A 72,089-nucleotide genomic window follows, 5' to 3' on the forward strand; every position below is an offset into this window, starting at 1 on the left:
TCTTCCTCTCCCTTAATTGCAAGCTTATTTTCAAATACATTCAATTTACTTCTTAACTGTTGCTCAATATCAGTTATTTGCTTCTGTACTATTCTAGAATACTCCACACTGAAACATCTTATCTTATACTTAATCCAGTCCCATTTAGTTCTTGGTTCCAAAAAGGAATACTCCTTTTTCCAGGCATGAATATTTTCTCTCATAACTCATACTATATTTTTCTTGATAAACCATAACTTTAGATGATATAGTGAAGATACAACGTTAATAAACATAACGTTCACATTTTGTATATTCAACAATGTATAACATTGATGAGACAATGTACTTATTACAATTTTTACATTGGTTGTACCTATTCCTTACTCACACTTTAGAACTATTTTGAAGCACTAAAGCTGTGCTTTTGTTTCATCTGCAAATGGTAAATACACATAGTGGCTTAAAGTGTCCTGAACATTTATATGAAGGGTTCATTTTGAGCATTGTGAGTGGACAATTAGTGCTCGTTCTTCATGTCATTGACCTGAAATTTCAGATTTTTTTCTCTTTACATCACTAAGTCTCTATAAAAAAAATGACAATTATAAATCGCTCCATTTTTCACTTATTCACTCCTGGTAGGAGGTAAACCTTGAATGGGATCTTTTGCTGGTCTTTGTTTCGCCCTTGTTGTTTGTTCAGAGTCAGTACTATGGTTCTATTCCTTTCCGAGTCGTTCTATCCATCGTGATGAAATTCCTGGACACGCCCCGACGAGTCCTGTGAAAAGAACAACCATTCGTTATACAGAAAACAAACCTTTTTGATATTTGTGCGAAGGAATGTCCCTATTTTGTTTAAAAGAGAAGCAGGTATACCATTGATAGTAAGAAGCAGAAAATACTTTGTGAAGCAAAAAAAAAAAGAAAGATAAAAGAAGAAAATATAAATGAACTCAAGTACCCCTTGGTAAAAGTAGGTTGCCTTTAACTGGAAAGTGAATGGACTCGTATTTCGAATGAAAAAAAAAATAAGAAAAACGTAAATACGGGGTTACGAGTGTTATAATATGCTATATAGTATATTGCCCTACTTTGGCAAAAGGAAGCAAGTGACATACCATCCGAATTTGAGTTATTGATGTTTTCATAATCCACATAATGAGCTCTTCTTCCAGGCCAAATTTCATGCAGAAACACTCATCCTACTAAGAGATTTGCTAGACAAGACATCATGATAGTCCATTGACGTCAGTATAAATAACCGAGACACATTTTGCTCTTTTACGAGAAATATCACTTTTGTCACTTGCTTCCTTTTGTCAAAGTAGGGCAGTATAGCAGCAGTAACAATTCAGATAAATCAGTAATCTCGGCTGTATTTGAAATGATTTAATCCTGAGACAAGAGTAACAAAATCTTAGAACAGCAGGTATGTATAGAATTACACATCGAAGTAGTAGAATAAGTCTACGATAAGTAGGTTGATACAACAGTATCAGCGATGAGAAGCTGTAAACGCGCATTCGTGTAGTGAGATTGTTATTGCATCGTTAGTACATCTTATTATTGATCACTGACTATGACAAGTTACAGAAAAGGAAAGCTAGAGTATAAAATCAAGTTAAAACAGGATTATAAAGCAATAACGGGTCTGCTATAGAGAGAAATACTATAACGGTAGTAATAGAAGAAATGACACGCGAGCTCGTCATGCTTGTGATTCAAATTGCAGATTTCAAATGTTAGCTACATTTCTATTGAGGAAATCATTATTTGCTGAGCAAACAAAATTTTCATGTAAACTTTACCAAGGGGAAGCGTCCCTAGTCAACGACATTCCAAGTTCTGGTATAGTTCAGAGTATTGACCGCTGCATAAAGCTACAACCTCTGTTTTTTTCGTGGGTTCCTCCATTGTTTTTTTTTTCACAAAATGCATATTGACAAATATTTCACTTTCGTTGTTTTACCAACCATTGTAATGTGTCCCTATTCTAAGTTTTTGATAATTGTTTTCTTTGTATAAATGTGCATGCATCATTTTTGTCACAGACGAAAGTGAAATTTATATGTTTATGTATTATTTCATTGTGAAAAAGCCCCGAAATAAATTTGAACTGAAGTTGTTTGGAGTAATGCGAAATGACATATTTAACGTTCCTACTTATTTTTTGTTCATTTTCCATTATGAGATTTCGATAGATTTGTTGTTGTTGTTGTTTTTTAACTTGGTGTATGCTGTGACAATGCAGCTTAGGTTTCATTCAAATTCTATTGGAATTGGTTGACTTTATCCCAAGAACGACTTTCCCTATATACACAATACTTCATTTTAAAGAAGAAGAACTCAAACGGGTGTGTGAAACGGGGTTAGGAGTCATGATATAAGGCATTGCGGACAATATTATCCTTTGTGTATTAGGATTGAATGTTGTCATTACCAGTACTACACCAATATCACTTAATTCTCTAAAAAGCCAAAATATTCGTACTGTTGGGGGCGGATGTACTTCTGTTCGTTTAACAATAATTTTTGCCTCCTCGCTGCGTTGCTAGTAAAACATTTAGGCCAAGTGGTAAGGACTTTCTGGTTAAATACTTCCAACCTAGTCTATGACCTGCCTGTCTTAACCTTTTGTCTATATTTTCAACCAGGTATGAAATGAAATTATAACTTGGAAATCAGAGAGATATTTGCGTAGTATATTATGAGAAATACACTGTTGACGTTGGTACCATTTAAATCAATCACGGTTGCATCAAGTGTTATCAGTGTTGTCAACAAAAAGTGCCTTTTAACATCTTAAATACGATAAGTGTGTTGCTGTAAAGGTGACGCCATACTTCAAACTGATGGAGATTTTACGTGCGTGAGATTATGATTCGGACGATAACAATTGCTTTACTGGTTGCAAATACCAGTCGTTGCTTCTCTTTGATCTTAGCACCAGTGGCTTCCCATACAAACTATAGAAAACGTTTAGAAAAGAGGAACAAACAGCAATCACGGGTTTGGGGGAGAGGAGGGGGGGGGGGGTGACGGGGTTGGGAAGGGTGGGTTTGATACCGGTCATTTACCCCTTGACCGACCGTAACCTCTTAACGTTCAGGCTAATATTCTGTTTTCGTTAAATTCATTCTGGGCGAGGAATTGTTGCATGTCGACATTACAAGCTTTAAAGAGCCTACAATGTGTCTTCCAAAAAGACAACTTATTGTATCATGACTCTCGTGTTTTTGACTTAAACTTATTATGCTTTTGTTATGAGAAACTTACACAGACTGTATAGTTTTCTTTATACGGGCTCGAAAAGGGGCATTGTTGATAATATTTCCATCCTAACTTTAAGGTGCTAGAAAGATATTACAGAAGATTTTTTATTGTGCCAGCAAAAGGAGGGAAAACAATCTGCAACACGGAAAAATGCCTCCAAAAGAGAGAGAAAAAATCCGTGTAGAACATTGAAAAAGTGACAAAAAATCAGATAAGAACTAGGGAAGATATGACATTTTGAAATTTCACATTAAAAAAAAAACACATTTTTAACCAGTCCTTATGAATATTCAAATGAGCGAGTTCATGTATGTCATATGTCATTATATGAAATTCGGAAAAAATTGTTATGTTTAGCTAATAAAGGTAAAAGCATATTCTCATATCAAAATACAATCATCAGTGGTAACATTTGTTCTTTTTTTATTTTCGGAGGGTTTTAACAGATTTAAGCGTGGTTTTATATTTCTACAGCTGAAATATGGAAATTTTCTATATATGTAATTAATAAGAAATTGTGAGAGCATGAACTGATCAACTTGCTGATTTGAATATTCATAAAAAAGAAAAAAGAAATAGAATTTCAGAATGTCATAACTTCCTTATTTCTATTCATTTTTGCACTGTTCTGCAGGGATTTTTTTTCACTTTCTTTTGAAATTAACAACATTTTGGAGTGGATTTCCTTTTTAAAATCTTGAGAACATTAGGGTGCATCCTGATATCTTAGGCTACACACAGAGACAATCACACACACTCACACATGCACACACACACACACACACACACACACACACATACATACATTGAATAGACTCACTATAATCTAAGATTGATTGGGGTGGGTTCTCCGTTAAAATGCTACACCTTGAATGCTACACCGACTTCTGAAAATTGGACATCCAAACCAAATCTGGATCCAGAGCTGCGAGAACGGTTTCTCATCATGTTACAAGCAGCAAAGCAGACCTGACCTTGGTCGAAGCGGATGTCAGTGATTTTTCTTTTTCTTAGCTTAAGAGATCACTTCATACCAGGATATACCAAAGGCTATATTTCTTGGAGATGCCAGCTTGTTTCGATTGGATCCAACTCAAGGAAATCTAGTTTGTTTCGGGGTTAAAAAAAAAAAATTGTCTCATAGAGATGTTCGTAATCATAATTGTACATTGCTATGATTGAAGTTTATTTTGTAACATCACTTATATACGGCTCCCTGTTCTTTCCAAGCTGCTGAAAAAACAAACGTTTATACAAAGCAAAAAACAAACAAACAATCAAACTTGAAAACACCGTTATGAAACTGGTCCGAGCGCTTCCATTAAAAGTTTGTGTTACGCTCGTCAGAACAGGGATGTGCACCTCCTTGGTCAGCCAGTGAAACGCTCTCTTTATGCGGATTGAGTCGTCTTGATCTGGCCGATGCCCTATATGTACACAAAAATGCGTGTTTTTGCACGTTCTTTCCTTGGGTCGAGTGTAGTGAAGCGACCTAGTAAACTTGTTTTGAATTCACTATTTTGAACCCATTTTGTATGCCATTCATCACGTTTCATCGAGCCGACGCTTGCTCGATTTGTATGGCTGCGTCCTCTGCGGTGGGGTTTTGTCGCGTCCGAGCCTCATCACGGACGCCTTGTAAGAACTTCCCAGCCCAAATACGTGGCAATAGAGACAAGCCACATTCATGCCTGCTTTACATGGCTGATTCCACGCCACTCTTCGGTAGAAGACCTCGACCCGACGGTCCATAGAATACCTTTACCGAATCGTCCGTTGCAGCTCACTACGCTAATCTGAACTTCCATTGACGCCACGAAGTAAACGTGCCAGGGGTTGATGAACGAGAACAGCTCCTTCTTTTGCCCAGTCACGTGATACAACTATAGTGATGTTCAAAGTAATTCAATCTACATGGGAAAGATTGACATCATCAATGTAGAGAAACAGAGGTGTTATAATGAAGCTTGTTACTTAACATTTCCACATTATACGTCCTTTCAAGACTCTCCAACAGACATCTGAGGCGTGCGATGTCAGTTTTTTTTTTAACCCTGACATCTTATAGAGTCCATCATAAAAGGGTAAAACAACCAAGTTATTGCAGCTTCAGAAGCCGTTGGTCAGCGAATGAATAGAATATATCTGTCACTGATCATATTACCAAGATTTTGGTACGCATCATCGAATAAAACTTCTTCGGTTCTAAGGCAATTACCCCTGGACAGTAATTACCCCAGACCGTTCCCCTGACCCTTACCCTAATTCTAATCCCGGACCTAATCCTAACCCTAACCCAAAGTCTAACCCTAAACCTAACCCCAACCCTAATCTTTACTCTAACCTTATCTCTACTAAACCAGTATTTAGCTGGGATAATTGTCCTCGAGGGGCAATTGCCCTGATACGTCGTCATCTGACAGTTCCATGACATTTGCTCGGGCGACATTGTTTCCATGAAATATCTGCACGGTATGCCAAACATGAATTCTACCCACAAACATGACCCTAACCCTAATCCTCACATCAAACTAAAGCTAGAACCCTAACACTAACCCCAAGTCCTTGGAAAAAATATCAGACCCGAGCAACTGTCGCAGCTAGCAAATGCCGTGTAACCGATCTGATCATGATACAAAATACTGGAGTATAATCTATCGAAGAAAAAGTGACGCAATGATATCGTCACAATTAATAGTCCCACTTCAATTTCGCACAACCACAGCTTGTATACCATGTGGACTTGACCGGTGATGTTACTCATCATTTTGAGTTTGCCAACTTTTCCATGGTTTTTCTACAATCATATAGCATCCATCTAACACCCCACTTCCCGTGTTCCTTTGACTTCTGAGAAAACCTAAATTTCAAATGCCAATGTTTTCGTGTAAATCATCTTCTTGATCCCTGAGGATTAGTCTAGGATTGATGGTGTAATGGGAGACCAGTGTTCACAATGATTTTATGCAAAACAAAGATAACAAAAGGCCCTTATAGTTCAGTCACTTTATAGATTTTGCAAGTTTCAGAGCTTTACATGAAAACGGACAAAATATATTTTGATTAGTCGATAGCATAACATCTGGGGACCGTTTCATGAAACTTTTGTCGGCGATTTACACTGACAACTGTTAAAAGCTACCGAAATCCTTGCGTCTGATTGGCTAATAGCAAATTTGTCGGTGAAAACTCGTTGAAAACTCGTTGATGAAACGCCCCCAAGATGAGGCAGATCCAGGCTGGTTGGCCAGGAGAATTAAAAATGGTTAAGGAGATTTTCGACGGCAAAAAGAAATGTGTATGTTGTATCGCACAACACCGATCTCTTTTCTCACTTTTGAATAGAAGAGGCTTGGGATAGGGTAGGTGGCTGTGTGTAGTGGAGGTGGCACCTCTTTGGTAGAAAAATATTCAGGCTTTTGGGAATTGCAGTTTAGTGATTGCTTCTTTATTCTATGCTTATGTAGATGTTTGTTTTCTCTAGCTCATTAATTATGGACACTTCAATCAACCTTACTTAATAATCTGAAATATCACGAGTGAGTAATTTCAAAGGAAAAAACAAACAAACAACGTTTTCTCCCATCTCTCGCCATTTTGATTTCATTGCATTCCCATTTGATACGGCCATATAAAACATTGTCGAGAGAGATGAGAATAGAAACGTTGCAAGATTAACACCCTCCTTGAAAACAATCCCCAACCAATAATTTGGTCATGTATGTTATTATTCAAGACTGACCAAGACAAGACCATTTTTACTTTGTTTTCATGGAGGCACGCAACCATGAATTGGTTAGTTTCCAATCACTTATCAACACTTTAATGGGGGGGGGGGTGGTGTTCATGGTTGGTTCAAGGGCCGATGCTACTCCTCATCTCACCCCATCCCTTTCTCCCTGCTTCGACTGGAATCGGAACCCTCGGAAAGTCGTTATTAGTTTGTTTTGTTGATATTACCTTTTTTTGTTAATCATGCATGCCATTTCTCGTTTGAACAGCCACAAGTTAGTGTATGGGGGGGGGGGGGGAGATGACTGCAGCACCCCCGCAGTGGCGTCCGCAGCTGACTAAAGCTGTTTGGGAGAATGCCATATGAAAATGCTATATGAATCACAAGCCTGCTCATCACAATCCAAAATCTCCTCCCCTCCCCCATACCCCCCTACAATCACACCCACGATGTTCGCAGCATTCACCACAATCACACCTTGCACATCAACTTCGTGCATTGTAACTCATTGTATTTTATATCATGTTCTTCACGTGTATTCATGTACTTAGGAGTACATTCAGAAATTATTGGGTCAATTCAGTCTCACGTAAGTGGTCATAGGGTTGCAGTGTTGCATACCACAAGATGGCGCTTCTCTCTGTTCTTACGGGGGTGGGGTGGGTGTAGTTTGATTATTAGAAGTGGCAAAAAGGTGTAGCCGTCCACGAGCTCAGTCCACATCGTTGCATTGAGTTTTGTGTTGCGTATAAAGGGGTAATGTAAACAATACGCACATGCGCCCTTACTTTGTTTTCTAAACTTTATACTTGCCCGTCTTTCTTATCCTAAATGAAAATCATGTTTTATTGACAAAATGAAACCACATGGGTTTTAGTTTCAATGTATATTTACTGCAAAACCCAAAATATTTTGTGAAAAATTGAGCGAGCATTTATGTATACGTGACTTATAAAAGTAATATATATGATGTTTCATTTTTTTGTACTTTTCATGACGACACGTGAAGGAACTTAGGCCTATATTAATTTCATCAATGAAACATTCGTTATTTTCTCAGATTTTTTCTGTCTTCCTTCTACTTCTAAATGCATACTAGATTCTCCTTGAAGTATGTTTCATGCTTACATCTGTTTAGAATCTACTTAAGTACTTATGTAGAAAAGGAACAGTCACAAAACAAACACACAAACAAACAAATCTCTTGCACTACATTCGCTTTTAGGAAGGAACAACCGGTCTACCTGATATTGTTATAAATTTTATTGCGTATCATACATCAATGTATTTTCCACGTAACATCACATGATTTAATCTAGTGATCATGTTGTGTTTTTTTATATGAATATTTGTAGGTGCAATATTAAGATATTTCACAGTGATTATTTGTTGTGGCAATAATACATATATATTGAAAGTTGAATTTATTAATTTATCTTTTACACTATGTATTTTTAAAAGCAACGAGTGATTATGTATTATTAGTGAATCGATTGCTATCCCGGGAACTCGCACATTTTCACTGATATAATTTCATGGAGTATGATTATAGAGGTCAATTTTTTGTCTCGTTATTGAACCTTCTGTGACAGCTCTCATAGCAGCAATTTTATTCATATAAGAACACAACACACACAACACACACACACACACACACAACTTACGCACAAACAAACATACTCACACACATACACACACACATACACACGCCAACAAGCACATGATCATTGTATACGTGTGTAAGTATTCTACGCCTTTGCAAGCACATTAACAGAACGCTCGTAATACACCTACATGTAACTTCTTCGTCGTAAGAATTTGAATTTTGTATATTTTCTGACAATTTCGTTTTATATGTGCAATGAACTGTTGCTGTTTTCAGGTGATATATTCGTGGTGGAATAATGGACGATTTTGTTATGTTTTTATGACTGCATGTCCGTCATGTATAATTAGAAAAGTTGCAGCGATTTCATCACTGTTAAACATGTAATACCATACATTTGAATACACACACACTTATGCACATTACACATAATTATGTAGAGTACATTATACACATACACATTATACACACACCCGCATCAATACACATCATACACACATGTTTACAGACACTCCCCTCAAGCGCATGTTTGATATACAGCAAGAGGTTATTTCCTTGTGGTAAGAATCTGAATTTTATATATGTAAGGTTGAGTTATTTTTGATAGCATTTGTTGTATAGTAAAAGACGGTTTTGTTATGTTCTGTGTAGGTTTATGCATGTTCGTCGAGTACAAATGGGAGCAATTCAGTACTGAACAAACAAATCATACACGTGTGTCAAATGCACACACGTTAAATGCACACACACATAACCGTATACATTTTAGTATTATGTGATGTTTAAAGACACATCCTTTAGGCACCTCAGCAGCTGTTCGAAATGCACCAAGAGGCATTTTACTCGTAGCAAATTATCGGAATTACATTTTATGCATTTTACCGTTTATGTATATAAAGAATTGCAATTCCATGTTTATATCTGTAGTACAAACAGGTTTGTTATATTCATATGTATACATCATGTCTTTTATGTACAATTGTGAGCAATTCAGCAATCCATATTGCTGCTAGTCACGATTTCAATAAACCATGAATAATAATAATAATAAGGTATTACACCTCTTTATACAAGCGGCATTGTATCTCTATCATTATAAATACGTTTGCATTAATTTCAAATGATCGTGAGTAACCTATTCGTAAATATTCTTTTTGGGGGTATATTTTTAAACTTTTTTAACCACAGGACTGTTATGATAAGAATAAGGCAGATACACATACAGTATAATCTTTTTACAAATTGATATGCTCCTATATTCATATTATTTAATGTATAATACATAAATATATATATAATATGACATGTATATATTCATAATATCATTATTATAATATCATAAGTGTATATGTATATAATACATATATATATATGTGTGTGTGTGTGTGTGTGTGTGTGTGTGTGTGTGTGTGTGTTTGTGTGAGTGTATGTGTGTGTGCACCGAAGAGGTAAGCCTACAATGTACTGCAGTCGATAGCCTAACCTCCTTGGTTTAACTATAGCAATGACAGACCAGTTGACAATATGCCTCACCTCGACCACAAAATATGATTACATGGTCGCGATGTGTCAGAGACGAGAGTGACAGCACAAACTTCCTATCGTCTTGAGGCCGATCCAGAGTATCAAAGGATCCACTAAAACTAAATCCTTTGTTATCTCCTTTTCTCTCAGCTATCTCTTTCCTCTCCCTCCCCTCTGCATCTTTCTACATCTTCTCTGTCTGTCTCGATCTCTCTTACTTCTTTTTGTCTATCAGGAAATCAATGCAGAATAATTATCTCATTGCTGTATGGAATCTATATCTCTATGACAGTAGACTATAATATATGAATCTAAATTGTCTTGTAAACTATATCTGCCTTCTTCACTTTATAGGTTACGTCAAGCAGGCTGCTTGTCTGCTGTAAATTCTTCTCACTCATCTTTCCGTGTGCACTCGTTTTTTATTTGTTTTTTTTCTTCTTTTTAATCTGGAGCAATGTGACCACAGCGTAGTATAGCGCAGCATCAGTTGTTAGTAGGATAACATATATATATATATATATATATATATATATATATATATATATATACATATATATATGTATACACACACACACACACACATATATATATATATATATATATGCAGGTATATATATATATATATATATATATATGCAGGTATATATTATATGTGTAAAGCGGACAAACTGTGAAAAGCTGCTGAAATCCTGGCATCTGATTGGTTGAGAGCTAGTTTGTCAGACAGATGTCAGGAAAGATATCCTATAAAACGCTTGATGAAATGCCCCCCCCCCCCCATTGCTCCATTAGACTCCAATTTCAATTTCAGCCTTACATTTTGCAAATCCCCAACGAATTTTTCATTTAAAAAAAAACAGTATGATCTTTGTACTGAGGGCGAGAATCAATAACTAAGAAATACCAATTCCGCCTCGTACCATAGTTCAGAGTATATGGGCTAGAATATACAAGCTTGTACGGTACAAAAGATACGTGAAAGCCATAACAGGTAATAAAATGTTTATAGAGCCTATATACCATACGCTACATACCAAGAAAAGGGAATCACAATTAAATGCAGAACAAATCACAGAGTGATTTAAGTGACAAAAGACCAATCTAGAGAAGGGTCAAGTTGTGAGCCCTGAGTACACTTGATGTAATGATTTTCCCTGAGCTTCTTTCTCAGCATTTGAAAGAAAAGCACTCTTTAACATTATCTTCTTTAAGGCTGGATCGAAATACAAAAATAAAACAGAACAAAACAAAACAGGTATCGAAGGACGTAACGTAATGAACATTAATTTTGGTATTTATCATACAATTCCTGCTTCACCTACACAGATAGAGCAGAAAGCTAACTTGGTCAACGAACTCCAGTAACCCGGCTGATTCACCCATCCGCGACGTCAAGACTAGTTAGGAACTGAGCAATGAGGCAAGGGTGAAAGCCTGTTTCCCAGCCACCACAAGCTAGTGTGTCTGGCGAAGATGCGTCTAGGAAGGACAGTCGGGGAGAGGATAATGACGTGTCTTGGCCCTTGTTGAGCTTGCCCGTCAATCTCTGCGTTATGATTGGCTGTCACCAGTACTTGAGGTCGACAAAATCGAAACAGGTGGCGCACATTCAAGGGATTCATCAAAGTAAACAATTTGCCCGTGAAGTAGGCCTACATGCACGCGTAAACTGCGGACTTTCTGTCACCCATTTATATGCAAGGAAGTCACTCTGCATTATACCTGTAAAAGTTCTTCACGGACTTTAGGACAAATTTATCATTATCTGAACTGACTTTTGCGTGTCTGAAAGCATTTTGCTCAATGTTAAAAGGACTTGAGTGTATTTTGTGTGCGCGCGCAGTGTGTGTGGAGAAGGACACACGAAGTAGCCTATACTATACAGGCATATTTTTATTTTTTCATTTTTAATGCAGAAGTCGGTCATTTTGCATTCAAGTTTGTTCTATCATGTTTTGATTTGCTGCCGCATGCAGACAAAGTTCATAATCACCTACGATCCAAACCGCCAGTATTCATACGCTTCTGTTTTCACTCTCACCATTCCCACTTAATTTATCATCAATAAAAGAACATGAGAGCAAAAAAAAAATGAAAAAAAAGAAGACATTTGAAATGATTTGTAAGGTACATTTTCCCTGCTGCTGGGCTGCTCATCTTTTATTGAGATTAAACAGCTGCGTCCTTCGATCGCTGGTGGCAGGCAGTTTTTTTTTTTTCCAAGAACAGAACACCATTTAACATATCTATGACTCTTTAAATACTTCATGCTCGATCGCGTGTTGGGTGATGAGCTAGCTTTAATTGCACGCGTTTCCTTCAATAGCCTCTTAATTCTGTACAGCGTGAGCTAGATTGTGGTTGCCAGGGCACTGGGCCGAACCACCGGAACGCTTTCTGATCTTTAATTCTTACCTCACAGGTCCTAAACCTTACTGGGACTCCTGCAGAGTATAGCATTTTGTTTGTTTGTTTGTTTATTTGTTTGTTTGTTTGTTGTTGTTTTTCGTTATTTGACAATGCTGATTTCTCATTTTTGAGTTGAGTCTACGGCTCATGGCTGATGGACATATTGTACTCCGGTCCTGTGCAAATGTATAAGTACAGCTGTACCAAGCAGAAAATATGCCATTGATAAGTAGGTGTAGTTAACTTTGCTGAGAAACTACACTCTAACGAAATTACACATAATTAGATGTAATTTGTTCCAGTACACTTTGAGATAAATGGTTCAACTTTGCTCCTTCACACGTGTGACGCATAGTTTTGTAGCACCTTACGGGTGCAACTTTGCACCTTTTAAGGTTGCAACTTTGCACCATTAAAGGTGCTCACTGGTCTGAAAGGTGCAAAGTTGAACCTGTTTTACATAGAGAATCAGCTTACATCATAAAGAAACACATTACATCTATGTTTCATTTCGTTTTTACGGTTGCTACAGATAGGTTGGTATCAATAGAGCTCAACATAATGTAGGGTGTACTAAACATAGTAAAAAGATGTCCTATCGATGATGGTGCATTATGACAAGATAGACCTAAATGCGATGTCTGTGTGACTGTGATACAACTTTTATATGGATCATACCCAGATTTTCTCATTCGGCAAATGTACATTGGAATTCAAGTTGTGTATACACGTCAGAATCATATATATATATATATATTTACATATATATTGATAAGAATAATAAGTTACATAATACAGTATATACATTGTGTATATATGTATTATATATACATGATATAGGTATTTTATATATATATACATATATATATACAATTGTACATGTATTCACTTTTCTAGCATAATGAAAGAGCACTTGATTAACCATTTTCAGAAAGCAGGGAAAATAACTGCTTCTACCTGCGTTCAGACGATCCCCCGTTTGCCAGGACATCACCCGGCAATCCCATCGTGTGGACGCTCGATGGGAGATTCCCCTGTCCCCCCGGAAAGCTTGTCGAGCCCGGCAACAATTCTGTCGGGGGACAGAGCGCGCAGCTGTTTTCCTTGTAAGTGCGCATGCTCAAAATGCCATTTTGTACGGTGACCTACGACACAGCTGAAACCATCAGCCGTGATTTGTCCCCCGTTCAGCGGGGGATATCAAGACACGTGTGGACGGTCGATCGTAAAAAAGATACAATCTCTCCCTCTCTCCCCGCGAAGAGGGGGATCGTCTGAACGCCGGGACAATGTCAGTATCAAGTTGATGGAATGTGTAATTTTCATGAAAAATGATTTTTGTTTTTAAATTCCCTTTTAATTTCCTTTATATTTTCTTTTGTCCACACATGTCATAACCTCTAGTAGTCTCCTCATCCAGCGGTTCCAACATAAAAACTTTAAAAATTCGTAACTTTTGCATCGATTGTCTGATTCTCCTCAAACTTTCACTGATGTGTTCTGCTAATGTTGCTGCTTTCACTCAATCCACATTGCTCTTTGGGTTCTGGTTTCCTTTATATCTATATACATGTATATATATCATATACATCACCTGGGTGACCTGGGAGATATCAGACTCCATGATATGACCCAAATTACAAACCAATGCAAACACAGTGTGTGTTTATGTGTGTGTGTGTGTGTGCGTGTGTGTGTGTGTGTGTGTGTGTGTAATAATTTCAAAGCCCTACATCTACCGATAGCATTTCAAATTAACAAGTACATTCATCCTTCAAGTCTTAACACTATACAACATTCAAGCACATTACAAAATTACATGCTGTACATTATATTATGCTAATTAAAAACCAATGCTTCAGTAATCAATGCTAACACATCAAATATACACATGACATTATTCACTGGTATTGTTATCAATGAACATTTATTATCAATGCAGTACCGTGTACAGGATGTAAAAGAAAGTTTTGCAGTTTGGTATAGTACATGGACGACAGATTACAGTAAACAGAGACATTGGCCAAACATGCGCATAAACACTGCTGTTTCAATGCAATAACAAAAAAAGAAAAAAAAAAGAAATCAAGACACAAAAAAAAAGAGAGGAAATAAACCACTGAAAATAAGAAAGCAAGAACATTTTATATACAATGCACACGATGAAACATTCTACTTTAGAAACTTCTACCATGTTTTTTTTTTTTTCTAGTACAGTTCAAATAAAATGGCAATGAAGTTCAAATGTACCATGATCCCTTAACATCTCTCAGACCAACCTTTTGCAAGAATTTATGAGAAAGCACAGAATATTGAGAAGAAAAAGAAAAAAGAATATGATATTGGGAATATTCACTCTAACTCTCCTTGGATTATCAGTAAAGGGCCAATTTCAGAGCAAAACAATAACATACATCAACTAATTTTGTATGTTGATTTGTGCATGTTTCACCTACTGAAAAATTATGGAACTAGACCCCAACAGCAAAGATATCATTTGTGGAAAGTAACCTCACTGTAGTATTATTGAAACAATGCAAGAGATTAGTCAAAACGTGAGGGATAAGAGCTACTCAGGTAGGAAAACCTCAAACAATCATAGCATGGGGAGTTCAAAAAAAAAAAAAAAAAAAATTGTCTTTAATTTCTTTACCTAAAATAATCAGCAGTGTGGTTTGTCATGGAGAACAATACAGACAAGTTCAGACGGTTAATTCTTATGCAAAAAAATCACAGAAAAGAACAACTTAGATTTTTTTTCTTTGATGTCTGCAGCTGTATGTGTGTGTGTGTGAGTGTATGTGTGTGTGTATCCATGTATGTGTACCTGTATGTCTGAAGTGAATTCAAGGTGTACTAGGCAACATACATTTCAGTCAGTTGACACTGGATATTTGCAATGCACAAACTCTAAATATCCCCCTCTTTTTGGAAGAGGGGGAATAAATGTTCATGTAGTCTCGTAACCATAATTTATGCACATTCACATTGTATCTGATGCCCTACATTCACCAACTGGGAAAAAAAGAAGAAGCTTCTCTCCTATGGGGGAATTCCTAATTCACTGTGTTCACTCCTTCTAAACAAGTCAAAAATAAGAAATTAAAGATGGTTTGTGCAGATTCACTTTTTGGAAAAGAAAGCAAAACATGCCGATGTCCACTCTCCCATCATTCCGCCCAATGTCTCTACAGAGCGAAAATGCATAGAGTTTACAACAAATCTATCTCACTGGACCCAACATTTGTTGTAGCTCAGGCTGTGGTAATCAATTATGTTATTGGCCAATAACCTCTGCAAGATTTTTTGTTTTTGTTTTTGTTTTTCTGACAAACCAGTATCTCCCTTTCACACTCAAACAAAAAAAAACCAAAACCTTGAGACAAACAAGCTTGCCACTTGTCTTTTACCATGATAACATGACAATAAAGGAATGATTTCTTACTATTTCTTATTTCATGCTTAGATTCCTTAACTCTTTATGTGCCACGGTGTAAACCCCCTGTGTGCCACATTATTCTGAGATAGCAATGCAGGCATGCTTTGGGAAAACATTTCGTTTTTCAAATCCATGTAACTTCTTATACATTTTTGTTATACTGGACATGTAATGAGCAAAGTTGTAGAGAAAATTCCATGCTTTGCTATGAAGTAAATCTTATGACAAATTCACATTTATTTTTCATTCAAATGAGAAGTAGCCGTGATAACGAACAGGCATGACTGTTGCATACAAAACAATGAGAGTAACTCAGGATTTAACACTAAAATCCAAAAGGGAGAATCCCTTCATATTCCATCGCCACATAATGAAAGCTACATGTGAGAGGAACAGAATCGCGAGTGACTCTTTCATTGTAATGTGGCATTTGCAAATCATTTGGTTTTGGTGGGATTGTGCATTTAAGCAAAATATGCAAACTTAGCACGCCATTGACCAAGTCGGGTGTGCGAATGTGGCATATAAGGAGTTAAACCTCTACAAAACTAAAGAATCAAAAGTGATCAGTGTGAATGGTAGAAAGCGAGTAGCAGTATCACTGGCATTAAAGTGAAGACATAAATTCATTGACTCCTCCTCAGAAATAGGATCTTAGCAATGTCGTGAAAAGACGTCAATGATGCTGTCTTGGTGGCGTTAGAAGCGACCTGACCTCTCCCTCTCTCTGTGCCTGTCTTCGCCGCGTCCACGGCTTCGACTGCGGGATCGTGAGCGGCGCCGATCGCGGCTCCTCGAACGTGAGCGGCTGCGGGAGGAACGCCTCCTGCGCTTCCGGCGCCCGTAGAGCTCCCTCCTCAGTTCACGGGAAATCGGCTTCAGGTGCATAAAGTTACAGAAACCACCTCGTGTACATTCACTGTGGGACAGGGAGGGAGAAAAAAACAAAATCATAATTCATGTACAACACAAGGAAAGTATTCCATGACTTCTTCACTTCTAATGTTGTAATCATTTTTTTTTTTCCAGGCAAGAGGAAATAAAAAAAAAATATAGCTTCCCTGTTTTGTTCTGTTTTAGTTTTTTTTTTTTTTTTTGCCCAATTTGGTTCAAAATTGACTGACTTACATAATGAAATTCATAAATTTCACTTGCCGAGGTGGTTTTGGTATCCACTGTGTTCTTAAAGTTCAGGTCTTAAAATGTGATTTTGATTGGTAAATGTAAAGTAGGGCAGTGATATGGCTCAGCTGGTGGCTCGTATTGTCTTGAAATCAAATGGCTCAGGTTTGATACTCACTGAGTCCAACTGAGCCATGCTGTGTGTAATCATGCTGTCCCCTCCAGTATGAAGCAAAAAAACATGCAGTCCCACAGATAGGACATCAAAGGGACCAATGCTCTCAGATGAAGTATCTCTCATTCAAATGCTTGACATATTTGATTTCTTCCTTGCAAATTTGAGCTAAATCAGACAAGGAATAAGGAAGCTACAGCTGTTTGAATGAATGAACCATAGAGGGCGACAAATTAACTCAGAGTGGAACTTGTGGACAACTCTCCATTCATTTTCTAAACAAAATTTCAATATTTTACACTCCATCCATTTTTTACGCAAAATCTCATTATTTTAAAGTTTTCGCTTGATTCACATATAAACATGGTTAAACTTCAAAATATGCGCTTGCAAAATGCATTCCTTTGTGCCATATTTGGATTTCAGAGCAGGAGTTATGGTCACTGTTGAGAGAAGTTGAAAAATGTGATATTTTATGAGTATCAAACCATGGAGAAATGTCCAGCTGTCTGCTGCCCTCTACTGACTGTTAAACTTTGTTCATTCACTGCAATGAGTGTGATGCTAACACGCTGAAGTGGTCCACCCACATTCCAACACCAGAAAATAGGCAAATGATGCCAACCCCTCGTGGTTTGCCACAGTTGACTAGAAATAGCCAGCCAACAGTATCAACAAGACATATTGCGCCATACAAAAATGAAAATGGCAAAGTCAATGCTATTTTTTTATGCCTTGCAATTCACACGTGTACGTGCACTATAGGTCAGGCGCATGACATCAGAGGTGTATACTGTACAGGTGTACACACTGTATGAGCATTTATTTTCATTTTCATGAGGGTATAATTTTTGTGAATTTTGCGAATCACAGTTGGCTCTTGAATTTAAAAACACGTGACAATTTCACCATGCACTAGGGTAACAATGCATGTAAGATAGCATTGGTGTCAACCTGCAAAAACAGCATCTCGCAAAAATGTCTGTGGCCTCCTAATTCACGAAAATATCTGTACGCAAAAATAACAGCTTAAACAGTAAGAGGCCAAAAACATGTATACACGGGTAGGACATAATTCAAAGTACTTTGTCTCTTACCCCATCTCATACTGGCGGCAGCAAGCTTCTCTGAAGTCCGTCACAGGGGAAAGCTCTGCTCTGATTGGCTGTTTGTTGAACCAGCGGTTGTTCAGATCCTCCACAGCCTTCTCCGCATCCTCCTCGTAGCGATACTGCAAACAGAGGTTACAGAGGGGACAAGAAAAGTAGACACTAGTCATGTCTGCTTCAATCATTTCATCTGTGACCTAGTACTTGTGTATACATACTACAATTGAAAGCATCCAAGATTGACTGTGAAACTACCACATCATCTGAATTCCCATTTGATTAAAGTGGACAATGGTGAATATTTCAAATTCTTTGTACCTCTTTTTGACTTTGTCAAACTCATCCCTTCCTGAATTCCAGACTTGCTTTAATCATTCTAACATACAGTGTAAGTTGAATTCAGACAAAGATAGCTAACTTGAAGTTAACTAGAAGATAGCTATCCATGAGATATCTCGGGGTTAGAGCTTTATCAATGAGCCGCATTTGACCTGTCCCCGTTGGACCAGTAGATACCCAGTTTTTCCACTTTTGTACTGGTTCGAACCAAAAATTTACTGGTACTCTTTCTTGCTTTTTTTTTTTCCACTGGCCCTGACAATACTAGCTTTTTTGTTTGTCTTTTTTTTTTTTATACCAGTCATGTCAGACCAATAAATTTAGCAATTCCTGAAGAGTTACTGGCCCAACAGTGATTTTTACCGGTCTGGGACCGTTGGACTGGGGCTAGTGTTAAGCGTTGCTTCATGGAAAGCAAAGACTCACTTTGACATAGACATTTCCAACCAAGTGGTCGCCGAGATTGTCACACACGTTCATCTCCTCGATCTCTCCGTACTTGGCTTCCATCTCGGCAAACACCTCCTCGAAGAAGTCGTCAAAATGCTGCTGCACTTCCACCTCGCTCATGTTTGACTGCACGGCTGCAGAGAGAGAGGAAAAAAAAAAAAACAGCTAGAGTGTGACATATGGTAGTATAAACCTTACTTAAGTTTGACCTAAATGGTTCAGAACAAGACAGACAAGACATTAAATATTACATATTACCACATCAATTACTGTAAAGTTCTGTGAATACAGCACACTTTTTTATTTATTTATTTATCTATTCTTTTAATCATAGAAAATATCAAAGTGGATGTGCACATTAACGCACGTACAAGAAAGTCTGGCAGTATTTGGTAATCCCTATGTCCCTGTCTTCGGAAGTCAAAACAATGTAACAGTACTACGTGCACATGTATGGATGTGTCAAGAACCAGGAAAAACATAAGTTTGAAATTTCATTGCGCATTTATCATTCATCAAAATCAATTCACACATCACTGTATCACATTTCATCTACAACGTACCACCATTATTGGTTTGTCATACAGTTTGCCAACTGCAATGAAGAATTTCCTGACACGTACTGATAAAATGCTGCAAAGATGATTGGTAACACTAGCATTATGTACTCTTGTTCAATAGCATGATAGCAAGATAGCATCGATAGTGGGATGTGCACAGCTGGCATACTCACTTCTTGCACCTTCCACTTTTCAGTGACGAAAGTAACCACCGGTGAAAATAGAAAAGGAAAGGGGGGAAAAAAACAAGGAAAATATATGTGGTGTGGCATGCACACATTCGGCACAGTGATAATGTATGTCTTGCGTGCAAAATAACACAAGATTCTTTATGGACATTTTGACAATATTTCTTCTTATTTTCTCTTGACTCCTAAAAGTGGAGGTGGCCAAACCCATGCCTTAGTGCACCGTATACGCAGAACTTTACAGTACATTGACTACTCTATGGAACAGACAATACTTTGTCACAGATAAATGATTAGATAACAACATTTATTCACGACTTACCTCTTTCAATTTGTACTTGGAAGAAGAATTTTCAAGCATAAACTAGAGATTATGTGCCCAACATTGGCAATGTATTCACAAACATGTCTACAGTGTATCCTCTCCCCCAATGTTTCAGTTTGCATAGATCGAAGTGAAACCCAAATCTGCTGTAGGGCCTACATGTGTACAAAGTAGATCACGTGAATGCAGCAAAATTAGTCAAACACATCAACCAAATATGACGGAAATGGGACAATTCTTGAAAAAGTACTAATTTTTAAAGTTTCGATGCCAGGGGGTGTGGGGTTACAAAATGTATACCATGGCACATAAAAGAGGTAGTCCGTACATTGTAAATGAAGAGGAAATAAATGTATCATTGCCAACATGTACAAATCAAAATCAGGGAGGCTTTTTGTCTGGACATTAAAAAAAAATAATCATAATAACAATTTTTCAGTAAGCCTCCCACAGAATCCGGGCCCTTTTGCATAAAATTTGAGCTCAAATATATTATCAGAAAATCAAACATGATTCCATGAATATTTTATGCTGATTGGCTGATGCCTGATTTGTGTCTGATTTTCAGAATTGTGTTCGGTTGCATCATAATAATATGCAACAGGGCCCAGGGAGGTTTGGCATTTCTGTCACCATGGGATTACGCAACATACTTCCTCCATCAGCTGACTGGGCCGTGTTGGCTGGGTTGTGGTAGATGTTCTGCATCACAATCGTCTGACTGAAGGTCGGCTTGTTGTGCAGCCGGGAGCATCGGTCTCCATGGCGGCATGCTCCTATTTTGAAGTAGAAGGAGCAGTTGACCCTGAAAAAGAAGGCAGAGAGACGTGAGAGCAGGCCGGCAGTAAGGTGCCGAGTCAGCAAAGGGTCAGGAGTTATGTTTGTATCTAATCTCCTCATCGCCCAATATTGAAATTATGAATACTCTTTAATATTCAGTCTTGTTATAATCACAAATTACATCTCCTTCCTTTTCAGACATCACCTTACTGTTTCAGAACGTACAGGTGTAGTTTACTTCACGCACAAATGGTACACAACTTTGTTCTTGGACAATGAAATTTAAATTCCTCTTTTATGCAGTAGTAACATGTTCATGGCACATGTAATCCACTGATTCAAATTCAGCAGGAATATCATTGCATTTTAAACCATGTACTGGCAAGTGGTTTACTTCGTATCTCACAAGAACAGATAGTACTGTCTACACTTGTAAATGTATGTACAGAATGATAACTGCAGTGTCATACAATGTAATCCTGACCCTTACACTACTTTGGCACCATTTCACAAGGTAACATTAACAATACATCTGAGAATGCATTAATAAGATTGTCTCACTGATGAGTTTTAAAGCAACATGCACAATATAATATGCTGAGAACAAATTGTACAATGTGTGGAACAATCTCCCAAGATAAAAACGTACCCCAAAAATTGCAATAAAGGTGATTTGAAGAAAGTCTTTAAAAGTTCACAAGTTCTTAGTGTGTCATGTTCATACAAGAAATTTGATAATATGGGGAGAAAAAAATTGCTTTCCATTACCTACATATACTTGTACAACATGCTTTCTACATGTATACATGTACATGTACATCAGCATGGTACAATTATTTCAATTACAATTACAGTCCTCATGCAATATTATGTGTTGTTTGGATAAATCTGTGTTCAATGGCCCTACTGCTTTACTACCAGGAGATGCACACATTAACTGGAAGCTTTGAACAGCCCTTCCACAAAAGATTTAACAATGATGCATTTCCAAATATCTTGGGCTATCTTTCATTCTTTCATTTTTTCTTTATTGTGAAAACTAATGGAGAGACAACAATGAGTTTACCCCTGTATGACTTTTAGCATTGTATTACAATGCAAGGATCTATGAACTTTGAATTTAAAGTACAGATGCATTCTTTCTACACGTATCTGCAAGATCCCTCTTACTCTACGGACTCATTACACTTCAAGTGTCCAGCAATGCAGCCTTAATTCATTCACTTTTTTATTACTTTTTGTTACCTTTAGATGCACAATGAACCTTTCCCAAAGAAAGACCAGTGTTTTCTACAGCACGAGAAAGCAGAATAGACAAGACTGTTAAAATTTGGTCTCTTTTAGACTGTACTGTTCTTCATTTTGTGTCGGTAACACGGCCTTCGCTATAGCTAAAGGAGGAAAGTCTTACAAGCCGTTCATCTGGCTAATCTGAAATTAAGAGTGGGGGACAGATAAGAAGTCTGTTTGTCCGCAGCTATATTTGATGATGGGGAGAAAATATATCAAACAGAAAGGCAGAGAGACGCTAGATAAAATAGAGGAAATTCATATCTGTATAAACACTTTCCAGCTGTGCTAAGAGCAGGAGCGCTAAGAGCTGGAGCCCTAAGAGCAGGAGCCCTAAGAGCAGGAGCCCAAAGTCTTTGTATGAATACCACCCTAAAAGAAAATAAAATAGCCGACTCTGTGGATAGAAAATGTGCTGTTCATCTGACAGAGATGAGCAGGTGGGATGCAAAGATATGCACCCTGTGGTGAATGAAACAATAAAAGAGTGTAGCTCGCTTCCTACCTATGAAAATGAATGGAATGAACACCCTTTTCACATAATACAAGTGTGATGTGATACAGTGTAGATGTCCTATTAACACAAAAACAAGAGCAGCTGCCAAAGAAACTAAATGAAATGCTCCCTGTTTTTGCTGCATTAGAATCCACCTTGCTACATGTAGCATTGCATAATCATGAAGCGCTTCAAATGTAGGGAGAAAAGTATCAAAAATCTAAAAAGGTAACATTTCTTCATTTTTGATCAAAATCTATGAACAATACAGATTGAAATAAAAGCACCATTACACAACTAAAAAATCAACAAATATACACTGTACAATGTATGTAAGTTTTAATTCAACAAATATATTATGTACATGTATCAAATATTTTATGAATTAAAAGACTACCATCATAAACAGCTGCACCATCAAAACCTACACTGAAAAATAAAAGAACAATATTACATGACATTGCTCATATAGTGTACAGTAGTTGAGTAAAATTTCCTGTTTTTACAACAACAACAACAACAAAAAAAAACAACACAATCATTAAACGAGCACAGAATGTGCTGCTCATTGCATCCAACAGCAGTCTGCTCATGCAGCCCATGATTAATCATTGCATTCCACCAGTCTGAAACATAATCCATCTGGCATTCTGGATTTTATCACAAACCTTTCTTCAAGAAGTGAAAAGTGGAGATAAGCTGCTCAACCTTGCAGTTTTCACTGCATTACTGTAAAAGTGGATATTTTTGCGCTCGTCTGGGTAAGATAAATTTTGTGTGATTTTTTAAATTTTATTTTATAATATAATCCCGGAGTCAGGACATCAACCACTGAAACATACAGCATGCAAAAATGTTCGCATGCTTTCATTTTTGTGCAAGCTACTGGTTTGCGCAAAAATTTCCACTTTTACAGTATTTTGTGTTCTATTTTGGAGGACGATGTACGATTGTACTTGTATGGTATTTAAAATATCAACAGCAATACTTCCTTCATCACGCATTAATGGTCTACCAATTTGCTACTACTCGCTTGAACGCTTGCTACATTGTACCTCCAAAATCACAAATGCATGGTACGCACAGGGAGTATAATTGTGACCCGCTACAACAAAAGGATCATAAAGTCGCTGACGGCCGAGCCGAGAAAATCAAGTTTTAAAGTCACATCATCAAAATTGGTCAAAACAATCGGATTTCTGTTTTCGGCATAATTTTGTAGTCTAATGTTTTGTCCATCATCTGCCGAAATTTCGAAGCTAAATGATCAAAGGAAAGGTAAGAAATTAGCGTTTTTCGAAGCCATGATTTTCCGACTTTCAATGTAAGAGAAACGTGTCGGAAGATATGGATTTAGCGCCGCAGCTAGACTCCACCCCTCGCAACGAGGGAGTGATCTTATTGGTCAGTGCGTGGCATCCTAATTACCGATTGGTCATGCGTAGACCGCTGGCGCTCAGCTTGACTGAACATGACGGAGGTCGCTAGGAGCTAGCATGCCTTCTATTGTCAAGCAGTGAAAACTGTCTCGCCTCCCCATGATCATGATAGCGTCGTCGGAAGGACAACTTTGAAGGCGTTTTTCTCGTAACTCTGATTTCCTCAACCACTTGACACGTGCTGATAAAATCATCAATATATCTCTGCGACCGAGTTCTTTTATGAGTTGTGCTGTATATGAAATTAAAGTAGAAGAATACGGGAATGATATCATGCCATTTTCAGAAAATTGTCCTCCCCGACTTTCGGATCCTTTTGTTGTAGCGGGTCACAATCTTTTTCCCCTTGTTCTCCCATGAGAGAGACAGTAGAACCAAACTCTATGTGCCAAGGTTCGACCACAAAGCATACAATACAGTTTTGTAGGTTTCTACGTCAAGTGGTCAAATTTTGGACAGCATTGTGGTTGTTTAGGCTGGTCGCAGTTTATGTTACACACACACCTGCCCTGTAGGCTGTAGACTCTAGACCCTATGCAGGACTACTACAACTACAAGTGTACAAGTACTACAACGAGTAGGCCCTAACAAGGGCCTACTGAAGATATGCAAGCTATTTTTCCTTCTATTTAGGCATGTATTGATGTAGATTCTACACTGTACACTGTGTACAACTGGGTTTACGTCAAGGTGTAGATTACTACTATACTTGTAGATAGACCTAACTGAACTACAGGTTAAACTCCCTTTGGAAGGCCTACTGCTTGATTTTATACAATCCGGCCAGCAGTACCAGCAGTACGAACTCAGTAGGCGAATAGCTATGACATTATGCGTTCACGACCGCACGGACCACGCCATCGCGTCGTGCTACACACAAAATACGTAAACACCGCCAGCGTACTTCGTGTGGAGATACACATTACAATTTGTGTGCAGATGCGTACAGCACCGACAGCGCACAGCTCGCCTCTAACACTTTACAACGTGTACATGTGACTCGTTGGAGTCTCACTACTCTCACTCTCCTTCACTCAGAGAGGTTGGGAAGAAAACATACAAATATAACAACATCAACACATGAAAGTGAACAATAAAAATACTCAAACAGATCAGAAAGGTATGATATATTGCAAAATCGAGTCATCTGTGTTCTTTACAAATCAGAAAAGAGATCAGCTTACTTGTCCTTTTCAGTTCCAAATATCGACGCGAGATATTCTGCCATCTTGTTATCGTCTATGCGTGCACGTACGTGCGCGTTGAGTGTACCAGTCTCTATCAAAATGTTTACATGATTATGTAGTAAGGTATTAATTTTGCGGATTTATTCGTATTAAAATTATTCAATAAATATTTTTATAACTATAAAAAAATAGAATGTGTGTTAATATGGAATTTAAAAAGGAAAAAAAAAAACTACTGTATATAAGTACAACACATATTTCTGCTGACAAATAGACTACATCTATGGCAAGCCAAGAATAATGTCTTTGAATTGGAGGAATTACGCTGAACTGCTATGATTCACTCCCTCACATTTATTTTGTCACTGATCTGGGGCATTTCATGAAGCGTTTCAATTGTTATTTATTCTTTGATCATTGACTGCAGTAATACCGAACTTAACTTGAATAGCTAGACCTATAGGCGTTATTTTTGTGTAGTGTACATAATATTGCATAACACAGAGGATACAGTGTTAAAGGACAGGGGGTGTTTCATAAAGCTGTTCGTAAAGTTAGGAACGACTTACGCCACGAGCGACTGGTGATCAGTTCTTGTGCTGAATTATGGAAATTCCGATAAGTATAGCACATCAGAACTGATCACCAGTCGCTCGTATGTTGTTCGTAACTTTACGAACAGCTTTATGAAACAGGGCCCTGGTTCACCTTCATAGACATGTGGGTTGAGTGAATGCAGCAATATTAGTAGCACACATCAATGAGAGTTTAAGGAAAATCGGACAATCCGTTAAAAAGTTACCGGTATGAATTTTTGAAGTTTCTGCTCAGTCAGGGCTTGACGAGAAGACTACTATAGCTTGTGATGACATATGAGTACAACTCTACAAAGAAAGTATACAGGCCCCTTGAAAACCAGGTTTCCATACCGAAGATATAAGCCCATCAGAGTTAAATCTTTTTTTTGGGGTGGTTTTACGACAAGATAATTTATATCTTTTCAACTGAATATGAGATTTCGTTCGTCTGTATGTGAAATGAATAAGAAATTGTGAGAGCGTGGCATCGTCAACTTCCTGATTTGAATATTCATAGGGACTGGTCAAGAAATGTTTTCCAAACTGTGAAATTTCAAAATGTCACATCTTCTTCATATAAATTTCTAATATCCATTTTTGTCATTTTGTATCGTTATAATTTCGGGAATTATTTCTCTTTCTTCAGTGAAGCTTTTCAATATTTTTGGGATGGATTTCTTATCTAAGAGAAGCTGCCTCCTTCACTGTTTCATCAAAATTAATGTAGGCCGGATGGCAGGTAGGGGCCTACGAGGACAGAGCTATGATAATGAACTAAAGTTTGAGATAGCATCAATTGATCAGTGAACTTTATTGATTATTTTTCTTTGGCATCATGATTATGCTCTATTAGTATGATGTTTCATGACTTCTGCTGTTTCCTAAAAGGCAGAAGAAATGCCTCTTAAAGGGATTGTATAGTTTTGGTTGAGACCTAATTTCATGTTTCTAACATTTTTGGTGAGATAATGAGAAACCTCTTATGAAATATGAAAGAGCATGTAATTCTATGAGGAATTCAATTATTTGATGAAAATGAATTGTTTTTGAAATGGCCGAGATATAAAAAAGAGCGATTCTAATAAAGTGTGGGACCCACACTTTATTACGATCGCTTTATTTTACTTTGTTTTTGAATGTTTCAGTCATCCCAAACCCAATTTTCGTCAAATGAACTTTGAATTCCTCTTAAAATGGTATGTTCTGTACCGTACGAAGTATTTTCTTGGTATCTCGCAAAAAGTTAAAAGCCAAATTCTAATTTCCACCAATACTGTACCTTTCCTTTAAGAGACGGTCACTGATTTTTATTTCACTCGTGGAGAAAGTAGGTAGACTACACAGTTTGACAGCGGATCAAGAGGGGGATGGGGGGGGGGGGGGGTTGCAACCCCCCCCCCCCCCCCCCGAAAAAAAAAAAAATCCGGGGACCATTTCTTTTTTTACAGACCAATCTTTTTTTAAAACTTGTAATTATATATTTTTTTCTATTTATGTATTGCACATGGCAATGACCTCTATACCAAAAATAGTGGTGTTTTAGATGCGAGAAAACGCCACTTTCACACACAGATTTTCAAAAATTCTCCCTACTGTGGAGGGTGGGAAACCCCCTCTCCCACACCCTCCCCCCCCCCCCCTTTATAAAAAGCTAGATCCACCCCTGACTACATCTTAATGCTATTTATATCAGCGTTTAAAAAATTGATTATACATGCAGACAGGGAGGTCCATTCTTCCCTGCCAACTACTCACGAGCACCTCCCTGGTGGTACATTACGAGACAGGCGCTTAATGATGGCGTTCCATAGATAAAAATTACTGTTTTCCTTGTGGACGTGTACTGTATACTATTGTACGACCACTACTGACATTGTACCACACGCTATTTCCCAGCATTTCCGGACATCGAAAGTGGCTCCATTTTTCTGTATTTCTGCGCTTGGTTGAGTTTGGTTGAGTTTAGGGGGTTCAGTATACGATCTGCAGGTAAGCAAACGTTGACGAGAGTCGCATAAATCTAAGAATAGTAAGATCCACTTGCGTAAAATGATTGTGTAGGCCTTCCGGTATATTATAGAAATAAAGAATCTGCACCGGTACAACATCTCTGCGATGGGCTTCCTACAGCATTCCAGTAACTGCGACCAGCAGCCCCATACGCCAGTACGCAAAGCGTGATATATGCGTATGGGGCTGCTGGTCGCAGTTACACTCACTTAATACAGCATTTAATATACTGTTACACAGCACAACTTATTGGCCCCAGGAATATCTAACCATATCGTCAAAAGTAGAAGGGTATTTTTTTTTTTTCTAAATTGTTTTGTTTGAAGAGCAACTGATTTGACTGAAGAGCTTTCTTTTGATACCAGAAATACAGAATCATGAAATAACTCGAATGATGGCCTTCAAGTTCAAGGCTTCATATTCATGATATTAAACATACATTGTAACTAACTCATAATTCTAATTTAAACCGTCGAGCACTGGCGTCTGTGTCACGCGCGCTGTTTTTAGTACGACTTTCTTAACAAAACGTTAAGATTTTGTTCTGTTGCTAGGCAACCACCATCATCTCTTGTTTGTATCTTTATACAAAATCTTACTGTGATTACTGTGAAAAGAGGCCTGGCATGGTAAGGATTCCATTCCTCGTGTAACTGTGTTAAATATTCTAAAATTCATTTCCTTTGTCAGTTTTGAGGATTGCAACAGTGACCAAAATGTCGGGGATGGGTCCGGTTTGCTGCACCCTTGTGTGGGATTTACAGTTCCTGTGAAGCTTAGTAATAGTACACACATAGCGCTATTTTACTTGTCAAAATGGGTGGAAATTGATAAACTATTACCCCCCCCCCCCCCCCCCCACCGCCTGCCGCAAACCGGGTTCCCCTTGGTGGTTGCAAATTTTCTACATAGAATTGATTATTTGACTAGGGTAATTGTCCACCATACAAAATTGTAATGAAGTGTCAAGAGGCCTTTGGTACCTTTTCCAATTAAAAAAAAAAAATTAAAACATTTAATTTCTGTTGCCCGTTTTACCAGACTACTACTAAATACCATACCCTTGAAAAGGCCTTAACCTGCCGAAAACTGGGTCCGCTACTCTAGATCTAATTGTGATAGTTTAATGTGGATGGATGACTATTCGTGTCAATGACAAAGTCAACTCTCAGGTAGTCATTGTGGTAAGTGTGAAATGGTCTGATTTGAGTTGTCTTCTATCTACAGTTGTACATGCATGAGTCAGTGGTCCATGGTCAGCTGATGGTATGTTCATATTAAAACCAGACGTCCAGGTTTGTAAGTTGAATGCAACTTTAATAAACAGCTGAACTCGATGAGTGTTTATTTGTTGTTGCAGTGCGTAATTGATATGTAGGGCCTACATTGTACTCGGCTGGTCATGATTGATGGGCATTTGTGTGTGTGTGTGTGTGTGTGTGTGTGAGTGTGTGTGTGTGTGATCTATTAATTAAATTTATAATGTGTTTGTTTCTTTTCCTTTTTTCATACAAAATTCTTTCTTTTTCATATGTGTGTATTATTGACAATGTGGAATTTAATTTGTAATGAAATTTATGTTATCTTGTCATGAATTTGTTATTGTTTATATGAAAAAGAAAGAAAAATACCAAAGATTGGCACAAATAAAGAAATAAAGAATAGGTCTAGAGTTCTATAAGTTTCCCTGACCCTAGCCCTGAATAAGTACAAACCCAAATTATGTAAAGTATGTACATCCATATACATTGTATACCAGGCCATGACTTGTCTTTTATGAGGGGTTTGTGATGCCAGACTTTCAGGAGAAATACATGCATGTACATGCATAACCTATTCTATCCTTTTTACTTGCCCTTGAACAAGACGGCAGTCAGCAGGCTAACTTAGTTTATAAATTATAGACAGAAAAATCTGTCTGCCTGGAGGAATTTTTCATCAATTCTTTATTACTTTTAGGGCCCTCCTTCATAACTTGTTCTGGAGTAACCGTTTTGGGGCATAGTGGTGACCCTAATACAGTTTCCTATCCTCAAACATAGCATACACTGTAATTATCACTTGGATATTTTTTAGCTTGCTGGTACAGTATTAAGATGTTTTTTTTTTTTTTTAACTGTACATTCCTCTGCGTACATAGCAATATTATACTCTGAGAGAATTTTAATAGGGGCTCCATGAAACCAGATAGTACGACTATACCTGATGGTGGACTGTACCTCAAGAAGAAGAAGAAGAAGATGTTCATACACGTGTAGTGTCTCCATCGGATCATTTGTCCATGGAACATATTATGCCTGATGACAAGATACAGTCCAATCTTTTGTTCAATCAGCAGACTTGGAGCTTCCCGTTTCTGTGCAATTCTGCTCATTTTGTTTGTGTGCTTTTGTTTGTGTGTGTGTGTGTGTGTGTGTGTGTGTGTGTGTGTTTGTGTTTTACAGTCAGCCATTCCTTGGGCAATTCGCAATCTTGTAGACAACCATTTTGATAATATCACCTTGCATGCTCTTTTGCAGGGACTATAGGCAATAAAGAGCAGAAGTCAGCGGTCTCATCATGAATCTCCAAAAAGTATCGGATGTTGAGAAGTTGGAACTCTGCCGGAAATATTTCATAGGTGAGTTGTGTCTGGGACTAGCCCTGCATGAAAATGGGAATGGTTTAGCAAGAGACCAATGATATATTTTCTGCGTTCTCTCCCTGTTCTTTCATTTTGTCATGTCGGGTTGAAGTCAGCCACAATTTGAGAATAGCAGTTTGTTAGCGATTCGTTTCTATAATACAATGTAAGTGGAAATAAAAGATTTCCTTCACCTAAATGCAATGCAGGCACTAGTGTGTGGCGTAATGTTTACTGCTGCACAATACAATGTACACGTATAATCGGTACATATTCTTCATGTTTCCTTTACCAGAGATTCTTAACATGTTATTACAATGCTCATTCTGACCTCCAGTTCTTGCACGTCTGAACTAGACTCATCCTTTCTATTTCTTTCATTTCCTTTGATGTTATTTCCTCACTGTTGTCTGGATCTCTTCTGTGCTTGTAGCGTTTGTGTGTTGTTGTTGTTGTTGTTTTTTTTTTGGTACATGTTTGTACTGTACAATTTATAAGGAACTGGATCATTGGCTTGTTTGATGTATGTCATGATCTCCATTTTCTACTGCACTGGTTTTAGAATTGTGTCTAATGTCACCCCGCTCAAGAGTAGGTGTTAATGGCCTTGACAAAAGACAGCATTTTTGTTTTAAAGGGACATTCCAGATGATTTTCATAATTTCACATCATGTAGGACATAAATCGACAACTCCATGTATAGATTTGTGGAATTTATTGTGGTTCTTGAGCAGAGAAACAATACTTTGAAAAACCTGAAACAAATTACACTGAACAAGGATGATGACATACAATGTACAAAATGTAGGAGGTTCACATATTTCAGAAATGTAGCAGTGTAATTCCATTACAATACCGTTTGCTTGCGAGTTCACCTGTGTATAATCTATGCATGCCTTCTTCTTTTGTTCCTGCTTCCTTGAGCCCCAACTCATGCATTCTTATGGTGACTCTGCCACGTCATCATCCTTGTTCACTGCAATTTGTTCTAAATTTTGAAAATATTCTTATTCTTCATCCCAGTTATAAATTCTGAAACTCTGTCCTCAGTATAACTAATTCATAGTTATTCAAATGCAAAAATCTGAATATCATCCGGAGGTCTCCTTTAAATATGGATCATTCCTCATTCACAGCAAACTGTGCGAGCAGTAGTTTGCTGTCTTTTTCAACATTTTTGGCAGCAATTATTTGTGTGTGTGTGTAGAAAACAGGACATGTGAACAAAAATCATTGTAAAAATTGTGGTTTGTTAATTACAAAATGCTATTGAGCATGCAGAAACACACATTACAAAAGAATCTGAAAGATTTTACATTTGGGTACTTACCTGGCAAACTGAATTACATTGTATGTTGTATGCATGAATGTGCTGAAGATGGTTTGGGAAGATATTCCACTCCTGTATCACCTCCCTGGTGTTATTGTACCATAAAGGTTTATGCTGTATTGGCTCACTGATATTCCAAATTTCTGTCCTTTTAGTAATTCATGTATTGCCAATGTAAGCCAAACCTACGTTGTACATGTACAAAGTGTACATTGTATGTATGTTAATTTGCAGTCTTACTCCACCTGTTGCATTCAAGCAAATTTACAGATTCATGCAGTTCGGTTCAACATTGCACTGCAATATCTCCGTCTATGGTACAGGTACATGTACATTGTAGATTCCATATTTGATGTAGTAAAAGTGTGTAGCATCTGGGTTCAGACTGTATTTATTTTACCATGCAGGAGGAATTTTTGCTTTGCCATTTCTGTGGCTGGTCAACACCGTGTGGTTCTTCAGGGAAGCCTTCATCCGTCCAGCCTTCGATCAACAAAAGAAGATGCGCACTTGTGAGTATACAGTAATCTCATAATTACTGTATTCAGTCAGCCTTGCATAAATCGCATCTATTTTGACTGAATAGATAGCTTTGACTTTTAGAGAAAATTAAACTCATAATGGATTAAGATCAATGGATGATAAAGAAAAGAGGCTCGAAAAGACCTCCAACTTATAGGCGACTATTCGACTTCCAATATGCAAGGTCGACTTATTAAGCAAGGTTGACAGTAGATGTTTTTCTTGCATGGGGATTAGTTGCTCTGCCAGCTCAGTGCCAAGATTTTGGAGTTGACTTTTATAGTGCAGAGGGTATACCAAACTCATTTGCCAAGTAATCTCTCTCTTTTTTCTCGCATTAAACTGATATTCGAACATACACCTGTTATGTATATTTTTTCATCAGTTTATAGATATAAATTCTATAAGATATTTGTAGCTTGCAAGTTGTGAAAGATAAAAGATAAAACATTGGATTTTCAAATTGATGCGTAGTAACAACTGAATTGATTATTGGATGAGAGTATGTTAATTTTTTCAAAGTCATGTAGATATATTTCCCATTATACCCACATGTTTACACATATCCATGTCATTCAGTTAAACCTGCTTTTGTGACGACCTACCCATGGAAGCCATAGGCCCTATTCAAATACTGTATGGGAATTCGCACAGAAAAACATTATTGATGAGAACTTAAGGCAGCCACCTGCCCGTTGCAATCAGGAACCATGGATCTGGGGGGCATTTCATGAAGGAACTTGTCGGATAAAATGTCCGACTATTCAATTATATCCGACAAGTTCAGAGAAATCAGCCAATCAGACTAAAGAATTTCTCAAAACTTGTCGGATATAATTGACTTGTCAGATATTTTATCCGACAAGTTTCTTCATGAAATGCCCCCCTGGTGTCCGCATGATGACCAACAAATGAGCACAGCGACAGCTTTTGAGATTATCTGAGAGTCTGCACTTCACTGCATTTTTTGAAGAAGCACCTGTAGGCACCTCCCATTATAATGAGTCCTTGGGACCAACGATTTTCTTTTGTTATATCAAAATAGCTGAATTGGAAAGGGCATTATAAATACTGACAACGGCTGCTGCATCAAGCGTGCCTACAGCAATCACCTATCTGTAATGTTTTGGTTGGTGTTTTTTTTTTTCAGATGTTACGTGGTCTCTGATTGGCTGCTTGGTCTGGACAACAGGATTGATTGCATGGGTGACCATATTTCAATTAAAGAGAGCGGAATGGGGGGAGACTGGTGATAGGTTATCCTTCATCATACCAAGGGGAAGACCATAGCAGGAACTGCAGGCTTGACGATAAAACATGGACATTTACCAGTCACATGAATGGTGACAGATTTATCTGTAGCATCTGAGTTGGCCTGATCTTTTGTAAAACAGGTAAAGTGATGTGATATCTCTCTGAGGATCAAGTGCTAAAAGAAATAATCCTTGTGTATATATAGCCAAGAGAAAACCAGGATATAGCCAAGAAATTGTAAAAATAATATGGTACAATGTAGGAGGAAATAACATCTTCAGCACAGCTGAATACTGTCAACTGTATATGAGTGCTTACATTGTACCATGCAGTAGATGGCATTTGATAGTAATCTGTCAATAACAAATATCAGCTCAGAATTTACAGCTCTGTACCCAAAATGATTGTTCAAGCTCAATGTGAAAAGACAGAATTTAAAATGATATGCTTTTAACTATTATTTCCACATTTCTATTACATATCTTTTCACCTACAATGGAAGACTGGTTTTGTTACAGCTGCATAAATAAGTGATGATCAGTTAAGACAAAACATGGATTATTTTCCTTTCATATTATTTTGACCATTAATTGTTCTCTACTATGTGCAATCTGAACAATTTTGCCATGAGGGATTTAGATTTTTGTCTTATATGTAGTTCCTGGTCAGCAGTGTCCCTCTGCATCTCTTACATATTCAATTGAACCTAAGGGAATCACTGTACAATTTATGCCTGACAGACAAAACCATTTAAGCAAAGTTTTATACTTAAACTGTAGATTGGTTTTCTAAAAATTACTGCTGTATTTTGCGCAGTGTGCCATTAACCCGTTGAGGACGGTTTGATTTTGCTACAACACATATTTCCCATAGACACCTGCCCGGGTATACTCGGGACTCGTCCTCAACGGGTTAAATGCATTTATTTTCATTGCATTGAAGATTGTCGTGTAGATATCTAGTAATTAAAATATTGTAGGTTACAGAAATGTGCATGCTTTGATTATTAAGTATCATAATGCAGTAAATGCAATTCCTCAAACATTTTAATATCATTGACTAAATTGCTGTTCAATTTACTCAAAAAATGGAATTAGAATTACGAAGGAAAACATGTCAATGCCTTTGAAAGATACAGATTTTTAGTTTCTTTCTTATTTCATGACAATAGCTATATGTCCACGTATTTATTACGTAATTATGGTCTTGAGAAACTTGTACATAAAACCATATTCACATTCATACAGTTACGTCTAAATCTTACACAGTGTCTGTAGGCCATCATGAAGTAAGAAGCAAACCTTTGAATCATAAATCTAAACTGCTTCAAGGTGATATTGATGGGTTTGGACGGTTACTTACCAATGAATGATTGTGCCTCTGCTTTCAACACCTCCCCACGCAGGATTTCAGGTAAAGTTTATCCAGTGTACAAACGTCTTGGACTGTTGTCATGGTAACCTCCTTGAGACTAGTAGAATCACCGAGTCATACATGTCAAGCTTTGTGCTATCAGGGTTTGAAAAACATTTGAATATGAAAGAACGCTAGTTGGATTTGGGGCAGGAAGTTTGTAAAAGGATTTCATTTAATTAGTGCTTTTGTAATAAGAATTCACCATTTTACAGAAATTTGTTAAAGGTAGGGGATACCTTTTACAGACCTCCCAAAATGCAGCAAAACATTAAATATGAACCTCAGGGGACTTGTTTAGGCCACTGCTGAGAAATTTGGAAGTCAACAGTTATCTACAATTTGAATAATGCACAAAACTCAACTACTCAGTAGTTCTGTGTGTCAGCCACACTTAATCCTTTTTGTTGCAGTCTTCTGCATTTTTTATCTATAAACACAAATCTAAAAGTATAAGAGCTGATGTAATAACATATAGAGTGTGTGGCAAGAATGTATACAGAAAAGTTTGTAAGTTTTGATGAACTTTCTTCACAAAATATACATGATGGACACACATGCAGTGCATGGGTCTGCAAAGGTAGCCTAGTAATGTACTGGAATTTACGGTGAGCCCCGAAAAAAATTCAATTCAAAATCTAACGGTCAATAAAAATGTACTAAATGTTACCTTCCACTTTCAATACTTTATGGGAGTTTCTAAAATGATACTCTCTTCAACATACCACTGTATTTATACAACTCTTCATTTAAGGCATGCAAATAGGATTCCCTACCTTTAATTCATGAATACAAGTGCATCTATCACTGTGTATCATATTTGATGCTTTATTGCTGGGATAGGTTCTTCAAGAAAGGTCATGCCTATAAAGACAGATGGACAATATTGCTTCAAACTTTTTACATCTGGTTTACTCCAAACTTCAAAAACCATAAATGTCACTTGCAGTAGACAACTAAGAGTGTGTAAGCTACTGCAGTCTTATTCAAATCTTTGAATCGTGTGCATAATACACGATGCGACATGTATTTGTCTACATAATTTTCTTGTAAGAATATATGTATGTTGTATATTCAGAGTTTTACACTTACCGGTACATTAAACTTATTAAAAGTGCATCCACCATCTTTAAACTGCTGTCATTATTCAAGTTTCTAGCAAAAAGAATTGAACTATGCTCTATGATGATGCCATTTAACAAATAATGTTGCTAAACAAACATTACATGACATGCTGTATGAATATCCAAATGATACATGTACTGTATATGATATTCCGGGAAGGGGGGGGGGGGGGGGGGGGGGGGGAGGGAAATATGCTAGGCTTCTTAAAATGTGCAAAGTCCATTATATTTTGAAAGTCTAGTTTGTTGTAACAGAATGATTAGATGGTTCCTAATCCAATATCCACCGACACATTGCCACTCACCATAGCATACTGTTTGAGTGCTCTTGTGTGATTGTTGAGAATAAGGGCAGTGTGTTTGAACGTTTTCAGATCATTGTGCATGGCAGCGTGTGTAATATCCGTGTGAATACAGGGGATTTTAATTCAGTGTGTTACAGCTCCCTCACAGGAAAGGCTTTCTGAAGGCAAAATTATGTGAATTGGCCGAGGACGTGCATTTTTTATTCTTTTATTTTTTAGGCGTGTTTGTTTCACTGTGTTATGTTTGTTTGTGTGTGGGGGGGGGGGGGGGTGCAAGTAATGGTAAAAAGTGGTGTGAACGATTTTAAATGAAATGTGACATTTCGCATTATGAATCATTAATACTATTCACCTATCTATGTAGGCCCTATATTATATACTCGTATACATGTATATATATGTAATATACTTGTATAGTTGTATGAGTAATGTGAGTACTAGTACATATACATTTACACGTACAAATAATACCATGCTTTGATAACTATTAAATAGTATGTATGTTTTTCATGTATGATAGTACAGTTCTTGTACGATCGAAGATTTGGAAAAGGTTGCCACTTTCGATTTCTATGCTCTTGGCGATTTTTTTCTTTTCCGTCAGTTTCCCATACTGCCTCTTGAAGTCACTTTATATTAGAGAAATTTCAATACACAACGGGAAGACCGAGAGGAAGAGGAAGCAATCGGCTGTGACGGTCCCCGCACTAGGACTCCCGTCCTCATTTCTAAGCAGTTTCGCTTTTCTCTGTGGACGGAGCCGTGGTTACGGTAGCGACAAGATCGCTGATTGGCTGGCTGCTCAATCGTGCGCAATATTGGGACCGGACGCTATTGACCGAGAACCGTTCTCGTTTTTTCCAGGACGGGAGTCTTTTTGTTTGTTTGTTTGTTTGTTTTTTCAGATAAGAACATGCGCAGAAGCAATTTTTGCACACGGCACGCTCAACTACTGAGTAGCTGCCGCGTCGGGCTTGCTACACACACACACACACATACAGTACACACAGAGGATGACCACTACCAATCAAGCACACAAGATATGGAGACTTGATAATAATAGTATTTTATTTATTTCAGATCACATATCTGCACATTTCTTCGGCACAATAAAATATTCTTAACGATTTGCTTTTTTTTAATTAAATGTTGGATGTTTGTTGGTTTTTCATTTGAACAGACTTAATAAAACGTTATTGTTGTTTGTAATTGCAGCGTTCTGAAAACAAGTTTCGTCTTTTGCAGTATTGATTCGTATAGATATCTTAGCATAAAAGTTCACTTGTTGCGGAATTGGTTGGAAATGCATATTTTAGTATTTAATCTTTATTACCTTCCTACATCGGATGCGTTTGTGCAGCGTTTGCTATATCAATAGTAATAGGGATAGATCTTTTTCATTCTTATTTTTCCTACTTGTTTTTGTTTTTGTTTTGTTTTGGTTGGTTGGTTGGTTGATTTTTTTTTCTATATCATTACGGGATGTCACTTTCGGAATTGTAAAGTATTAGAAAAGTAGTCATAGCAGTGATCATACAACCACGGTTTTTTTTATTTGTTGTTTTTTAATGGCAGATACTTGAGTTGTATTAATCTTGTAATGATGAGTATGGAATCCATCAGAATTAAAGCTAATTCTTTTGAAGAATTTCCTGTAAACGGCGCACAACTGAAGAGAGACAATTAGTCTCAGACAACCAGTCACTCTGTCAAAAAGGTAGTGCAACGTCACAACCGATCTTGGACATGTGACCCCCTGCACTGCACGTGACCTTGCGGACTCAAGGGGGCGCCACGTGAGGATGACATGGCGCAAGATTTGCTTCAATTCAGGGACACTAGTGCTTTTCGAGGCGGTGTGACGGGCCAAGAAAGCCTAGCTGTCCCCGAATGGTAAGAGAATGGCGCCGCAACCAAGTCAAAGCCGTTGTTCGTATGGCTGCTATCATGATCGTACCGTATTTCTCTGTTTACGTTGTTGCTGTTTCTTTATGTGAATATGTGTGTGTGCTTGTTTGCACGTTTACTTTGGTTCACTTTTTGGATTTCGGATGGGTGGCATGCAGTTTATCGAAATGAATATTGAAATCTGAAAAGATATCTTGTATTATCACTACAATTGAATTCTTTACTTCTACCCTGTCCCGAAACTAACTTTTGAAGAGCGGCAATCAACTCATGCCAGAAGCCCCCCCCCCCCCCCCCCTATTCTTCCAATAGACCTGTAGTACCCGTTTAATTCTTTCTTGAGAAATTGGGGTCCTAAAGCAAAGGATTGTGAGATGCTGAGAAACTCGGAACAATCAACGTTTCGGAAAGATAAACCATCCTACATCAGAAATTAGCCAGACTAGACGTTTGTGTGGTGTATGTGATCAATGCGGCAGTGGAAGTAAAAAGCAGGAGTGAAATGGTGGCCCATCAGGGCTGTGAAGACTTGGGTCTCGATGCACTGTGTTGACTGATGAACCTCAGTGGCTTCCCTAACGCGAGGTGTGTGCCAACGGTTGATGGGTACGAGTTGAGTGATGTCCCAGCAGATGCGGAGGCCATGCCGTTGGGATTGCGTCACAATGGCCAACTTGCCCCACTCGATGAGTCTGTATCTTGTCTTGTGTTCCTTGATGCGGGTGCACGTCTCTTCCCATTTCACCGATGTACACTTTGCCGCCTTCACGGGATGTCTTGTACTCTCCAGCTTCCTCGTTGCAAGTGCGAGTGTCCTTGAGAGAGTGTAGTACGCTGCGGAGCTTGTCAGGAGATCTATGTCGGACTTGAATGTTGGATGATCTCAGGGTCCGTTAGAGTTGGTGTGAAGATATGCCTGGATAGGGTAGTATACAATACCTGTGAGTGGAGATGGGTTGTCAGAAGCGTTGTTTGTTTGGCGGGTATAGTGGGTCTTCATAGTTGACCATCTTCCTCTGATACTGGTTGACAGTGGTAGGGGCATTGGTCACATTCCCGAGTTCTTGCCGCAGCTGCTCTCTGTCTCCCAGTTGGTGCGCTCTCCGGATGAGTGTATTGGGGACCGACTGGTAGATAGATGGTTGGTGAAAGGAACAAAGCGCAGATATCTGTTTTGGTGCGCTGGTTTCCTACAGACTTGGGGTGAACATAAAGGCCTATACCCTATATCGAGCGCTGCCGTGAATCACTATTCCACCTCGCTGGCTTATAAATCAAATCATCTATATACTACACCGTATCAGGGCAATTATACTAGGTGTTTCAAAAAACATTTCCCACTTTCATGACTTTTGATTCTTAATAATTCAAAAACTGTCATAACACTGTCTTTGATATGAGTGATAGCTGAATAGAGTACAATTTTGTTGGAGGTGGTTTAAATATGAAAGCATAAATCAGTTTCATGAAATTCATGATTGTTTTCACAGTTAAGTTCCAGATCTTGCTCTATTTTCAACCCTCTGTACAATTAAAACGCTCACTTTGCACAGGGGTCAATGGGTGTGTATGGGAATGTGTGGTTAACACCCTGACAATGGTCCTGAACAATTAATGGCCAGGGTTTGAATGCTTCATTATCTATTCATGAGAAATTCCACTATCACAACTACTCTTTATTCAGCCTCTGGCAGTATCTGTGCAAAGTCAAACGCCTTCCGATACTGTCGTTGAGTCGCGACAGTGCTCTCCCTAATTCTGAAAAACGAAATTACAATGAATACCTTCTGTTCTGTCGTAAACATGGTGACAGGAAGCAAAGAAAGAGTATACACTTGTGTATATGGAGCCTTAAATAAATCTACTGTGAAAGAAATCGCCCCAATGAAAAATGCTGCTGAACTCTTCACCAAAAATGATTTCTTTTTATCGAAAAAGTGACAAATTTGTCATATACTATTAGTAGACAGTTGTATTTCAATGAAGAACGTTAGATCATTTATGCTAACCCTTACATCCCAAATTTAGTGATATGTGAAGCAAAATTTGAAAATGATTGCCAGCTGGAATGAAATGTGGTGTTTGCAAGCACATGGAAACATGTGCTTACTTTTTCCATGTACATGCATTTTACCCTTTACCGTGCATGAATTCAGACAAGCAGTGCCAAGGGCAATCCACATTAATCATTGATTAAGCATTCATGTGCCAGGGAGCGCGAGACTGACGCCTAGTCAACAGGTTGTTAAGGCATGTCATTGTTCAGGGCCATTGTCAGCACACACTCACATACACATCATTGGTCCCTGCGCAAAGTTCAATTTTTGTACAGAGGGTTAAAATTTGACCAAAATCTGAAACCTTCGTCAAAATCAATCTTAGATTTAATGAAAGTGATTTATACTTTCACATTCAAATTACCTCCATCAAATTGTACATTATTCAGCTATTACTCATATCATTGATATTTTTATCGGATGAATAGTTTTTGAACTATTAATGATCAAAAGTGGGAAATGTTTTTGAAACACCTAGTACCACCCCCCCCCCCCCCCTCCCCCGGCTAAAAAGGCCTACTGGTTTATAATGACAAGGAGGTTCGAGAGATGGAGTTACAACTGACTATAATTATTCAATCAGCTGTCAGTTTTCTATGGATGGACAAAAGAATTCCACAGGTGCATTTGTGCCTTTGATGTTCGATGCTTGAAGCCGCCATCTTTCTGAGCAATCTGAAGATTCATTTTTAACGCCAACATAATATCGGGTATATACTGCTCGTTTATATATATCAAATGCAATGAAATTTCACCTAATGATAAAGCATATAAAACAAAAGTCATCACAATTCCGTTCGACAGCTTGTTCGAAAATATGTGCAAAAGTGAAAATCTGAGCTGTATTTTGCGAAAGTGTTTGAAATTTTACCCCCATGGAAAGCCGGTTTTATCACTTTTCTCCTTATTTCCGCCAAATGAAACTAATATGGTATTATCTTCAAGTATAGTTCTTTATAAATTAATATGTCAGATTAGCGTACAGACCCGTACAGTCGAGTAATTCTGATATCCATTTCAGCAATATTTGAGCGATTTCTATTCGCGCACACCCGTGCCTTTACCATTGCCTACCGTCCATCGTTTGTAAGTAGGGATAGCGAAAAGTAATTACCATAACAAAGACACATCTTCCTTGGAAAGTGGCTGGTGATTATGCAATGAGACACTAGTCAATTGTTTTCGCATCTGAGCGGCAGATCCAGTTTGGCACATACTTCAAATATTTTTGAGTGGCGGCTTCGAGCACGGGATCAAAGCGAATAAGACTGTTGTGACTCCATTTCTCGAACCTCCTCGATAGTGATAAGGTGAGAGTAAGAATTAGGGTTAGGTTTTTCATGGTGAAAGTTTGGGTTAGGATTAGGATTAGATTCAGAATTAGAATCAGGGTTAGGTCAGGGGAAGGGTGTGGGATAATTTCCAGGGGGTAATTGCCCCAGAACCGCTCATACACATCCACTACTGTCACAAAACAGAAGATGATCAAAAAATTCAGCGGCCTGTTGCTACGCAAGTATAATCGCATTTCCGGCTCTCAACCGTCTAAAATACCGTTATCCATTATCAATCTTAGTCACCACAAGCTTTCACAATAAAAGAGAAACTGTTATCCCTACATGGCTGAACATCGCTGTGGCACCAACATAGATCCCTCTTCCTATAAGCGAGTCATTCAACAAGCTGAAGTAAAATCTCGCGTCCTCGACTAAACTGCAGATGCAATGGTAACGGAAACTGTTCTGTCTGCACAAACAAGACAGTCCCAAGTAACTGTGCTTCCATCTGTACGGTGGGAACTTGAATCATATTCTTTGCTCAACCAAAGATACAGAAGCCTTCGACTCCGCTTCTTTTCAACACGGCCAAGCACCTCGGTTCAAAGCCACATCCCCTCTTATAGGTGCTATCCAAGCATCACACCAGGAATCCCAAACACTTTGTAGATATCCCCGAAACCACAATCCTTTATAGTTCATTTAATTTCATGGCCAGCACATAGCAATGTCCCTTTCAACGTCAGTTCATTCCAATGGACAGATCCCTTCTTCAAGCAAGACCAAGATGCTGCAGTAAAAATCCCGTTTTAGAGAGCCAAAGTTGTTCTTTAAAACGCCAAACTACCCAAACCTATCACTATACTAGATAAGAACAACCGGCTATCCACAATATCTGTACCAGACAACTCTGATAGTCAAATTCTGGGTCATCTTCACAAAGCCGTACTTACAACAAGATTCAAGACTTTTCGACACGCCCCACATTCAAACAACCAAAAATGAACCCCACACATTTCACACACATACACACACAAAGGAAAATAAACTTAATCAGAGACTGGGATCACTACACAAACAAAAACTACTACCAAATCAGCTAAACTTCCCTCTACGCTGTGTGTTTTTCGACATGCCGCCATACTTTGGTCAACCAGAGATACAGAAGCCTTCGATTTCGCTCCGCACATTAATTTTCAACATGACGTTCTCCTTGCTACAACACGGTCAAGCATATCGCCTCACAGCCACAGCCGCTCGTAGGTGCGATCCAAACATCACACAAGGAAGTCCAAATACTTTGTAGATATCATCTCCAAAACCACCATCAATCCCTTTGATATCATGGTCAGCTTCGAACGAAATTCCTTTTCACAAGTGACCCAGTCAATGCAGGATGACAAGGGAGAATCAAACTCATCCACGACTTCTTCCTTATAAGCACTTAAAGACTTCAATGTAATTTGCCCTCTCCAAAAACTGATTATCATTATCATTAACAAACATAGACGTTACTTCCTTCCGATTGGAGATATCATCTCAACAAGCAAGACCAAGGTGCCTCCGTGAACATCCCGTTTTAGAGAGCCAAAGTTCACAGAAATGCTAAACTTCCCAAACCTAGCATTACCAAAGAAGACTGAGACTCTACAAGACAACTCAGAGAGATCCCTTCTATAGGCAAGACCAATTAGTAAGTTGTCGCCGCGAACATTCTGCTAGTCCCGTATATCTCAATGGAACCCAAGCCGGGAGAAAACTCATCACCTACCCTCCCTCTGTCTGCGATACGTGGACGACACATCCTTGCCCCAAACCAAGCAAATTACCGACACCTTCCTCCAGCACATGAATCATCAGTACCCGAATCTAAAGTTCACTGTGAAGACCGACACAAATAATGCACTACCGTTCATTGAGTTCCTCCTTAAAATATACCAACCAAGACCGCCCTAAACGCCCAAAGTCTACAGGAAACCGCTCCACAAATTAATACAGATACCCGCACTTTTGTTCTTTCCACCACCAATCTGTCCACAGGTCGGACCTTAACACATTCATCACGAAAGTATGCCAACTCGGCGACAAAGAACACTTACAGCACGAACTCAGGAATGTAAGCAATTCCTTTACCACGATCAACCAGTATCAGAGGAAGAAGATCAACAATGATGACCCAAGTACCCGCCTAACAAGCAACACTTCTGAAAACCCATCTCCACTCACAATGATTGTACTACCCTACCCAGGCAAGTCTTCACACTATCTCCAACGGATCCTGGGATCAGCCAACATCCAGGTCCGACACAGATCTTCCAACACGCTCCCCAACGTACTACACTCTCACAAGAACAATCGCCCAAGCAACAAGAAAGCAGGAGAGCACAAGACACCTTGTGAGTGTGGCGAAGTGTACATCGGAAAAACGGGAAGAGTCAGGGAACTCAAGACAAGCGAGTGGGACAAGCCAGCCATTGCAACACACACCCGACAGCACGGTTACCGAATCTGCTGGGACAGCGCTCAACGTAGCACACCATCAATCATTGGCACACACGGTTGCGTCAGGGAAGCCACCGAGGTTCATAGTCATAACACAGTGCATCCAGACACAGGTTACACAGCATCGGGATACCCCTCCTACACCACCCCAGGTCTCCCAGAGACAGCAACCATCACAGCCATGATGGACCATCACTTCATCCCTGCTTACTTCCACTCAGTGATTGTCACATCAAAGGTCTACTCCCGATCTGAGACACAATCTGACCACATACACCACTCACACGTCCAGTCTGGCTTCCTCCTGATGAAGAATAGTCACTCTATCCGAAACGTTGATTTTCTTAGTTCCTCAGTATCTCAGAATCCTTTTAAAGACTCCAATTTTTGAAGTAAGATTGATATGTTTGTTATTGCTACCATTATTATGATAGTTATTAGAACTATATGTTTAATGCTCAACATTTTATCATTTATATTATGGATCATCCCCTCCACAGTTGTTCAGGTCTGTTTAATTTATTTTGATATTGTTTTTAGCAGTACACCGGTGAATGTGCAATATTTAGTCTGAACTTTATTTAACTGTGATTATTTCATTTCGTCAATGTTCGTATTGTACGTTTTAGGAAATGGTTTATAAACGAAGCATTTTATGAGGATGCATTGTCTTAAACAAGATTAATCATCGGTTTTATTGTTATTATTATTATCATCATTGTCATTATTATTACTATTATTACTATTACTGTTATTTCCATTATTATTATTATTATTATCATCATCATCATTATTATTTTGGTAATATTAAGGGCCTATCATTGTCATTGTAATTATCATTATTGATGTGAGAGTGATCATTAATACCATTTACAGAGTGTAATCTCTTCTGCTAGTCGTAGTCACTGAGTGGATTACGACATTTTTGCCATATTGTGCTTCAGATACGATTTTATTCGTTGAATAAACGCAGTTGTGTAAAGCTCACCATACTTTCAAGTAATGGTTGATTCCAGACAATTTTATCATTCCATTTGTTAAGCTGAATGTTCGGATGAACACCAGAGCAAAGTTGAGTACCCCCCCCCCCCCCATCGTCATGAATTAAATGAAAATGAACTCCATGAATATTAATAACTAGCGATGGCAGTCGTACTGCAGAAATACGTGCGGACATTTGGAAGAAATGTTCGAAGATGTCTTCCTTAGCAGAATCATTCGCGAGATTTAGATCTGTGACGCGAACGCTAAGCCGCCGCCTTTAGGCAAATGATGAGGTTCTGCACATGCGCGGGACAGCCGTTTCTTACCCCGGAGGAGGCGCAGCGTCGCAGATCTTAAGCTCACTGTTAGCAACTGACGGGACGCTTCTCTATTGGCAGATGACAGCCAACGAGAGGGGTGGCGTAGGGAAAAAAAAGCCACACCACCAACAAGAATAAAAGTTGTCCCGACAGTGATGATTGGACCCAAGCTCTTACCGTGTGATGGAATGGCCTCGGGCACAATAACCCAAAGATGACATGGGTAACCTGATTGAAGACAAGCTCACGACCATGTGATCCTCGCATGGTTCCCCCTTGACCCTGCGACGGCGCGCTCAGTACAGAGGGTAACCTGTCAAAGGCCGGACGCAAAATTGCACTCACCTCAATGACAGCAGTTAGCTCTTAAACAGTGGACTGGAATTCAGTTAAGGTCTAGGCGCCGAAACAGCAAATGTTCCGTTTACTCTTTGGGTCAAAGAATTTTGTAGCTGTTGTTGTTGTTTTTTTTTTGTGCGTTTTTGTGTATGTCTTGGGTAATGATGAAAATGCTGTTGCATAACTCTATAACAATTTCATGAATTTGATATGAAAAACTGGTGGTAAAAGTGACATCCCATAATGACCTGTTTGTTTTGTTGTTGTTTTTGTGTTGTGTTTTTTTTTTTGGCTTGAAATTGATTTACGCAAGTGCGTCAACAATAGTTTGTAATGTAACGAAGATAAAGGTGGCAGCGATGCATTCGCTCTCATCAATATTGAGTCCCATGATGTCGATGCTGAAGCCAAAGTAGGGACTGAAGGACCAAGGATGGGGGCTAATTCCTCCCCACGCCGCAACGCCAAGCAGCATCAGCAGCCAGCCGGCTGTGAGCACCAGGATGTGGGCGACGTACCAGATGGTCATGATGGGCTCGTCATCCCGGGCAATCTCGAAGAGCGAGAAGATGTTCCATTTGGTGCTGCAGGTTGCTGCTCCTCCTGCCACAGGGGCGGTCGATGTGGGCGTGGCCGGTGGTGGCTTTGGAGCGGTAATGATGGTGCTGCTGCTCCGACTCGCATTTGCCCGATTTCTCTTGGATGTGTGAGACCATCGGGTGGCGGAGCCACGCCTCCTGCGGCGACGGGTCACCAGGGCTGGAGCCGGAGGATCAGTGTCACCCGCTGCATGACGTTCAGTGGACGGAACGGTACCTGTGGACTATAAATTGGGACGAACGTTTGATACTTCTTCATCTGTCTTTGTCCAAAGAAAAGAGGGTTTTTTCTCTAATGATAAAAACCATTAATGTATAATGACGCTGATTAGTGAGTACATAGGTCTACCCCTATTCTTTATTATTTTATTTTTTTTTGGGGGGGGGGGCAGTTTAAGAGTATTTACTCATGGCTTAGAAATTGAAGTCGTGAAACACCGCAGAACTACATAGGCCTACACCTGTACTATAATAATAGCCACGGTACAGAGCCCGAATCAAGTGGCAAAACTGGAAGAATTGTCTTATGTACCACTTTAAGCTGCTGCAGCAGTGCTTTCGATATACCGCCAACAACAGTTAATACTCATGTCTTTGAACCATATATGAATATCGGTGTTGTTGTTTTTTTTTACTTTGTTGTTATTAGAAGCATCAAGCCTGGCCATATTGTATTTCCTTAAAGGTATTGTAACTACCATTGGGAGCAGCGATTTTAAAAATGTTAAAATTATCACATTAGATGCATAGGGCCTATGTGCAGGTAAGACATCACGAAACATCCTACAATATAAAGATTTCGCAATAAAGCCTAGAATATAAGGAGATAGCACTATAGTTTTCTCAATAAACCATAACTGTAGACGGTTTATTCTAAAAACAAAATTGTAACTATCCACATTTTGTTTATCAGTACCTAAAATTGATTATACTGATTAACATTTTTACATTGGTTGTTTCTATCTTTAACTCACATTTTAGAACTATTTTGAAACATTAAAGCTGGGTTTTTGTTTCATCTGCAAAAGGTAAATAATGCCTTTAAGAAAGCAAACTTGGCTGGTCATGGCAGGATGTTCAAAAGATATTGTAAACGACAAAATATGATATGTGTAAGCGCTGTAAGCATGTGCCTGACGGGAGATAGCAAACTTTGTCTGTTGTCAGTTTGACGTTCTGGCATCTTCTAGGTAGCCAGCCTGAGGTCAGTCTGTTTACTGATATTTTTTCTTTCTTTTGTCTTTCCTTTGTTACCTCACAAAAAAAATAGTGCTACATTATCTTAAAATTAGGCAGAATGTTTTTCACGATAAAATAAAAAGGTTGTTTCACAAAGTCCTACAAGTTTAATCATCAGCATTTTAACCCGTTGAGGACGAGTCCCGAAATATACTCGGGCAAGTGTTTGTGGGAAATGCGTGTTGTATAGTAAAATCAGCCCGTCCTCAAGGGGTTAAGACTTACCCCGTAATAATAGCTGGCATAAGCAGATGTGTAGGACACAAAGGTGATGGTCAGCAGAAGGCTAATTGCCAGAAGAACATCCACTGCCGTGTATGTATAGACGGTCTCTGCAGCTGCAGCGTCAGGACTTTCAAAAACAGCGCCCTCTTCCATTTTCTGTTTAAAGAGTTCTCGCTACCGCTGTCGAGAAAACTGAGATACCATAGAATGTCACGCACATCAGCAAATGTAAATAATCTCAACAGACACGAAATTTAAAAGATAATGCGTAGAAATATGTGTCTTCCCTTTTTATATTTAAATAGACAAAATTGTTTCATTTCATTTGGATTTATGTATTTTTTTTCATAGCTCAAACTACACTCACAGGTCTTGAAAGACCATACGTTTACAGCTGCACTAAAAAGTTTCATGTGATTAATGAACATTATGTCCAAACAAAAGTCCTGAACTTAAAAGTAAGCCTGCGCAGCTTTTGAATAATAGGTGCAGCCTACCTTGTTCAGAGAGTCGAATATCTCAACTACACCTTTTTTTATTACCAGTAGTTTGAATGGTTTGTTTGTGTGTGTGTGTGTGTGTGTGTGTGTGTGTGTGTGGGTATGTGTGCGTGTTTTTAGATCTATTTTGGTATTTTGGGGATGGCATATTGATGGGACTGGAGATGAGACCTATTAATACGGAAATGTTTGTTGTTGTTGTTGTCCCTAATATCTGTTAAGCGTAAAATATCGATGGTATAGTATAGAGTAGCTGCATACTCTGCGAGTCAATTTTGTAGGTGTATGATTTAAAACAAAAAACAAAAATGTGACTGTCTAGACTTTAATCAAAACAGGTTTGGCAAGGTATTAAACAAAGAGTGGATGAACATTTGCAAGTGATCGACTAAATCACTTGAGAGAGTTATGCCAGTCAAATCCTAATTTCATGTTCACAAAAGTATTACAATCTCATGATTGGTGACGTCATCATGAAATCTATCATTATTATTACCTGTATTATAGTGTGTTATTTTGTCCATAAAGAAAGCGAATAGATTAGGACCTAATAAGTTCATGTTCAATATTACGGTTGTTTCCCCGCGTTAGTTTTAGCTGGCAGTGTAAATCATTCAAAGCTTTAAAAATAGAAATGTGTAACGAACAAGTGTTTTAATCGTTTTCTTACCTGATGTTAATCAAGCAATCAGAAACACGGTTTGCCGACGTAAGATGGTAATTCAGTTCAAGTGGGATAATGTATCCAACAAATTAATCAAACGAAAGTACTTGACGCAATGGTAGTCAGTGGCAGAGTGGCCAGAAATCAGTAACTAACAACAAAATACATAGTAACATGCGGAGCGCGTATACGTAACGGATGAGGACAAAACGTCATAACAGCGCTTATGACGTCATAACGCTTTGCGTTCTAGTGCGCGCCCTTATCGTTATGGGTACAGTATGGCCTGGGTATTTTACATTATTCTTCGCTACTTTGACATTGTTTTGTCTAAATTTTTGACATGACCGTACTGTTATAATGATCTAACAGTAACCTTTATATTCAAATTCTGTGTGTGCGCGCATGTGTGTGTGTGTGTGTGTGTGTGTGTGTGTGTGCATAAAGAGGGATGTGAAAATATTAAATGCATGTTTATACGGTTTGGGTTTATTTCCTCACGTTAATTTTCGCTCTCAGAGTAAGTCTTTCAAAGTCTAGAAATGAAAGATCTTGTGAATCGAAATGGCTGTTTCAATCGTCTTCTTACCTGATTTTAATTACGCGATCAGGAGTTCGGTATTGTCGACGTAAGATAGTGATACAGTAATTCAGTTCAACTGGGATAGTATATCGAACGAAGGTACCTGACGCAATGGTAGTCAATGGCAGAGTGGCCTGAAGTCACAGAAACTAACAACAAAATACACGTACGCATGCGGAGCGCGTAAAACGTCATAACAGCGCTTATGACGTCACAACGCTTTGCTTTCAACTCGTGCGCGCCCTTAAACGCGCTGGATACCAGGATCCTGTTTCATAAAGCTGTTCATAAAGTTACGAACAACTTACGAGCGACTGGTAATCAGTTCTGATGTGCTATACTTACCAGAATTTCCATAATTCAGCACAAGAACTGATCACCAGTCGCTCGTAAGTTGTTCGTAACTTTACGAACAGCTTTATGAAACACCCCTCTGGGTTATTATGTTTTGCTTAACAACATTGATATTGTTTTGTCTGAGTTTTTCATAAGAACACACTCGTCTATCTGACAGTATTTTTCACCCGTATTCAGACTGCATGTTTGTGTGTGTCACTGTCTGTGAGTGATTACGTATAAAGCAAAAATTATGTCATATTAAACATTACCCTTCGTCAGGTAGTATAGTTAAATAACCGTTACACGACAGATAAAAGCACCAAATTTGAGAGATTGTCTCCTAGGACTTAGTCATTAATAATAGATGAGTCTTTGGGGTTTGTTTTGATTATTTTCATGGTGTAACTGCTGAATTTCATTTCAAAAATCATTTTTCAAAAATTCAGGATGAAACTTTCGTAAACTTCGCGAGAAGCCAAAATTCGCGCAAGCAAAATAACGCAATTCCACAAAATCCATTAAATGCCAGTGGCAATGCCAGTTTGCTAGGCTGTGAATTTGCGAAAGTCTCATGTCGCGAAGGTAATAACACTGTTTATGTGTCTGATGGAGTATAGTAACAAAACAGAGGTTCCTATTTGTTGTGTTTGTTCCACTTTTCACGGAACTCCAAAACATGAACCCAATCTTGAATTTGTGAAAATGAAAAAAAAAAAAAATATCCAGAGGGCTGCTACTCTGATATCGATGAGTACGAGTGGAGTAGGTCCTGAAGGTCCTGATATCTTCAAATTTGGTGCTTTTATCCGCCCTGTAACGGTTATCTCAAAATTTGACCTTAAAGGGATGGTATAGTATTGGTGGAGCCAAGAATTGTGCTTTTAAGTTTTTGAGAGATACCAAGATACCATGCACTTATGAAATACGGAGCATACCATAAAATTATTTAAGAGGAATTCAAAGTTTATTTAATGAAAAATCAGTTTTGGAATGGCTGAGATATCCAAAAACAAAGTGAAACAAAGCGATAGTAATAAAAAGGTGGGTTCCACCTTTTTATTGGGATCGCTCTGTTTCGGATATCTCAGCCATCTCAAAATTAATTTTCATCAGATAAACGTTTAATTCCTCTTAGAATTACATGCTCTTTCACATACATCCAAGGTTTCTTATTATCTCACCAAAATATGTTAGAAACCTGAAGTTAGGACTCAACCAAAACTATCCTATCCCTTTAAGCAACCTGGGTATGCCTTTGCGAGTTTGAATGTTTGATGGACACACAAAAAATACCGGTCTCAAATAGCACACACACACACACACACACACACACTCATGCACGTCTGTAACTATGTAAGAAGTATCGGTTCTTCAGGAAGCCCAAAATCACGTCATCACTGTAAGACGATGACGTTACTTACAGAAGCATTTATACTATTGATAGGCCTTTTATAATAGGCCTACAGTGTAGTCCTGAGCCCCAACTTAAACTATTTTCCATTCAACAGAGTTTGGATTCCAATATACCTTGCTGCTATATTGATAACACTGCTATTAAGATAGACATCTTTTACTTGGGTTAAAACCGTGTGCAATTCTATTCCCTTACAAGGATTATACAGTAATAATGGGTAGAGCTATATCATCTATTGTAATAACTGGAGCACAAACTTATCTTTCCGTCTCTTTGGATAATTATCCATAACCAAGTGCGCACATGTGCAGCGACTCCAAAAACAGCGTCAGCTGTTCACAATGACAAAAAAAGAAGCAAATCAAACAAAGCAAAAGAAGACTTAATACAAAAAAGTCAATGTAGATCCTACTTTTGTTTGTATGATTTGAATATCCCAATTAGCAATAACTAAATGAATATAAATGTATACACGCAAAATATTTCTGTTTTCATCCAATTTAATGTTATTCATACAATGGAAATCTCTTCGGGACAAGGGAAATAAATCAAAACAATAGAGCATACATGTCATCAAAGGCCATGTTGGTTGTTTGATCTGAAATTATACACACATTTACATTCACGCACGCACACACACATACACACACGCGCACACACATGCAAGCACCACTGTATGTGTCATGCGGTCATATATTCTTACACGAAACGTCATCTTCTGATTCCGTTTTATGGAACGCCTAGAAGCTTGGCTCTTTCCGTAACAAAACAAAGCACAATGGTTATGATAATAGTGATAGCTGAATAATTTGGGAAATACATCTTACGCAAAAAAAAAAAAGGGGGGGGGGTTCACCAGGATATTTTAAAGCATCATGTAACAATAGCCAGTAGAATGAATTATTGAGGTCAATACAGGGCCCAAATGTTTTGAAACATGTCAAATCAATTTTCATTGTCTTTGAATATCATGATAGGTTCCTGTTAGCACTAGTGTATATAGACTACAGAACTTTCCTTTATTGTAATTGCTTCTGTTCAGCTTTCTTTTTTCATTTTCCTATTAGCGTTAGAATGAGGAAAATCATGCCATTTCTAGTTACTGAGATTCAATCGACGGTGTGGGATGTGCTAATTGTAAAAGTTCGATGAAACGATTATGAAACGAAATATTTATAAAACTAAAGAGTTCTGTGTGATTTTGCTGCACAGTGGTTGGTTAGACAAGAGGTATACATTTATTCTAGTTACGAAGAGAGAACAAGGGACCGGTAAGTATTTGAAGAGTTTGTTTGCAAAAACCGATAAGTCCATATTTGCCAAATGGAGATATTTGCGATTAAAGGTCAAGTAAAATAAAGAGAATGATAAGAAAATTTTTGCTTCTTTTGACCATAACTTCAAAAATGTTCCTTTATATAATGTAGTGACCAATATAAGAATTATCATTCAGAAGGTATTATTTTGTACTTTATGACAGAGACCATACTTCAAAATCTTCAAAAATGGACTTATTGGTTTTTGCAAACATGACTTCATTGATTGCTTCTTACAACGGACACGTACTAACCTATACCTACTACTCCTCGTAACTCATACATTGTCATAAGTCATTCTTCGATGTGAGGTCTGCGGATTGACTCCGGAACAGAGTAGCCAAAGTAATCCATATCAGTTTGGAGCATTTTTCGGAGTTTAATGAACTGATCGTCAGTCAGAGTCGCGTAATAATTCCTCAGATTTTCCTCTTCGTCACTGTGTGTGGGATTTAACGCCTTATACGGGCGGTACTTTGGGTCCGCGTTGATCAACTTAAGCACTTCTACGACGTCTGCATCGTACGTTTCAACCTTCCCGAGGTAGTCATACCTTAGACACGGGTGACAAATCTTATGTTGCTCCTGCCAGTGTACGTCGATGTGCCCCGATAGATAGAAGTCTACGAAACCTCGGAAAGTCACGTTATAAAGCTCGCTCGGTACGGAAGGGTCCGGCGTTTCTGCCGCAGTGTGGTTCTCGAACTTCGTGTAGATTACCTTGTTGTACTCCCTGCGCTGACCAAGGAATCGGTTTGGATAAGCTTCCAGGCGATCTCTGAAGGCGGAGAGCAGACGCGTGTACGGGTTTCGGACGAAAAGGACCCGCCAGAAGTTGTCCAGGAGGAAGCTCTGCCGAGAAGCGTTGTAGGCATACAGGTACTTCACTCGCCGGTAGAGTTCCTGGTTAGCCTCTCTCGGCTCGAGTCTTTCCGAGGCCGAGTGGAAGCCGAGAAGAGTCAACAGGAGTCTTGCCCAGTTCGTCCCGCCACATTTGGGTATCAGACCGATCAGGAGCTGGTAGTCCTGGATGACCTCGAACTTCGAACATTTCAACTTCACGTGAGAAAGATTCGACTCGGAGCATGAGAGCCTTAACCTATGTTGGCGCTCAGCTTGTACGGCTCCGGCCATGTAACGTTCTTCTTTTTCATCGGTTATCTTTGAACAGGAGTAAGGGCGTGTGAGAAGTTCGGAATAACAAAGAGAACACAATTATCAATGATCAATGAAATATACAATACATACACAGAACATTATTAGTTGCAAATATTCTTAAAGATCAAGGTACTTATCGTATTTTTCATAAATCATTTTTGTCACATATGAATATATTACATCATAATGAAATTATATTCAGGTTACTTTGGAAATGATAGTACTAAAATGTTTATGTAGTTCGAGGAAGGTGGGAAAAGAATTGAAGTGGATATACCTGTTGGCATGGTTGGTCGAATATTTGCGTGCAAAAGTAAGTATGGTCTAATGTATGTTCATCGTCATGCCTATACTATAATATCGACACGACAGTTTTTGCACTCTTGAGAATATATTGCATTTTGACAAGTTTCTTGCGAGCTTGTTTCCTCATATAAAAATAAAGAGAAACAAAGAAAGTAAAACACCTTTTTAACCTAAAGTCATCATAGTCAACAAATTTAACGTGTTAGTATGTGATATTGCGCACACAGTCGTCATCATGCAGAGATTATTCGGGAAAGAGATTTTCTATATTGCATGCGTCTCGCGTAATTCCTTCTCTTATAGTTTGAGATTAATGCCAAACGCATTGAACCCTTTCTTGCAGAGAAAAGGGTAATTATATATACACACTCAAAATAATGACATGGCAATTTCGCATCCTTATGGGTGGGGAATGGGCTAAAGCGAAGAATGGACATTTCAATGATGTCGCATGATTCTTGTTTGTTTGTTTGTTTGTTTGTTTCTTTATACCTGGCTCCTTGTTTGCTGCGTTTCTACCGTCACCGCATGTGCTCCAGAGTCGTAGGTAGGATCGACGATGCCGAGATTTTGTGGAACCAGACATTGGCTACAATAGGTAAACATGATTAGCTAAAATCTGTAAAAACATGCATGTCAAAGCTATACAGGGTGGCCCAGAAAGAACGGAACACCTAAGATCTTTGATTTCAGCAATATTGTTACAAATGTGTCATTATTCTGCATACTATTGGAAAAGCCATTCTTTTTCCTATAGAATGACACCAAGTTCTTTAATTTATGTTAATGCGTTATGATTTTAGGACCATTTTTGTCCACCCTGGCAATTTTCAAAAAGTGATCATTTTGCACTCTCAGAGATACCGAAACCAGCGAGAATTTGGCTTGCCATAGAACCAGTAGCATTCACAATGATATTCACAAAGACATTCACATTATTCACAATGATACCGGACAATGACATTCACACCGTCCACCCGGCATTCCACACATTGTGCGCTACTGATTCAGAATCTATGGCAAGCCGAATTCTCGCCGGTTTCGGTATCTCTGAGAGTGCAAAATGATAACATTTTGAAAATTGCAAGGGTTGACAAAAATGGTTCTAAAATCATAACGCTTCAACCAAAATTAAAGAAGTTGGTGTCATTCTATTGGAGAAAGAAGGGCCTTTCTAATAGTATGCAAAATAATGACATATTTGCAACAATAGTGCTGAAATCAAAGATCTTAGGTGTTCCGTTCTTTCTGGGCCACCCTGTATAATATCAAAACCAGAGCTACGGTAGTTATGTAGGAAGGTCACTTCAAAGATTCCATTGAGTAGTGAATCCGGGCAATCTGAATGCACGTTGTGTACACTGTTTTTTTCCCCATTTCCAGGAGATAATGTGTTGATAGGACAGACTGTCTTCCTACTTCAAATTTCCTCCACCCCAAACTTATCGGCAATCAACGAACAAGATCTAGACACATTATGTTCGAACTTAAAAACAGCTAAACTTCACTTGAGAATAGTTTTACATGGAGCAGGCAAGCCTAGAATTATTAGTTTGAAGACCTAATAATGATGTATACCACCGACATAGAAACTCCACAAAACACCAGAAGAACCCAAACCGTACACCATGTCATTGTACTTATTGAAAAGAGCAAGAAAATGACCTTTTCTTCACGAAGAAGAAAAAAAAACACAATCGATTCTAAAACAATCGTCTTTTCTTTGCTCTGTTTGCTGACAGCTCTTGACAACTCCATTAACAACCGATTATAATCTCAGTATGACATTATTGACTTTGGATATAAAGGCATTATCCTTTGTCACTTTCTTATAGAGTTTAAAGTCCAGATGAACGTTATATCTCTCTATGTCTTCAATAAGCCTACAGTCTTGTTATCACCTTATCAAGCACTTATGATGTTTTTAATTTCGACCTGCACATGAAGAGTAGATTGACTATGACCTATTATTATGATCTCCCAAATTAGAGCTACTAATCACCACTTTGCAGAGAAATTTATGTTCTATTTTTGATCTACCTCGCTTCACGAAAACAAAACGTAACAGAGGGCATCTTATTGCTCTATCATATGTCTATACTTACTAGATAAGGTACAAGGACAAAACTAACAGGATCACCAACACAGTTGCGTACGAAGCGCACGTTCTCCACAAAGCTGCAAGTGCCATCCCGACCTGCAGATCAACGACAAGCTCGTCACCAACACACGGCTCGACCGAAAGTGCAGGTGGTTAGCCTTGGGAGACCAGTGGCCACCGACTCCATCTGATCGACCTCCATATCGATCCGTTCGCATGGATTACGCGGGCCAGATGACTTGGTCTGGCGTAAATGGGAATCTGTGAGAATCGCACCGGCTGAGCATCCTCACTGTCGAAGATACCGTGTAACTTTGTGGCGGATCCTTGGAAAAAGAAAATAAAAAGAAGAATATTACAATGCGAGTAAACCGTTTCTAAACGATAACTTTCAACGTATGGGAAAGATTAAGTATTCAATTGATGTTTCATCCATTTACAGGGTAACGCTGAGGCATCTTTATGATAACCGTGATTAGAACCGCATTCTGTTCTTCATTGGTTCATTCTTATGCTATCAAAAACAATGAAAGCGTATACCAACGTGACCAAGTAGCTCAGCAACACGTTGCCAAAATTAATTGATGTGTAAGTTGTACAATTCTTAAAAATCAAATTTGCTCTATAAATGCTTTTTCTTCGTTGTACAGGGTAAAAGAATAGTTACATTCTTAGATCACGCTATCATGTATAATGGATGAAGTTCTTGTGAATGATATGATTGAGCACATAGATATAGGGACCTAGGTGACCGTGTGAGTAACGGATATCTGGGGGATACGAGTAGAAGTTATTGCATTTTCTGCAATTCCATCTGGAGTGCAGATCGATGCGTAAACGTGGAATCCAAACAAAATACCGTGAACGCTGTCTTCTAAATCTGTGTGTGTGCGTGTGTATGTGTGTTGATGACACAAGATATGAATACGATGAACACGTTTGACAGGATTTTAATCAGTATACAAGCTGAATGGTTGTAATGACACGGATTTCCTTATTTTGTAATCACCCTCCATGCCATAGAGACATTGTGTAGATCTACGATTATAGCGTGTGTTTGATATTATTTTTTCTTCAGTATAATATAAATAAAAATACGTCGGTTTAATGTTCACTTAGTATAGTTATGGCCTCTTTGCAATGCTGACTTTATTTTGTCAGTGTCTACATAATTCGATGACAATACACTCGAGGAAAAGGTTATACAGATTATACCAAGTCCGAGATGCCCACTCGCTGTTTTGGGGGCAATTATTCAAATGATAATAATGGACTTTCTAAGACCCTGGCATGTGCTGTGAAAGTTTCAATGCTGTTTTTATAGGTATGGTATAGTTTTGGTTGACATTGGGATTCAGGCTTTCTGTTGTTTTGCTTTGTTTTATTTTGTTTTGTTTTGTTTTGTAAGATAATTAAGAAACCACTTATATGAAATATTAAAGGGCCTACAATAACATCTAAGTGGAATTAAGAAGTGTATCTAATAATGATGAAAATTGTTTTTGCAACGGCTGATGAAAAAAACAACAAGTGGTCCTGATAAAAGATGGGACCCACCATTTATTAGACCCTCTTTTTTATATATCTCAGCCATTTCAGAACCAATTTTCATCAAGATAAACTTTTAATTCCTCTTACATTGACTGCATGCTCCTAGATATTTCATAAGAGTGGTTTGTTATCTCGCAAAAAGTTAAAGCCTGAATCCCCATCTCCGTCAAAATCATCCCATGCATTTAACATCGTGTAAATCACGAATATAACGATTTATAAGCATCGTTTTATTAGATATTATGTGATAAAGCAACCATTTACACGTTGTTCAATCGCTGCCCAGCATGATAGAACAGCTCACAGAATAATTGCAAGTATTCCATAATCTCTCACAGTAGGCTTATTGTGCAAACAATGCGAATAATGAAACGTGACGCGTATACGAGTGACCATGAACCTATGACTAGAGTGGCTAACAAGCTCTCGATGAACCCCATTTCTCAAGTTCAGCAAGTGATGGCGCAATTACATCTGCTGTATGTAGTCTTACTTTCCCAGGCGTGTGTGTATCCCCAATTGCAATCTCGTGCTCAGCTGCACAGTGTGCCAAATATGCCCCTACTTACTTATTATAGGGCCACTCATGCTAATAGCCATTTAAGCCGTTTTAATGCAATGCTTGTGTTCTCTGTTATTATGAAGATATAGATAAGAATGAACGATTCTTTCGTTTTAAATGTTGTAATTAATGTATTCAGACCAGTGTCCTCTCCTCCGTGCTGCTCTCTCCTTTAATCTAAAAAGTGGACTCTGCTTCAAGACTAATAATTACATGTTTATATTGCATAGGAACACCTAATCAAAGGCTGGCTACGCAGAGAGGATACTTAGTCTACGACGAGTCGGTTCGTATTTGATCGCATGATCGAAGTCGTGGGTTCGATCCCCACCGTGTATGATCGTTCCTCTAGCGCCGCCCAGCTTTTCTTGCCCTTTTTTCCTTCTTTTTTTTTTAACCATCTGTGATGTCGAAGTATCGTCGACATGTTGGACATCCCAAAATTAACATACGTCTGTTTGTGTGTGTGTGTGTCTGTCTGTCTGTCTGTCTGTGTAATCAGATTGTTCACCTATTCGAAGGCCTATGATAGTGTGTTCATGGACTACACTCTCCTTTGAATGGTCAATGGCTGGACTATAAATATACGCAATTATACAGAGTATTAGACATTCACAACATGATACCGTTCATGTTATCATCAGTCAATAATGATGCTACAGCAAAGTACTTTCGAAAAAGATATTAGAAAAAAGATAAATTGTAAGCAAATCATACAGAGTTATCATTGAGTGTTGCAGGTGTAAACACTGTCACTTTACTATGCAGAGTCATTAAACCATAAAGCCTCCATTGTGACATTTTTTTTTCAGGTAGATATTGCTGCATGTGTCGCAATAACTTAACTGCAGCTTTAGAAAAATGATACGCTGCAAATATGTGAAATATCGAAAACAAACCAAAACGTTCATTTTCTCCATTTTGTATAATCAAAAGTGGACTTCATACGTTTTGGAAACAAATTCTTCATGCGTCTTGCACAACTTTGCATTGAGCAGAGTTATAATGCATATTACCGCTGGTGTAAGTGCCGGGTATGCCGGTCAACATGCACACACATACTACACACACACACACACACACACACACACACACACACACACACACACAGAACGTCATGGGAGCATTCAAGAATTGGCCGCAATGTTGTTCGATGATTGGTCTGTCGGGGGAAAGACTTGAAGAGTTTGTTTGCAAAAACCGATAAGTCCATATTTGCCAATTTGCGATTAAAGGTCAAGAAAAATAAAGAGAATAATAAGAAAATTGTTGCTTCTTTTGACCATAACTTCAAAAATGTACCTTTATATGTAGTGACCAATATATCATTTAAAAGGTGTTATTTTGTACTTTATGACAGAGACCGTACTTCAAAATCTTCAAAAATTGACTTATCGGTTTTTGCGAACAAACTCTTCACTTGCTCTGTACATAGATTTGTTGCATTATGGAAATAAACGAAAATGGATTTATCACGATTTGGAAACAAGGTCATTCTAAGACCTGAAATTCCCATATCATGTCCAATATGATTATCTATTGATTTATATTTTTCCAGATTTTGTTCATGAAAGAAGCATAGATCTATGCAAAAAGAAAGTAAAAAATAATGTGGAATTTTCACGTTTCGGAAATGAGCTCTGTAATTTGTATTGTGAATAAGTTTCATTTGGAATAATAACAAACTAAGCAAGAATAATTTATCAAATAATAACTCCATGAACATTATGCATTGCACCTTTTTTTTTTCTTTTTGTAGCAGCGTATCTTGTTTTCCAGGAAAAACGGCTTATTGAAAGGCTGAAAATAGGATTTTCATTTACCGAAAGTTCGTTCATCAGAAAACAAAATAAGGTTCGTAATTCCGAAGGTTCGTTAGAATGTACCAGTTTTTTACTTTCTGCTTAACGAACCTTATTTCTCTACTTTCACGAACTTTCGGAATACAGATCCTTATTTCATTTTCGGATTACCGAACCTTTGGAAAAACTGCATGCAAAGTGTAAATGTTCAGATCAACGAACCCTTTTTAATTTTTGGATTAACCAACATCTAAAGGGATAGGGACTTGTTATGTTTCGGAACCCCCCCCCCCCCCCCCCCCCCCCCTCCTCCGATTCAGGTGGTCAACCACAAAGATGAAATGCTTGTTCCAGTGCTTGGAGTATCCCCATTGGGCACGGAAATGGGTCAGGATTATGACCCCTCTAATCACGAGCTTTTGGAAGGGAAGATAGCAAAAATTACCCCCATCACAGATTTTTGGAGTTAAAGGAAGATAGCAAAATTACCCCCTAAATGAAAGACTAGAATTCGAGGCTAAGGGTGTCGACTGGAATTTAGAGACTTTTTCATGCTGAATATACCAGAGAAGATGTCTTCCCTGTGAAAAAAAGAAAGAAAGAAAAGGACAAGCCTGGCATGCTTTACAGCAAAACATGCACAATTAAAAGCACTTGCACTGCTCGGAAGAATTGGGGCCAACACCAAAAAGCCCCTTACCCCTATTTTGAAAATTTTCAGGGGTTAGAAACTAATCCTGTTCGGGACCCTGTTTCAGGATTGCTTATGGGGGGGGGGGGGGTACCCCCCTCCCCCCCCCCCCCCCACCAATCAAAATAGACCTTTTTGGGGGGATTTTGTAAGCCAACCCCCTATTTTTAACCATTTTAGGGCCATTTTTTTCCCCGAACTGAGCCCCTGAAATATACTCTTTTTTCCAAAAAAAATCGGGAACGCGCATGCAGTACATGAAGAATGGCCATTTTGAGAGAGGGGAGGTGGGCTGGCGTTTCGAAATAACGAACGTCACCCGAGAAACTGTAATGATATTCTGGACATCATCAATGCGCTGTCTAATTATAGTTTCATCATTAACGGGCAATGCGCTATCTAATTAAACTCTGATAATAAAAAGTTGTAGAATATTATCGGTGAATATTGGCCAATACTGGAAGTAACTTCCCTGTCACCACAGTTTCTCATGCGCATAATGATCATTAGGCCTATAGGCCTAATATAATATTCAAAGTGTGATCTATGGAAAAGAAATAGCGCTGTCATGCGACAGGGCAGTGCCTTTTTAGATACTTTATTGGTGCGCGTTGATTACTGCCCCACCCCGCCCGACAGTTCATTCAAATTTAGAAGAATAATTTTATTATCTGTTATATTTCATAAAACTTATACATCATGTAGAATTATGGCAAAAGGAAAGAGGCGGAGAGTCAAAGTAAAAATTGCATGGTAAGGCCGGGGAGAGAGAGATTTGGATTTTCATTTTCTCACGAACTTCACAAAGGACAAGTTCACTTTCATAGACATGTGGGTTGAGTGAATGCGGCAATATTTAGAACACATCAGTGAGAGTTTAAGGAAAATCGGACAATCCGTTCAAAAGTTTTGAATTTTTGAAGTTTGTGCTCAGTCATGGATGACAAGACTACTATAGCTTGTGATGTCACATGTGTACAACGATATAAAGAAAGAATGAAGAAAATTCAACAAATTTCCATTTTTCTTTCGTAACAAAAGAACACTCGACTTCTCTCTTTCAGAAGGCAGGGGGAATCATTATTATCCTTAACATATGAGTATCTGAATTTAAGGCCATTTCGAGTAAACTTTAAAAAACTTTAAAGAACTTAATAAACATCTTTTTTATTTGTCCAATAATATTCTACTTAACTGTGATGGAAATGCAACATTGTGTATACAAATTAGAACATATATCATTACAAAAATTAACATTTACATTAATTGTGGAGAGGCCATTTTGTACGTGTGATGGACTTGGGTCGTTCTTTGAACCATATACATGATAGGCTGCTATATGAGATGAGAAAAGCGATGAGAGAGGGCGCTATAATACGAATATAAAAATGACCCAAGTCCTGGACTTGGGTCATTCTGACATTCATACAAAGAGATTTTCCCCAGTGGAGAAAAATCTCTTTGCATTCATGTAATATTTCACTCATTCATTTCAGGCACTTCCGGGGGCGGGTAAATAGGATTTATTATTTATACACAAGATGAGTCCATGCATAAGCTACAATATCCTATGTCAAACTGGTTTTGGCCAAAAATTGGACTTGGGTCGTTTTTATATTCAGGTCTTCATATGTCAGTAACAAGTCGAAGAAATGTGCACTATTCAAAAAGTAAAGTTTTGTGAAATTCCCTTTTTATTTTCGTTTAGATATTGTTGTACGCATGTGACATCACACACTGTAGAAGTCTTCTCATCCAGCAATGACTGCGCAGTTACTTTAAAAATGCATAACTTTTGAACGGATTGTCCGATTTTTCCCAAACTTTTACTGATGAGTACTACTAATATTGTTGCCTTCACTGTATGAGGTGGACTTGTCCTTTCAGTGACAAAGGGGTTCAGCAGCCGCTGCAGGGCTCACACCCGATACCAAAATAAATGAAGAAAAAAATTAATTAAAAATCAATGATGTAGTTTGGCAAAAAACTGAACAGCTGTAGATATTGAGTATGAATTCCTCTACAAATTGCATTTTGGTTAGAAGATGAAAGCTTTTCTGGTGGAATTTGAGGGGACTATATTTCATTGGGTACGTGTACGGAAAATTTTTTGAGTGACAAGAACTCGTAGTCTGGCTTTTCGGACCCCTGAACAGAATTTGAACTGAATTATCCACCCTGAGAATTTGATGGATGAAAGGGTACATCTAACTTATCCAGGTTAGTGAAGGTGAAACACCTCATTTCTCCCAGCTATTTTACAGAATTTTTTGAAATTTGATTTTTAACACAGGTCCCTATGGGGAAATGGGTGTGAGCCCTGCAGCTCAGACTGAAAGTCGCTGTAGCTATTAATGTATCGCCAAAAGAGGGCAGCATGCATGGGAATTTAATAATAATACACCGTATGCATGCAGAGAGAAAATAAACAACGATTTCGTTCGCCGTCGCCGTCGCTCTCTGCGTGCGCTGTATGACCGGCCAGTCGACTGGACCATCGCTACCCGCTTGTCCTTTTCCTGCTAGTTCGTCGAATAGTGGACTCGAAATGCTTGTGATGTAGTGCTCACCAAAGACAAGTAAGTGCTTGGTTTATGTTGAAAGGTGGTTGAGTAAAATGGCCAAGGTTAAGACTAAGGAGATAAGCATGCAGTACGGTCAGATAACACATGAAATTATACACTCGCAGACAAGAGATTTGTGCAGGTCTATTGAGATTTTTACTGAGGTCTGTCTGAATAACGAGTGATGTGGTCACTGACACTCTCACACACTTTCGTGACTAGCAACAAAGGTTTAATTAGATTGTATTAGATTGTAGAACCTAATAAATGTTACTCGTTACAAAATAGAACGTCATAACTCATAGTCATAACAATATTAGAGGTCTAGATTCTATCTCATTGTAAATCAGGCAAGTATGAAGAATGGAGACAAACAGTCAAGAAATCTTTCTACTCTAGTCTGTCTAACGTTAACAATGATATTGATAGTGGACTGTGCATTCAGTCAGCATGACTACCATAGGCAGCTGTAAATTAGAGTAGGGTTTCTAATACGGGATAGGCCTACTGCGACGAATGTGAGTTCCATCGACCCCCGGCATTTAGAGTCTCTCTATAAAGCCAAGCCCAAGGCTAGATCTATGCCTAGTATTGAATCTACCTAGCTATCACAGAGCCCAGAGGGTTATAATGTAAGTACCACGTACCGGTACTCTTTTAGAGTAGAATCTGCAGTTGACCCAGGCCCAGAGGGGTTTGATCTTTTCAATGTAACAACGATTAACTTGTTAGTGTTAGTCTTAGTTTTTTTTTTTGTTTTTTTTTTTGTCTTTATAGAGGCTTCATTCTGGATAACGTTTTTAACTTCTGTGATGTATGTGTGTGTGTGTACATGTCCGGTGTCCAGAACTCTTGCTTGGGTTCTTGTGAACTAAACAATCCCGAAGATTAAAGAATAGATAACCTAGATCAATGTAGATTTTTACGATTGACAGCTGACCTACACTTGTATGCTATGGCCATCTGAGACCGAGATTCAAACTGATGAAATTTACAGCTAGGGTCCAACGTTACTTGTATTAATTAATCTGCAGTAGAGGTTCTAGCCCCTGTACTCCAATAATGCAGTGATAAAAAGTAGGCACTAGATCATGCTCTTGCGGTCTAAGTAGTACTAGTATTTACAGACATGACGAATCTGCCATTACAGGTACAGTTTAACCCGTTGAGGACAAGTCCCAAGTATACTTGGGCAGCTGTCTATGGGAAATGCGTGTTGTAGCAAAATCAGTCCATCCTCCACGGGTTAATTCCACCCTCCCACATGATAATCAACCTTGATTGTGGGCATCTTTGGCAGACAAGTGACTTAAGCTACTTGTACATCTAGGGCTGGAGCTGTAAAAACAGTTCAATTGAAGAAGCAGATACTCCAACCCCAAGCACCTTCTGATCTGGAAATTCTCCCGCCTGAAACCCCTAGCAAATGGGAGAGTCCAACTTGATGTGCGCTTCGCGCACATCACGAGTGGAAAGCACAAAGTTCCTTGCGGCCGGGGTCCCGTAGGGCCCGCTTAACCCGTTGAGGACGAGTCCCGAGTACATACTCGGGCAGGTGTCTATGGGAAATGCGTGTTGTAGCAAAATCAAACCGTTCTCAACAGGTTAAGGGCCCTGGAAGCTCTATTAGGGTTCTAAATGCTCCCTCGTGCTATCTAAGGCTTATTTTTCAACATACGATGACACCAGGTAAGAAATAATTTCAAGCGGGATCAAGACACAGAGCCAGGGCGGGAGAAATTAAATCTCAAGCAGGAGAATGGGCGATTTTGCTAAAATGGGCTTTCGGCGGGAGATCTCCCGTCGAAACCGGGAGAGTTGGAGTCTCTGAATAAGTGTAGAATCTAGCAGTAAACCTCTCTATGATTTCCATCAAAATGTACACAATAGGTTTGAACTTTCCGCGGACTTTTCATTTTGTCAAATGCAGGAGGACGAAGGGATTGAGCAGACATTTATGCCGACATCAAGGAGGCGGGGATCGTCAGAAACATGACAGACATCCTTCGGGTCACCCTGGTCGATATATGCCAGGGCATGCGCGATGCGGTGGTAGGTTGCTTCTTCGTGTTCCGCGTGGATGCGGAGATGGAGGAAATTCGCGAGAAGATGAGGAAGAAGCGAGAAGAGAAGATGATGGAATCAAGGAGGCGTCCACTCCCTATCAAGGAAAAGACAGCGAAGTAAGTGACTTTGTACTGTAAGTGATGCCAAGTTTAGAGAGTAGCTAAGAGTGACATTTTTTTTTTCTTCATAATGTACAGTGTTAAAAAAACAAGTATTAGACCCTATCATCATTATTACCTCCGCTAAGGAAGAAGATTATGTGTTTGTCGGCATTTGTCTATAGATCCTTGTGCAAAATAACTCAAAAAGCTGTCAATGGATTTGCATGAAACTTGCAGGAAATGTTGATGATGACACAAGAAACCGATGATGCTCAGATATTTGCATGCTTTTTCAATACAAAAGTTGAAACTTTGATTTATAAATGAGTCATGTTAGGAGATGGTGACCTTGTGACTGATGAGCCATGTAAACAAAGCATGTTCACCCATTGTTCTTTGTTGATGTTATAGAAGAAAATAGAAATGTAATGATAGCGCCTCAACAATGAGATTTTTGAGTATCTGTGTATCTAGGCCCTGCCCAGACACTAAGCCTTGCAACCATGTCATCATACATGAGTAGAAGTTGTGTCAATGACTCGAATTGCTGTTGGTGAAAATGTGCTCTTATGAGTGGAATATAATATAACATACTATGGGTCAGTCCATCAGGTTGGGTGAACAAATTGCACGGTGTCCATGTAACGGAGGTATGAACTTTTTCATTTTGCAGTGAAGATCATTTCAAATGTCTTTTAGAGTTTTTCTGTGTCAATATGAACTTTGCTCCTTACTATAGTGAATCCACTGCAATGCATTATATAACTGAAGAAATCTTTCATGGATTTGCTGCATCAAAAAATTAATTTTGTTTCCTACATTGCCTGCACGGACATCACATTTGCATTGCATGAAACAGTGGCATACTGGCAATAAATTATCCACTCTGAAATTGCAATACCCATAATGCTTGAGCAGTAAAACTTGGTAGAATACCTTTGTCTTTCCGAAGTCACTACTTTTAGGTGTTTGCTTCTATTTAATGAGGGCTAGAATTCAAGTTCTAGTATGTCACAAAAGATGATCCAACCCTGTGGACTGACCGATATAACAATACTTTTGTCTTGTTATTGACAGTGAACCAAAGGTCATACAAAGAATATTCCAGTGCTGCGCCCTCAATGTTGGTGTTTTCTGGCTGAGTCTCGTGGCTTTCAACAATGTACTCCTTCCCCTGCTGCAATTTATTGTATCATTCATTTTAGGTAAGTTTCATTACATTGTTCTTGAGGCTGTAAGTAGGTATTATGTTTCTGTCGTATTTTGTTATTTGTCTCCTGTGGTAGTTAAAAAAAAAAAGGAAGTGGAAATGTTGCAAAATGCTACCAGACAGAATTGTATTGAGAATTGCAAATGTCAATGGATAACCAACTTGACCAAATTTGCAACATTGCTGCCTACCTTTACGAAGCCATGCCCATTTTGGTTACTTCATGTGTACCTAGATGTCACCCCAAAACGGGCACAATATCTATGATTTTGTGTACATTTCCAATACTGTTTATATGGAAAATAGTGCTCTGACATGAAAGTCGTGAATAACTTGACTATTTTTACATTCAATCACTTTAATTTTATGCTCATTATAGTAGAAAAGTGATCATTGACAATTTCCATTGAAAAGCAAAGAAAAAGCAAGTCAATAAACAGCAAAATACATAACAAACTGCAAAAGCAATAAAATACATAAGAATTGAAATGAGCCTCTGAGAGTTTTTGTGATGTTCAATATGTTTAGATAGATATCCAAACCAGAGCAAGAAAAAATGCTCGCGTAGAAATTTTCACTTTTACGGTGTATAAAGAGAATGCTATTGTAGTCCCTACCCACTGGGTCAAATGTGACACTGTACTTTGACCCCTTGACCTTTGACCTGGTCAATACAGGTGACGCTACCTCTGACAACAAGGTGTGGGCGTGGATGCAGCCCGTACTGACGTACATCTTCCGGGCATTCTGGGTGCTACCACTCTTCCTCCTAAGCAAGGCGGTTAGTGGACTGTGGTTCCAAGTAAGTCACCATCTTTGCCATACCCTTGTCATTAGGTTTGTGCGGGTCTAGGGCAATTACCCCCTGGGCAATAACCCCGGACCCTTTCCCTGACTCTAACCCTAATCCTAATCCTGAACCTAATCCTAACCCTAACCCAAACTCTAACCCTAAACCTAACCCTAATGATTACTATGATCTTTACTCTAACCTTATCACTAACCAATATTTAGCTGGAGGTAATTGCCCGGGGGTGGGGGTGGGGGGTAATTGCCCTAATATAGGTTTGTGCTTTACTGGGATTTATGTGCACTGTATTATGTGTGATATATTTTACGGTTCTTTTACACAATGTATGTATATTCACAAAGTTTTGCAAGTCCACCGATATATTTGCAAAATCAACAACTCACAAAATATTGCCTCCTGTTCCACAAATGTGCTGCATATGATTTCTTTATGGTAGGGAATCACTAATTGTTCTGTTACGTGAAACATGAAAATATGTGTTTTCTGTGAAAATACCTTACAGATTTGCTCATTGGTTTTTGCTGCAAAATCTCATTTGCAGTAGGAGTTGAAATAAACAGGACTGTACAGACTAGCATACAAATGCTGCACAGGTCTGAGTGCGTCAGTCGGAATTGTGTGCATAAGGTAACTATGGAATGCTTAACCCACGAGGCGAAGCCGAGTGGGTTTAGGCTAAATTCCATAGTTACCGCATGCACACTATATTCCGACTGACGCACGAAAAGACATGTGCGTCATCTGTTTTATAGAATGGGTAATTTTCTTGCCAAAAACCCATTTTTCTATCGTGTTACCGGATGACAAATTTACTGGATGCATTTCCTTTTGGCTTGCCATAGACGAGAGCCCGAAAACCATGCATCAGTTTTTACTGGACGCATGGTTTCTCTTCAGAACCATGCATCAGTAAAAACTGATGCATGATTGTTTTAATAGCCAATAGGCGTCTTGTACTGAGTGCGCGAACGCTTGCTTAATGCGCGAACCTTTGTTACAAGTGCGCATGCTCTTGCTACAAATGCGCAATAACATGTTTACCACTGTGACTCAGCGTGCGGCCAGTATAGATAAACACATTGTCATAGCTCTCGACCAATGAGATTGCAGGATTCTCGCTACCCATTCTATAATTGTAAATGTGTGCTGGTGACACTGATAGTTAACTTCACAGTCAGATGAGTGCAGTTGAAGTAGTCTAGGTTCTTCATCCTAATGACCTACCGAGATTTGAACTATCACAGCTTTGTTTTCTTTCTCTTTTTTTTTGCTGCTTTTACTCAAATTTTGCTGGCTTGGTACACTTGTGTTTTTGTTGTTGTTTTTTCTTTAAAATAACATTCTCTTGTTGTCATACATGTAGTCTGCATCTTGTAATGAACATACTTTTTTCAATCTTAGCCAGTCTCTGGTTATTCTCTCTCTGTTTGTTTCTTTGTTTGTGTGTTTTTTTCCCCAGGATATAGCAGACGCAGCATACCGGAAGTCTAGAGGACGACCACAACTCCCCAGCCTCAGTAGACTTATAGCAGACCTCACATTCAGTGTGCTTGTACAGATACTATTTCTCCTACAGGTGAGTGTGGACTAAAAGTTCTAGGATGAATTATTTACAGATTAGAGAAGCATTTCATTTTTTTTTTCTTGTAGTTGTTTCATATTCAAACATTGTGTGATGTTAGAATTTATGTTTCTTCCATAAAGATTGCATTGTAAATTTCTTACGTTCTTATTTTTGTTTTGCGTTTAGTTGTATTTTGATACTCCCTAATGATTTCCCCGTTTTTGTAGGCAACTGCAATGTACTAAAACCTAAAATAAAGGGCATTTGTGAGTAGAAGTTGACAATCAGTGTCAGGACAATGTTACATGTACTTTATTATGCAGTCCCTCAAACTATTTCTTTGTTGCTAGTCAGCAAATGTTTTTGCTGCAGAATCACCAGAATCTCTCCGGTAATGGTAAGAAATTAACATTTCTGGCGGGAAATGAAATCTCTGTGATTATTTATGAGAGTGTAGTTGTCACTTGTAGACATTAATCAGGGACATTGAGAGTGTTCATCCCAAATATGTCCCATGTAAAGCGGGTTGTGGTTCCAATATACATTTGGGGTGGAAATTACGTGTACAAATTTTATCACACTAAAGTTGGCTTTACTTCTAGCAAATATTGTTTTCACTGAAGCGGTTCTCGATCATTGGATAAGCACTCTACTGCATTTTTAGCTCACCTGAGCCAAAGGCTCAAGTGAGCTATTGCAATCGCTCTTCGTCCGGCGTCCGTCGTGCGTCGTCCGTCGTGCGTCGTGCGTAAACTTTTTACATTTTCATCTTCTTCTTGAGAACCCCGTGACCGATTTTCACCAAACTTGGCAGGTAGCATCCCTAGGGGGATAGGATCTCAATTGTTCAAATGGGCACCATGGCCCACTTGGGGGGGCCCAGGGGGGCCCAAACACCCTAAAATTAAGGAATCTTTAAAAATCTTCTTCTCTAGAACCAGAAGTGATAGGGCTTAATTGATACTATGAGTAAGTACATTGATGACTGTAGTTTCAAGTTTGTTCATGGGGGAATCAGGGGTGCCCCCCTTGGGACCCAGGGGAGGGGGGTGGGAGGGGTCCTCATGGGGCCTAAATTGTACATTTTCATCTTCACTTTGAGATCGCCATGTCTGATTTTCACCAAACTTGGTAGGTAGCATCCCTAGGGGGATAAGATCTCAATTTGTTCAAATGGGCACCATGGCCCACCTGGGGGGTCCCCAGGGGGCCCAAACCCCTAAAATTAAGGAACCTTTAAAAATCTTCTCTAGAACCAGAAGTGATAGGGTTCAGATGATACTATGAGTTAGTACATTGATGACTGTAGTTTCAAGTTTGCTCATGGGGTTGGCGGAATCAGGGGTGCCCCCCCCCCCCTCCCCTTGGGACCCAGGAGAGGGATGGGGAGTAGTCCTACAGTTGTAATGGAGCCTGAGTTGTACATGTTCTTCATCTTCTTGAAAACATAATGAATTTTGACCAAACTTAGCAGGTAGCATCCCTAGGGGGATAGAATCTCAATTCCTTCAAATGGGCACCATGTCCCTCTTGGGGGGGGGGGGGGGGGGGGGGCCTAGGGCCCCCCCCCCCCCCCCACATTAAGGAATATTTAAAATCTTCTGCTCTAGAACCAGAAATGGTAAAGCAAAGTTGATACCATGAGTTTGTACATTGATGACTTTAGTTCCAAGTTTGTTAATTGCAGATCCAGGGCTGCCTGCCCCCCCCCCCAAGTTTTTTTTTTGGGGGGGATCCATATGTAGACCTAAAGTTTCCAATGTTCTCAGGTAAGAGTGTGCAAGAATGCATGGAAGGTGAAATTGCGATACTCAGGTGAGCACGTGACCCGCGGGTCTCTTGTTTGCTGGGTACGTGCCACTGGCATACAATCTTTGTGATCATTCTTTTAGTACTGTACTTCATAGACTTTCATTCTCTTTTTCATCTACAGTCAGTGCGCATTGTAAGCTGAAGTTTTATTCTCTTTGATACAGAGTATGCTTGTAAGCTTGGTACCCATCAAAGGAGTCAGCCAGTTCCTGAGCATGTTCCATCTATCTCTGCTGAATGCACTCTACTCATTTGAGTACAAATGGTTCAATATGGGTAAGAGCATACCATAGATGTAGGCATTTGTACGTTTGTGTGTGTTTATGAAAGTGTGGAGATTTCAATTTATGAAATTCTTGCATTGACATGTTTTTATTGCTACTGGTTGGCAAATTTCCCTACATCGATGTAAATAAGCACAAAATTCATTAGTATATTTATAGTAGAAGTCATGATAAATATCATGGGCACACATACTCAAGCAGGATTCTAACGTACGACCTCCTGATTACTGGACAGGGGTCTTATCCACTAAACCATCGAGCTTCCACCCGGCAGCTAGTGCTGGTTCTAATCCTTATAGCATGTAAATAAGCACTGAAGCATGCTCCTTTTTTCCATGCATGCGACGGTGTCGCGGCTGAGTGTATAAGAGCAATTATCACTGAATCACATTAGCACGGTAAGAGTTCGAAGGTTCAAGCCCAACGAAGCCTGAAATATTTGCCCTTTGACAAGGCTCCTTGTCCACATCGGTGCTCTCCACTCAGGAGTACATTAAAGGTGCATGGTCCCGGTGTTTTGGTCAAATGCGTACGCGGACGCACGGCGCAAGTTTCCTATAGAGACCTACGCTATCGACTCCTCTTTAGCGCTTACGCTGTGGCCCACTTCCCCGAGTCCAAAGAAGTCCGATTCACTGTAGTCAGTGGT

At 38.8% G+C, this 72,089-nt stretch overlaps 4 protein-coding genes across 8 annotated transcripts in view; 2 read left to right on the forward strand and 2 right to left on the reverse strand.

Moving 5' to 3' along the window:
* Nucleotides 1-16,495: 16,495 nt before the first annotated feature.
* On the reverse strand, nucleotides 16,496-25,472 carry LOC139733628 (splicing factor U2AF 26 kDa subunit-like). 5 transcript variants are annotated; one of them, XM_071644440.1, is made up of 6 exons: nucleotides 25,429-25,472; nucleotides 20,893-21,044; nucleotides 19,900-19,914; nucleotides 19,143-19,300; nucleotides 18,366-18,499; nucleotides 16,496-16,890 (listed from the first exon to the last, which is right to left on the reverse strand). In XM_071644440.1, the coding sequence occupies exons 1-6, from the start codon at nucleotides 25,470-25,472 to the stop codon at nucleotides 16,671-16,673; spliced, it is 723 nt and encodes a 240-aa protein (XP_071500541.1). In that variant the 3' UTR covers nucleotides 16,496-16,670. The 5 variants fall into 5 exon arrangements, with proteins under 5 accessions (XP_071500541.1, XP_071500544.1, XP_071500542.1 ...); XM_071644443.1 differs by lacking the exon at nucleotides 25,429-25,472 and adding an exon at nucleotides 22,265-22,279; XM_071644441.1 differs by lacking the exon at nucleotides 19,900-19,914.
* Nucleotides 25,473-27,898: 2,426 nt separating this feature from the next.
* Nucleotides 27,899-33,891, forward strand: LOC139733629 (gamma-secretase subunit PEN-2-like). The gene is made up of 4 exons (XM_071644444.1): nucleotides 27,899-27,998; nucleotides 30,539-30,639; nucleotides 32,380-32,484; nucleotides 33,645-33,891. Exons 2-4 carry the CDS (start codon nucleotides 30,579-30,581, stop codon nucleotides 33,782-33,784), a joined length of 306 nt encoding a protein of 101 aa, XP_071500545.1. The 5' UTR covers nucleotides 27,899-27,998; nucleotides 30,539-30,578; the 3' UTR covers nucleotides 33,785-33,891.
* A 19,259-nt stretch (nucleotides 33,892-53,150) lies between these two features.
* Nucleotides 53,151-54,926, reverse strand: LOC139733641 (carbohydrate sulfotransferase 12-like). The gene is made up of 2 exons (XM_071644455.1): nucleotides 54,813-54,926; nucleotides 53,151-54,017 (listed from the first exon to the last, which is right to left on the reverse strand). Exons 1-2 carry the CDS (start codon nucleotides 54,924-54,926, stop codon nucleotides 53,151-53,153), a joined length of 981 nt encoding a protein of 326 aa, XP_071500556.1.
* Nucleotides 54,927-65,583: 10,657 nt separating this feature from the next.
* Nucleotides 65,584-72,089, forward strand: part of LOC139733630 (etoposide-induced protein 2.4-like) — an 8,983-nt gene continuing 2,477 nt past the window's right edge. The window contains exons 1-5 of the mRNA XM_071644445.1: nucleotides 65,584-65,774; nucleotides 66,837-66,964; nucleotides 67,647-67,771; nucleotides 69,240-69,356; nucleotides 71,321-71,432. Of these exons, the coding sequence (XP_071500546.1) occupies nucleotides 65,584-65,774; nucleotides 66,837-66,964; nucleotides 67,647-67,771; nucleotides 69,240-69,356; nucleotides 71,321-71,432 (673 nt within the window). The remainder of the gene's footprint in view (nucleotides 65,775-66,836; nucleotides 66,965-67,646; nucleotides 67,772-69,239; nucleotides 69,357-71,320; nucleotides 71,433-72,089) is intronic.

This window comes from Diadema antillarum, unplaced genomic scaffold, assembly GCF_040938485.1.
Source record: "Diadema antillarum isolate AM-2024a unplaced genomic scaffold, OU_Dant_1.0 seq00000485_RagTag, whole genome shotgun sequence".
Lineage (NCBI taxonomy): Eukaryota > Metazoa > Echinodermata > Echinoidea > Diadematoida > Diadematidae > Diadema > Diadema antillarum.

What these genes read in the sequence shown, in the direction of transcription:
- LOC139733628 (XM_071644438.1), bottom strand. Translation starts at nt 21,139, where the DNA reads ATGAGGAGATTAGATACAAACATAACTCCTGACCCTTTGCTGACTCGG. An exon ending in TTGGAAATGTCTATGTCAAA is followed by an intron (nt 18,500 to 19,142) that starts GTGAGTCTTTGC and finishes CTCTGTTTGCAG; the next exon opens with TATCGCTACGAGGAGGATGC. An exon ending in TGCCGCCAGTATGAGATGGG is followed by an intron (nt 16,891 to 18,365) that starts GTAAGAGACAAA and finishes CCTGTCCCACAG; the next exon opens with TGAATGTACACGAGGTGGTT.
- LOC139733629 (XM_071644444.1), top strand. Translation starts at nt 30,579, where the DNA reads ATGAATCTCCAAAAAGTATCGGATGTTGAGAAGTTGGAACTCTGCCGG. An exon ending in CTGCCGGAAATATTTCATAG is followed by an intron (nt 30,640 to 32,379) that starts GTGAGTTGTGTC and finishes TTTACCATGCAG; the next exon opens with GAGGAATTTTTGCTTTGCCA. An exon ending in ACAAAAGAAGATGCGCACTT is followed by an intron (nt 32,485 to 33,644) that starts GTGAGTATACAG and finishes TTTTTTTTTCAG; the next exon opens with ATGTTACGTGGTCTCTGATT.
- LOC139733641 (XM_071644455.1), bottom strand. Translation starts at nt 54,926, where the DNA reads ATGTTTACCTATTGTAGCCAATGTCTGGTTCCACAAAATCTCGGCATC. An exon ending in CGCAGCAAACAAGGAGCCAG is followed by an intron (nt 54,018 to 54,812) that starts GTATAAAGAAAC and finishes TCCTGTTCAAAG; the next exon opens with ATAACCGATGAAAAAGAAGA.